This window comes from Mirounga leonina, unplaced genomic scaffold (assembly GCF_011800145.1).
Source record: "Mirounga leonina isolate KUSES-001 unplaced genomic scaffold, KU_Mleo_1.0 Mir_199, whole genome shotgun sequence".
NCBI lineage: Eukaryota > Metazoa > Chordata > Mammalia > Carnivora > Phocidae > Mirounga > Mirounga leonina.
Genome location: NW_023270498.1, coordinates 7,272,662 through 7,344,750, shown reverse-complemented (window position 1 = coordinate 7,344,750; position 72,089 = coordinate 7,272,662).

Sequence of the window (72,089 nt, the reverse complement as noted above, 5' to 3'; positions counted from 1 at the left end):
GGTTGGTTTTCTTTACTACCATGATTGGTTCTCAAAGCTACTACACAGCTGGGAAAGATGGGAGGAAATAAGGCAAATTAACAACATCACAAATTTCACTTTTCTTGCCAAGGGTGTCATTTTTTCTTGAATATACACTTCTCAGATGGATACAAGCTTTTGGCTACTTTTGAGAGTTTTAAAATTTTTATTTTGACGGTGTTTGCCAATGTTTTCATTGCTCTTATGGAGGAATGGATTTTTAAGGTGCTTATTCTGTCACTCTAGAAATGACTCCTGCTAGGGTATTTTTTGTAGTCCCTTTGCTTCTGTCAACTGTGATTTCCATTTCTTAAACATATTAAAATATATTTTGTCTGATATCAAATTGGTAGAGTATGATTTGACTCATTCTATTACTTTATTTTATGCTACATAAGCTACATATTATTTTTTGCTTTGTTGAGATTCCCTTTATTTAAATTCTTTCCAGGTATGATATATATTTTATTTTTAATGCCTTTGAGAATATATATATAGTATATATAGTATATATGATATGTATTATGTATTATATAATATTATATAAATATATTATAATATATAATAATAATATTATATATTATAATGCATTTGAGAATATATATATATATATATATATATATATATATACACACACACACACACACTCATTTAAGGACATATGTTCTGCTTAAGGTAACATCTTTTTTTTTCAAATAGAATATTATATGTAAATTCTGTATTATACATTGTTTTGTTAAATACTCAGTTCTAATAATAAAATATTATCTATATATTATCTCACTTTATTTTAACCAATTTAAGATTTCCTTTTATTATCCTCTAACCAGTTAATATTGTAGGTTCTGCATATATATGTCAGTTTTTTTGTACTCATTCATATAAAAAGCCATTTGGATGAGACCAAAATTATTGGTTAACAATTTAACTTATTTTTATGAACTCAACTGATAATTAATAGTATAATGTGTAACTGATTTTGTTTTTAGCATTGTCAATTTAAAATATTATGATATGTAATAGAAATAATACTAGTTGTCATTTACTGAGTCTTTACTATACATAACTAGATATTATGCTGTTGTTTATTTATATACTTGAGTCCTTAATGTGTTTACTAGAAGTAAAGCTCACCCCAGATGACATGAGAGAATGAAGGCTGACAAGAGATGACAAACTTTTATGATTTAGCCTAGATAGTAAGTATGAAAGTTAGGGTTTACTGTTCATCTTTTCTGGCTTTGAAGTGTATGTGTTAATAGGTACCTGTTACTGCTCCTCCAGTGATTAATGACTTGCACTTTCCAAAAAGAAAAGCTTGTAGCATGAAAGAATATTGATTTTTGCTCTTTTGATTTAGTTTACTTAAATCTATACTTATGTGGTAACATAGATAAAGAAATTTGAAGAATAGGGAAACCTCTAGTTCAATTTCACATCAACATTGAACCATAGGAGTGAGATGGTGAACAATGGAATAACTAAAACAAAATGCAATTTTAGTTAGGTCAGATAAATCATTTCCTCCTGAATATATGTCAGTAAAAATCAGTGTTCAAATTATCCAGAATTGCCACATTTTTGAGGCATCTACAGATTCATTTTTTTCTTTTCTTTTTATCCAAGGAACCATATTACTAGATGGAATTTATAAAGGAATCAGCAGGCTTCAGTGGGGATTTTGCTGATTAATTTTAAATAAGCTACAATAACATTACTGGCTAATTAAGGGTTAGACTTTTCATGAAGCATTTTAAAGATTTCTTAACTCTGTTGGTGTCTTACAAATCCCAAGAGTGATAATATGCATCTATCTCTGTCTCTTTCTCCATCTGTATATGATTGTATTATGAAGACCTGTTATTGCAGTATTCAAAAATTTCCACTGAACCCAAATATAAATATGTCATTTTATACTTCAAATCAGTAAACATATTTGAAATGACCATCTTGGTATTACATTTAAAGCATAGTTTGAAATATGTTTTCTACATTACCTTTTTAAAAATGGTTGACCTTATCTATTCAAAATGTTTATAACATATGGTTTGAATCATAAACATATAGATCATACTACCATGGTTCCTGTGCATATCTGCTGAGAATGGGGGGAGGAAATCTACTAAACTATGAACTAGTTGTGTAATTTGCAGCATGCCTTTCAATCTCATCAGTATCATTAATGGTATTCAACTAATAATATTCCAATATTTTTATGCTACTTGCATTTGAATAATAATTTATGCTTTTTAAGCACATTTTCAATAATAACCTCGTGAGCACAGAAAAAATATAAGGTAGATGCAACTGTGCTCATCTCAAAGACTAAGAAACTAAATCCCAGATATTAATTATGCAAATGGATGTCAATGTTAGTACTAGAACCTAGGTCTTAAGTTTTCCTCCATGTAATTTTTACACAAAAATATAATATATATACACACATATGTGTTTATGCACATGATTATTATATACTTAATATAATAAAAATATATACTCACCTATACAATATATACTCCCATTTATTTTTACTATTGTTATTATTTAATATATAATTTAATATTTAAATTAATAATGCTACTTAGAATACATAGGATTAGGATATGAGAACCAGGGAAGGATGAAATGGATTGTAGAATAAATGTAGGTATGTTTGCAACCTACATATGTAGTATGTTTTAGAAAGCTACAACATTATTAACTGAAGCTTTGTAATCAAATCCACTAAATTTATATTGGGAAGAAGGGTACTTGAAATAATCAGAGATTTAAAAGAACCAAATTAGAATCTTCAAGTAGGTTTTGTTATGCTAAAACAGGTAATTGTCATAACAACAACTGAGTCTATATAAGCCTCTGATTTGAGGAACTTTTCACATGGAAGCTTCCTTATTAACCCCATAGAAATGGTTATGTAACACCTATAGGCAAACATTCTGTCACCTATGTCTTGGTAACAAAGACATTTTTGTTTGTTTGTTTGTTTGATTAACTGGAACATCTACCTGATGGAAAATAACTAAAAGAATGAAATTCACTAGGTTGAATGCTGTGTATTCAACTAAAAATAGTCTAATTTTGAGTTGCCTTAATAATGTACTATATTTTATTATTATTGGCTGCTATTCAAAGAAAACTAAATCATATTAGAATAAATTAGTAAAACTTGTAATCTCTTTGAAACTAACAGTAATGAGTTACAAGTCAACATGTATTACACAGACATGCGTGCGCACCTACGCACACACACACACAGATAAGACATAATTCCAGCCTCAATGCAAAATTTTCCCATAGAGAAAAGGTGAATGGACCCCTTCTCCAGGCCATCTGTACTATGAAATGGATACAATGAAAGCCATTAAATATTTGGGACACCCAAGTATCCTGGTTTTGAAACTATTTTCAAAACACATTTTTTTTGGTGGGAGTGATTTTATAACCAGTTCTTCTTACAGAAAATAACACAAATATAACACTGACTCCACATATATAGATTCCTAAGACACTTTTTGATTGTTGTAAATCAACATGTTTCCCAGTCTCAGATGCATGTTAATGAGTCAGGATAATAGCTTTGAGGACTCTGATAATCTAGCATACACAAGAGGACGTGTTTGGATGTTCAAAGCTAATACCCACAGTCTGGACTTCTCTTAGAGGACACCACCATCACCTCCATCTCTCTCCTTGTATCGTTGCAAAGTATTGCTTTTATCCATTTTATTAAAGAAACAACAACAACAAAATCTTACATGTAACATAACACACTATCACTTAAAGGAGATAGAATAGGATGATGGTAAAAGTTCATATTCTAAAACTTAGCATAAAATATGTTTTGTTTTGCCAAAATATACAACTTGAGCCTTATTTCATTATGGATGACTGATGACAAAATTTTATCCTTCAGTTATATCCTATAAGAATTTATCATGATTATTTATTTTGGAGCAGGACTATAGAAAAACCAGAATAATTAATTTCAGAAATAAGCCAGACCATGCAGCAAATGAAGAAGCAAAATTGTATGGGCAAAGATCTTATAATATTAGAATAGATAAAATGAAAATAAAACTCTGGTATAGACTTTAAAAATAAAGTCAGAAGTCCTGTCATATTTCTTAACAGTGCTAGGGACCACTAGCATTTTGTTTAGGAAAAAAAAAAAATTATATAATAGCCTTACATTTTTATATGTTATATTTTAATCCCAGGCTCTGGCTCTTTGTTTTATTTTTCATTGAAAGGGAGAAAATAAAATTCTTGGATTGAAAAAAAAATCATCAGTAGTAAAAACCAGTAATAGTCTGTCTAGAAAATAAAGGTTAACCCAGGAGATAACTGGATGGAAGTTGTAGGAGACCCCCACTGAAACGCAGTGATTGAGATTCTTAGGGACTGGATATAATGATGACTTGGGATCTGGGAAGAGGCCTATAGTGGGGTCTGTCTTAGAACCACAAATCTGTAGCTTCTGGAACTCTCCATGGTAAGAAGGGTCTTCGGAGTGTCTTCATGATACAGATTCTATCCTAGGAAGCAGATGATTAATGATCATGGAGAGACCTCCAAGATGAACGCCAGACAGTCAACTCAGAGAACCCATTACTAATGGGTTCATAATTCTTTTGAATGTGAATTTGGTAATTCACATTCACATTACCAAAATATGTGAACAGAGGCATTGTTCCTAATGGGATCATTATGAAATCATTTAGTGACTGTGAATCCTGTCAGGCTGCTCACTCTCAGAATTTACCTTTTATTCAATTCTTGATACAAGGGTACGGGATTAACAACAAATAAGGGAATTACTATTTAAAAGGTAATGTGAGGGGTGCTTGGGTGGCTTAGTTGGTTAAGTGTCTAACTCTTGATTTTGGCTCAGGTCATGACCTCAGAGGCATGAGATCGAGCCTTGTGTGGGGCTCCATGTGGGGTTTGGAGCCTTTTTAAGATTCTCTCTCTCTCCCTTTCCTTCTGCCCCTTCCTGCTCCTGTCTGTGCACACATGCTCTCTCTCTCTAAGAAATAAAATTAAAAAAAAAATAAAATAAAAGGCAACATGATATGTATCTCTAAGAGAACATGTAATGATTATATTAGTTTGCTACCAGTGACTGAATGACTTACACAACAGAAATATATTTTCTCAGGAGGATAGAAGCCCAAGATAATTCTCTGCTGAGACCTCTCGCCTAGGTTTGCAGATGGTTACCTTCATGCTGTGTCCTCACATGGCCTTTTCTCTGTGGGCACATCACTGGTGTCTTTTCCTCTTCTTATAAGGACACCAGTTACGCAGAATTTGGGTTCCACCCTAACTACCTCATTTTAACATAATGACTTCTTTAAAGGCCTTATCTCCAAATACAGTCATATTCGGAGATACCAGATTTGCAGATTTCAACATATGAATTTCACTGGAACATAATTCAGCCCATATCAATGATGTTAGGGAAATTACAAATGACCAATAGCCATAAGAGACATTTTAAAGTTTCTAAAAATTCATCTCATGATTTCATTAGAATCTGACAATAAAGATAATTTATGCAAAATATTTAAAAGCTGAAAAATAAAAAGTGTTGAAATTAATATAGTGAAACAAGCTTGCTCTGATTCTTAAATGAGACAATAATAAAGTAAAACAAAAATAAATAATTCAGTGATCCTTTTTTGAAGTTACTCATTTAAAAACAAATAAACCTTATTTGAATCAGGGTTCCTATCAAAATAATAACACTTTTTTTTTTATTTTGCAGATTTATCTACTATTATCTTCTTATAGTCCCTAAGTAAATTATTTTTAAAGGCAATAAAACATATAAAAAGTTTTTATGACTTAGGGCTAAATGAAAAGTTAATATATGAAAATCAATAGCTTATCTATAACTGGAAAGATTAGGTAGAAATAATGAGAAAATAAAAGAGAAAAAATACTTTTTATCACAGAGGGAAAAAAAATTATCAGAAAGAAAATTAAGAAGAAATATAAGCCTTCGAAATATAAATTTTTGAGAGCTATAAAGAGCACTGATAAAATTTTGTCAGTTGTATTTCAAAGCTAAAATTAAAAAAGTAAAATAAAATGTGAAAAAAATCAATTTTCCAAAATTAACTTATTAATGTTAAATAATTTACTTCCAAAATCCATAAATATTTTTTGGGGGATATGATTATAAATTATCTTCAAAACAAACCAACCAACCAGTGATGACAGCTAAACAATTGTATGAGAGAAAAATAGTTTGAGAGAGAAAAAGAGAGGGAGAAATTGAGACTTGGAATAACGGCAGGGCCCTCATTTTAACTACACCTACCAACTGTGTGTGCGTGTGTGTGTGTGTGTTTGAAAGTCTACAAAATTATACTGAAGAATCTTATTTATAGTAAGAATCTCTTAAGACTCAGCTATTGTTACTATTATCTGCACAGTTATCTTGAATCTTTAAAAAGTCTTTAATTTTAATTGGTTGTTTTGCTTGATAATGTTATTCTGATAATGCAAAACTACTTGACATTTCTTTATCTTTAAAATTATATATATATAATTGTACAATTGCTTTTTCATTTTTTTCTCTGCTCTCCCTCTATGCATGGAAGTATAAAAACCATCTCTTTGTTGGAGTCTTAATTCAAACAAAAAGTTTGAAGGTCTTTGTTTTACTTAGTTAACAAACCCTTTCTTTTTCTTTATACTGACAGTTAAATGACCCTTCTCTTTTTGATATCGCTCTTCCTTTACAGGGAATAAGGAGCAACAGTATCTTGTAGAGGACATCACTCCCTTCCCTTAATAATGATGATGTTAACTGCTTTAATCTTTATGACAACAATATAAGGCAGGAACTGTTAGTATCCTAATTTTCAACATGACATTGCTAGGTGTTCTGTTTTTACACAATTGTCTATCCTAGAGAAGCAAATATGAATGTTTTTTGTGAATGTTCCCAATGTGACATTTTATGTCATTATGCATTTATTGAACTTGTACTATGTACTCCTATGGAGTTAACATTTAATCTAAGATGCTCTGCATTAATTTTATCCCAAAGAATGATATCTTCTCTCTGTAGGTGCAAGGGAAGTAAAGATATTACTACTATCCTTTTCCTTTTTTTTTTCTTTCCTGTGATTCCAATTTTGTAGCAGCCCTTTGTGATGGATTCCAACTGGTAGCACAGAAAAAAACAAAGATTGGTATAGCTCAAATGTTATAATTAGAATGGAAAGGACAAAAGAGATTTTTAAATAAAAGGTATATGAAGCATGAAGTGCTCTTTATGCATACTGCTAATGTTCCAAAGCTTCAGCAAAGCTAATCTCATTCCCACCCCACCCCCCCAACAAGCCTGCTTCTGTAAAAATATACTTTTCTTTCTAGTCAATTGAGTACCATGGTAGGTGTGAGCTATAAGTTTGGCAGCAAAAGATGGATAGAAATATTTCCCTGACTTCACTTATAAGATCTAAAATTTATGTCAACTTCTTATATACAAAAAGGGTTTTGTTCAGGTTTCAAAGGAGATCACTTTGTTTTCTGAGTAAAAGTCTCAAAATATAAAGAGTATCTATTTTTGTGACCTTGTCATCTATACTTATTATATCTTAGGAAAGATGGGGGGAGTAACAGCACAGAGCTGGTTGATGATCAGAGCACACACTTAGGATCTGTAGACACAGCAAAGTATTTTCTCTATATATTTAGGCAAGAATTTATACAAGTTTGTATCTTTATAAGAAGACTCCTATTGGCTGTAGCTGTCCTTTGTTATATTTACTAAAGTAATTTATATTTCTATAAATATAAATATATTTGGTCAATTTCTTATTTATTGGTTCATTTACATAAACTGCCAGTATACTGAATTCTATAATACTATAATATAAATAAATCTGTAATTAATATATAAAATTATATATTATATGTAATTTATATATGTCATGCATTATGTTTATAAATAATTAATATAATACTTTCTTAGTTCTTTTGGATTTTTCAATAAGAATTTCAACATGAGAAAATAATGATATTACCTAACAATATCTGAATTTCATATCTAACCTTTTCTTCAACTTACTGTATTGGAATAATATCAGAATAAAGTTAATGAGTGTAGTGATAGAGGGCAGTCTGCCTGGATTTTAATGAGAATATATCAAATTTCTATCAATTAATATATTGTTTATCCAAACATTTTTGAATTTGTCAAATGCCTGTTATGTGCCAAACATCATATCAGATACTGAGGATCCTTAATTTGGATCTTTCTTAGAAATTGGTATTTTTTATGGAATTGATGAAGGGTGCTTCTATTTCATATCTAGGATGGATTTTTTATTAGAAATAGATGAATATTGGGGAAAAGAAGGCAGAGGAGTAGGAGACCCTATTCCAACAGGTCCCCGGAATTGAGCTGGATATCTACCAGACCACTCAGAGCACCCACAAAATCAGCCTGAGATGTAAGAAGATCTGAATCTCTACAAACAGAATATCGCAGGTGGTTGGTTTCGAGGTATGAAGTGGGGAGTCGTGATTCCACGGGCAGATATCGGAGGATAAACAGCAGTGGGAGGGTGCCTGGCCATGGGGATCCTACACCGCTGCTGAGCGATAGCCTCCCGTGCTGGGGATGGGGCACAGACTCGCAGCCTGGTAGTGGTGGGGAAAGGTCTTTAGGGCAGCCCCCTGGATGGAAACTGGGAGCTGTGAGGATGCCCGTGCAAACTGGGAACAGCTGGCGGTTTTAGAAGCACAAAAGGCAGAGACGTGCCCTGACCTGGAGGCAAGGACTGGGAGCCCTACTGAGGGGCGCACAACCCAGGACACTGCAGTTTATAGCAGCACAGACAGAAATGGAGACAGTGTGGCCTGGAAAGCTCACTGAAGAACGGACTACGATCTCTCTGCTCTGAGGCAGAGGGTTGGAAATGGTCTCTTCTGCTCTGACTCTTGGAAGAGATGTGGAAAGCCACAAGAGAACAAAAGCCCCAAAAAACTGGTTCCCACTGAGCCCATCCCCCTCCACAGGGGGACAGGGCAACTCTGCCCAAACAGGGTTGCCTGAGTAACAGCACACCAGGCCCCTCCCCCAGAAGACAGGTTGGGAAAACAATAGGCCAACAACCCTAAGGTACCTAGAAAACAGGTGTATCTAGCTTGGGTTCTGGTCAATAATCTTGACTCTATACATTCTCTCAACCACCCATCATCCCCAGAATGACTAGGAGGAGGAACCCCCAAAATAGGAAAGACTCAGAGATTATGACTTATGCCACAGGTTTACAAATGGATGCAGATATAACCAAGATGTCAGAGATGGAATTCAGGCTAGCAATTGTGAAGACAATAGCTAGAATGAAGAAATCAATTAATGGCAACACAGAGTCTCTAAGGGCAGAAATGAAAGCTGAATTGGCAGAACTTAAAAATGCAATCAATGAGATCCAATCCAATCTAGATAATCTAACAGCTAGGGTAAGTGAGGCAGAAGAATGAATTAGTGACCTGGAAGACAATTTAATAGATAAAAAGGGAAAAAAGGAGGCCAGGGAAAAACAATTTGGAATCCATGAAAATAGAATCAGAGAAATAAGTGACACCATGAAGCGTTCCAATATCAGAATTATTGGAATCCCAGAGGGAGTGGAGAGAGAGAGAGGACTAGAAGTTATATTTGAGCAAATAGTAGTTGAGAACTTCCCTAATCTGGGGAATGAAACAAACATTCGCGTCCTAGAGGCAGAGAGGACCCATCCCAAGATCAAGGAAAACAGGCCAACACCCTGGCATGTAATAGTAAAACTTGCAAATCTTAGAACCAAGGAAACCATCTTAAGGGAAGTTAGGGGGAAGAGATTCCTTACATACAGAGGGAAGAACATCAGAATAATGTCAGACCTATCCACAAAGACCTGGCAAGACAGAAAGGCCTGGCAAGACATATTCAGGGTACTAAATGAGAAGAACATGCAGCCAAGAATACTTTATCCAGCAAGGCTGTCATTTAGAATGAATGGAGAGATGCAGAGCTTCCAAGATGGGCAGAAACTGAAAGAATATGTGACCACTAAGCAGGCCCTGCAAGAAATATTAAGGGGGGTTGTATAAAAGGAGAAAGACCCCAAGAGTGATATACAACAGAAATTTACAGGGACAATCTATAAAAACAATGTCTTCAAAGGCAACATGATGACAATTAATGCATATTTTCAATAATCACTCTCAACGTGAATGGCCTAAATGCTCCCATAAAATGGCACAGAGTTGCAGATTGGATAAAAAGACAGGACCCCTCCATATGCTGTCTACAAGAGACTCATTTTGAACCTAAAGATACATCCAGACTGAAAGTGAAGGGATGGAGATCCATCTTCCATGCCAGCGGACCTCAAAAGAAAGCTGGGGTAGCAGTTCTTATATCAGACAAATTAGATTTTAAACTAAAGTCTGTTGTTAGAGACACAGAAGGACACTATATCATTCTTAAAGGGTCTATCCAACAAGAAGATCTAACAATTGTAAATATCTATGCCCCCAACATGGGAGCAGCCATCTACATAAGCCAACTGTTAACCAAAATAAAGAGACATATTGATAACAATACATTAATTGTAGGAGACCTCAATACTTCACTCTCAGCAATGGACAGATCATCTAAGCAGAAAATCAACAAGGAAACAAGAGCTTTGAATGATACACTGGACCAGATGGACCTCATAGATAGATACAGAACATTCTACCCTAAAACAACAGAATACTCATTCTTCTTGAGTGCACATGGAACTTTCTCCAGAATAGATCACATCCTAGGTCACAAATCAGGTCTCAGCCAGTACCAAAAGATTGGGATCACTCTCTGCATATTTTCAGACCACAATGCTTTGAAACTAGAACTCAGTCACAAGAAAAAAAATGGCAGAAATCCAAACACTTGAAAGCTAAAGACCATTCTGCTCAAGAATGTTTGGGTCAACCAGGAAATCAAAGAAGAACTTAAACAATTCATGGAAATCAATGAGAATGAAACCACATCAGTCCAAAGCCTATGGGATACTGCAAAGGCGGTCCTAAGGGGGAAATACATAGCCATCCAAGCCTCACTCAAAAAAATAGAAAAATCCCGAATTCACCAACTAATGCTACACTTTAAAGAACTAGAGAAAAAGCAACAAATGATGCCTAAGCCATGTACTAGAAGAGAAATAATTAAGATTAGAGCAGAGATCAATGAATTAGAAACCAGAAACATAGTAGATCAGATCAATGAAACTAGAAGTTGGTTCTTTGAAAGAATTGATAAGATTGATAAACCACTGGCCAGACTTATCCAAAAGAAAAGGGAAAGGACCCAAATTAATAAAATTATGAATGAAAGGGGAGAGATCATGACTAAGAGCAAGGAAATAGAAACAGTTATTAGAAATTATTATCAACAACTATATGCCAATAAACTGAGCAATCTGGATGAAATGGAGGCCTTCCTGGAAACCTATAAGCTGCCAAGACTGAAACAGGAAGAAACTGACAACCTGAATAGGCCAATAACTAGTAACGAGATTGAAGCAGTGATCAAAAATCTCCCAAAAAACAAGAGTCCAGGGCCTGATGGATTCCCTGGGGAATTCTACCAAACATTCAAACAAAAAATAATACCTATTCTACTGAAGCTGTTTCAAAAAATAGAAACAGAAGGAAAACTTCCAAACTCATTCTATGAGGCCAACATTACCTTAATCCCCAAATCAGACAAAGACCCCATCAAAAAGGAGAATTTCAGACCGATATCCCTGATGAATATGGATTCCAAAATCCTCAACAAAATCCTAGCTAATAGGATCCAACAATACATTAAAAGGATCATCCACCACAACCAAGTGGGATTTATCCCCGGGATGCAAGGGTGGTTCAAGATTCACAAATCAATCAGTGTGATAGAACACATTAATAAGAGGAGGGAGAAGAACATATGGTCCTCTCAATTGATGCAGAAAAAGCATTTGACAAAATACAATATCCTTTCCTGATTAAAACTCTCCAGAGTATAGGGATAGAGGGAACATTCCTCAAGTTCATAAAATCCATCTGTGAAAAACCCACAGCGAATATCATCCTCAATGGGGAAAAGCTGAGAGGCTTTCCCTTAAGAGCAGGAACATGTCAAGGATGCCCACTCACCACTATTGTTCAACATAGTACTAGAAGTCCTAGCAACAGCAATCAGACAACAAAAAGAAATAAAAGGTATTCAAATAGGCAAAGAAGAAGTCAAACTCTCTCTTTTCACAGATGACATGATACTTTATGTGGAAAACCCAAAAGACTCCACCCCCAAATTACTAAAACTCATCCAGCAATTCAGTAATGTGACAGGATACAAAATCAATGCACAGAAATCAGTTGCTTTATTATACACTAACAATGCAGCTGTAGAAAGAGAAATTAGAGAAATGATCCCATTTACAATAGCACCAAAAACCATAAGATACCTTGGAATAAACCTAACCAAAGAGGTAAAGGATCTATACTCTAGGAACTACAGAACACTCATGAAAGAAATTGAAGAAGACACAAAAAGATGGAAAAATATTCCATGCTCATGGATCAGAAGAATAAACATTGTTAAAATGTCTATGCTACCCAGAGCAATCTATACTTTCAATGCCATCCCAATGCTGGAACAAACAGTCCTAAAATTTGTATGGAATCAGAAAAGACCCCAAATCACCAAGGAAATGTTGAAAAAGAAAAACAAAGCTGGGGCCATCACGTTGCCTGATTTCAAGTTATATTACAAAGCTGTGATCACCAAGACAGCACGGGACTGGCACAAAAACAGACAAATAGACCACTGGAACAGAATAGAGAACCCAGATATGGACCCTCAACTCTATGGTCAAATAATCTTTGACAAAGCAGGAAAAAACATGCAATGGAAAAAAGACAGTCTCTTCAATAAATGGTGCTGGGGAAATCGGACAGCCACATGCAGAAAGAAGCTCGACCATTCTCTAACACCATAAACAAAGATAAATTCAAAATGGATGAAAGACCTCAATGTGAGACAGGAATCCATCAAAATCCTAGAGGAGAACATAGGCAGTAACCTTTTTTTTTTAAAGATTTTACCTATTTATTTGAGACAGAGAGAATGAGAGACAGAGAGCATGAGAGGGAGGAGGGTCAGAGGGAGAAGCAGACTCCCTCGGGCAGGGAGCCCGATGCGGGACTCGATCCCGGGACTCCAGGATCATGACCTGAGCCGAAGGCAGTCGCTTAACCAACTGAGCCACCCAGGCACCCCAGGTAGTAACCTTTTTGACATTGATCACAGCAACTTCTTTCAAGATACATCTCCAAAAGCTAGTGAAACAAAAGCAAAAATGAACTTTTGGGACTTCATCAAGATAAAAAGCTTCTGCACAGCAAAGGAAACAGTCAACAAAACAAAGAGGCAACCCACAGAATGGGAGAAGATATTTGCAAATGACATTACAGATAAAGGGCTGGTATCCAAGATCTATAAAGAACTTCTCAAACTCAACACCGCCCAAAAAATAATCAAGTCAAAAAATGGGCAGAAGACATGAATAGACACTCCTCCAAAGAAGACATACAAATGGCTAACAGACACATGAAAAAATGTTCATCATCATTAGCCATCAGGGAAATTCAAATCAAAGCCACATTGAGATACCACCCTACACCAGTCAGAATGGCAAAAATGGACAGGGCAAGAAACAACATATGTTGGAGAGGTTGTGGAGAAAGGGGAACCCTCTTACACTGTTGGTGGGAATGCAAGTTGGTACAGCCACTTTGGAAAACAGTGTGGAGGTGCCTCAAAAAAAATAAAAAATAAAAATAGAGCTACCCTATAATCTAGCAATTGCACTCCTGGGTATTTACCCCAAAGACACAGATGTAGTGAAAAGAAGGGCCATATGCACCCCAATGTTCATAGCAGGAATGCTCACAATAGCCAAACTGTGGAAAGAGCCAAGATGCCCTTCAACAGATGAATGGATAAAGAAGATATGGTCCATATATATAATGGAATATTACTCAGCCATCAGAAAGGATGAATACCCAACTTTTACATCAACATGGATGGGACTGGAGGAGATTATGCTAAAAGTGAAATAAGTCAAGCAGAGAAAGTCAATTATCATATGGTTTCACTTATTTGTGGAACATAAGGAATACCATGGAGGACATTAAGAGAAGGAAGGGAAAAATGAAGGGGGGGGAATAGGAGGGAGAGATGAACCATGAGAGACTATGGACTCTGAGAAACAAAAAAGGGTTTTGGAGGGGAGGGGGTTGGGGAATGGATTAGCCTGGTGATGGGTATTAAGGGGGGCATGTACTGCATGGAGCACTGGGTGTTATATGAAAACAATGGATCGTGGATCACTACATCAAAAACTAATGATATATTGTATTGTGACTAACATAACATAATAAAATTTAAAAAATTAAAAAAAAAGAAATAGATGAATATTATGTTTGGGCATCAATAAGGATGATTTGTGATGAATAATTATACCCTTTAACTTAATTATGTGATTATTTCTACCAAATTAATATTAAATGTTGAAATATCTTTGTGTTATTATTATTTACCATATTTCTGGAATCTCTCTGCTTGATTTAGAATTTAAATGACATATGGATATGTGAGGTTGTTTAGTGTCACTTATTTGTATACAAAATTAGTTATATTAAATATATATATGATATAGTGTATAATAGTATATATGTTCATATGTATATATATGTATTAACATAAAACATATTAGAGCTGGTGGTTACTCTGAGCAGTAAAATTGTAGTTTACTTACTTATAAGTGCCTATATTTACTAAAATTATTCAATAGAGCTTATATTTGCTTTCACAAGTATTTTTTTTTTGTTGTTAAAAAGTCCAATGGCTGCAGTTACTACAAACCGTATAATATAAATTAGAAATATAAATATATGGTAATATCTAACTTCATTGGTAACTCAGGAAATAAAAATGGATTAAAATGTAATGTTTATGTCTCTAACTAGAGATTAAAACAATATTATCAATTGTAAGAAAGCATTCTGGGGAAATTAAAAGCAAAATTCCCTTTTGCTTAGGAACAAAGGAAGGATAGTCTCTCTCACTAATTATTTTCAATGTCATACTGGAAGTCCTAGTGAATGCAATAAGACAAGAAAAGGAAATAAGAGGTACACAGATTGGGAAGGATAAAAATAAAACTTTCTCTACAGTTGATATGAGAGTCTATAGAAAAAATTCATAAGAATTGACAAAACCCCTCCATAACTAATAAGCAATTATATCAAGGTTGCACAATACAAGGTTATATTAAAAAACTCACTTTTGTATATACTATAATATACATAGAAAATCTATATAACATACATATATATGTTCTATAACAAATAGAATTTGGTATTAAAATCACAATATCATTTACATTAGCATCTCCTAAATGAAAGACAGGTATAAATTTAGCAAAATATGTACAAGATCTTTTTGAATAAAACTTTAAAACTCTAATGAAAGAACCAAAGGAAAACTAAAATGGAGAGTTATTCCATGTTCATGGATAAGAAGACTCAATACAGGGGGCGCCTGGGTGGCTCAGTCGTTAAGCGTCTGCCTTCGGCTCAGGTCATGATCCCAGGGTCCTGGGATCGAGCCCCACATCGGGCTCCCTGCTCCACGGGAAGCCTGCTTCTCCCTCTCCCACTCCCCCTGCTTGTGTTCCCTCTTTCGCTGTGTCTCTCTCTGTCAAATAAATAAAATCTTTAAAAAAAAAAAAAAAAGAAGAAGACTCAATACAGTGGAATATTACTGACCGTAAAAAAGAATGAAATATTGCCAGTTGTAACAACATAGATGGAGCTAGAGAATATTATGCTAAGCAAAATAAGTCAGAGGAAGACAATTATCATATGATTTCACTCATATGTGGATTTAAGAAAGAAAGCAAATGAGTAAAGTGAAAAAGAGAGAGAAAGGCAAACCAAGAAAGAGACTTAACTATAGACAATAAACTGATGGCTACCAGAAGGGAGGTGAGTAGGGCAGTAGGTTAAATAGGTGATGGGGATTAAGGAGTGCATTTCTTGTGATGAGCACTGAGTGTTGCATGGAAGTGTTGAATCACTATATTGTACACCTGAAACTAATATTACATTGTGTGATAACTAACTGGAATTTAAATAAAAATGTAGGGGCACCTGGGTGTCTCAGTTGGCTAAGTGTCTAACTCTTGGTTTTGGTTCAGGTGATGATCGCAAGGTTGTGAGACTGAGCCCTGTGTTGGGCCCCATGCTCAGCTTAGAGTCTGCTTGACGTTCTCTCTCTCTTTCCCACACCCTCTGTCCCTCCCCCTATTTTCTCTCTCTCTCTTATAAATAAATAAGTAAATAAATAATAAATAGATAAGTAGATAAATAAAAAATAAATAAGTAAATAAATAATAAATAAAATCTTAAAAAATAAATAAAAACATAAAAAAGACTCAGTGTTGTCAAGATGTCAGTTTTACCAAATTGATCTATATATTTAATGCAATCCCAATCAAAGTCCATTATAGGGTGGATATACACAAATTTGTTCTAAAATTTATATGGGGAGGCAAAAAAAATCCAGGATAGCCAACACAATAGTGAATAAAAATAGTTAAAAAAACTGATACTATATTACTTCAAGACTTATTTTAAAGCATAGTAATCAAAACAGTGTGATATTGGTGAAAGAATGACAAACACATCAATGAGACAGAATAAAATGTCTAGAAATAGACCTACACAAATAGTCAACTGATCATTGACTAAAAATCAAAGATGATTTGGTGGACAAAGGATAGCCTTTTCAACAAATGGTGGCGGAACAACTGGATATCCACATGTAAATAAATGAATCTAGACACAGACTTTATACCCTTCACAAAAATTAATTCAAATTGAATTAAAAATACAGTCATAAATATAAAAGCAAAAGTTTAAAAATCCAAGAATATCACATAAGGGAAAACCAAACTAACCCTAGGTTTGGTGATAACTTTTTAGATACCACATCAAAAGCACAATTCATGAAATAAATGATTGATTGATGTTTGACCTTATTAAAATTAACAACTTCTGTTCACCAAAGATACTTTCAAGAGCACAGAGAAATTTTAGAGAAATGAAACTATTTTGAATGATATTATAATGATGGATACATGGCATTATACATTTGTCATGACCCACAGAATATACAACACCAAGAGTAAACCCTAGTGTTCATTAGGAACTTTGGGTGATAATTAAGTGTCAATTATGGCTCATCAATTTTAACAAAAATGCCACGATAGTACATAGTTGCTGACAGGGGGAGGGTGTGCATGCATGGAGGCAGGAATATGCTGTAACTCTAGTGGGGGGCTGAATTTTGCTGTGAACCTAAAACTGTTCTTAAAATTAAAGTCTATACTAAAACAATTATTTAAAAAATCTACAGTATCCTGATTTTATAAAAATTTTCAGAAACATTTATTTTATTTGAACATAACAATTCGATTCCTATGAATGCAATTGTGAAGAGGTATCATCAGTTTTATTTATGATAAGGAAAACTAAAAAGTATGTGAGTATTTAAAATAGAGGATTGGTTATTTCAATTACAATTATATACATATGGCAAAACAATATTAACATTACAATTAAAAAATTTAGTTACATTAGAAAATACTTATTATATAATTTTAATTTTAAAAGGTAATAGATATTACCACGATTGATCAATTTATGGTTCTTATATATGCTATTATTACTTACTCATCAATGACAGGTTTAGGAATTTATTTTTCTTCTCTATTTTTTCTATATTTCCTGAATTACTTATAATTAATACATGCATTTTTTTCTAATTAGAGCAGTGTATTTTATAACTTTATTTTTCTGAGTTTTACCTCAATCCATAATTGTCAGTCTTGTCAGTCTTTTTTTTTTTCTTTTCTGCTAGTCTTATGCACTCTTTGTAGTCTTCCACTTTTATACATGATCAAATAAGATGGTGAGAGAATGTACGTGGGAGCAGGCTGTAAACTAAGGGCCATCATAATTTTAGCAGAATGACCTTTCAGTTCTGAATCATCCAAGTGCTCTTTATGAAGTTAAATTGATTTTGTTCAATGTTTCCTGTTTTCCTTCTGTTCTGGAATGATTCATGTTTTATGTCACAACTCTATTATTACTATTACTGCTATTATTAAGAATGAAATAACTCTGTGTAGACATACTTTTTAATAGAGTGTGTAGTCATGGAATCATATCATGAAATCATAGAATTCTGAGAGGATAGCCTTATGTATCCTAATGAGTAAACTACTGATCTAAAGAAAAATCATTTTTCAGGCTAGTACAGTATGAGAATTATAATCTAGCATACATAGTTCTCTTAAATTTTTAATTAATTCTTTAATATTAATTCTTTAATAAATTAACTTTTAATAAAGACAACACATCTGTCATTCTTCATTCTTCATTTCCTTTTACATGAACAAAGCTCTGTTACAATTTATTTATTTATTTTTCCAGATATATATCATGTACATCGCAAATTCAGAGATAGCATTTTTTCTTTCTTACAAGTCATAGCGTACTATACACAATATTATGTACTTTGCTTTTTTCCTCAATGATTAAGATTTTTACTATATTTTTATATCAGTAAATAGTGAGACTCTTGTTTTGACTTAAGCACAAAATACCATATATCCTAATATTACTGACCCCCTGTTCAAGGGCATTTAAGTTGAAACTATACTTTTTTTTATTATAAATAACACTCTAATGAATTACTTTTAACATAAGTCATTTTACAAATGTGTATATGTATTCATGAAAAAAAATTTATAAATATAATTACTGGATTTTATTTTTTGTGCATTTTAACAAATAGCTCTCCACAGAATTTGTACCCAAGGATATTCCTACCAGGATCAAATAATGTTTACTTCACAGCCTTTTCCCTGACATCTCAATATGGTCTATTGCCAAGCTTTAGGGTCTCTGTCAACCTAATTGAAGAAAAATACTATATCAGTTTAACTTATTTTCCTTATTTTCATACCTTTACCCATTTTTCAGATGGCCATTTTTCAAGTCAATTTGCAGAAAAAGAAACCAAATTAACTTGCAGAAGCACATTGTGAATTATAGAAGTTATCCCTTTGTCATAAGCATTGTCTATTTTTTTCTGAATTAACTTTTCATTTTTCTGCTTGTTTCATGATATTTATTTTCATGCAGATTTATTATTATAATGGAAGTTAATCAATCTTTCATTTATAGGTTATTAGATATAACTCTAAAACTATGTCTCAATCTGAAGTTATAAAATAGTGTTTTTGCTGTTTTATTTTTTATTTTAAAGTAATCACTTTTTAAATTCTTCAATCAAGATTGGAGATTTGCATCAAAGTTTGTTGTCTTCCATATTAAATGATCTTCAATTATTCAAACATATTTGGGTTAAAATTAATTATTTTTTTGCATTGATTCAGATACTACCTTTATTGTTCTTTATTTTTTTTTTTAAGATTTTATTTTATTTATTTGACAGAGAGAGACACAGTGAGAGAGGGAACACAAGCAGGGGGAGTGGGAGAGGGAGAAGCAGGCTTCCCGCCGAGCAGGGAGCCCGATGTGGGGCTTGATCCCAAAACCCTGGGATCATGACCTGAGCCGAAGGCAGACGCTTAACGACTGAGCCACCCAGGTGCCCCTATTGTTCTTTAAGCACTTATATTTATTTTTGCTCACTTAAGGTCTTTCTATTTTTATATATCTGTGCCCATATACAAGTACTATAATGGCCTTCTTTAATGTCTTCCTGAGCATGTTAAACTTTTTATAGCTCATTAGGTTTATAGGTTGACATTTCATAATTCTTTTTAATTAATTATTTATTTATTTTTTATTATGAGCGCTGTGAATTGTGTAAGACTGTTGAATCACAGACCTGTACCTCTGAAACAAATTCTTTTTAATTATTACATAAAGGATATTTCTTTTGTTAAATATTTCAATTATGTGTTGGTGGTATATATATAGATGGTATTAATTTCATTAATTTTTTGAATTGTTATATCATTTATCCATTGTTTAAAATAGTTTCTCAGGTTCTTTCCTCTTAGCTTTCCCAGTAAACCATCATGTCGTGTGTAAATAATCACACATTAATTTCTTCTTTTCCTTTGTATATCTTAATTTTATTGTTTTGCCTAAGTGTTTGGGTAATACCTCTAGAACAATGTTTGATAATAAGGATAATGGAGGGGCACCTGGGTGGCTCAGTAGTTAAGCATCTGCCTTCAGCTCAGGTCATGATCCCAGGGTCCTGGGATCGAGTCCCGCATCAGGCTCCCTGCTCCGTGGGGAGCCTGCTTCTCCCTCTCCCACTCCCCCTGCTTGTGTTCCCTCTCTCACTGTCTCTCTCTCTCTGTCAAATAAATAAATAAAATCTTAAAAAAAAAAAAATAAGGATAATGGAAGTGATTTAGTTGTTTTGACTATCATGCAAAAACATCAGCTGTTATCTAATTACATTTAATAATGGGTTTTTGGGGCGCCTGGGTGGCTCAGTTGGTTAAGCGACTGCCTTCGGCTCAGGTCATGATCCTGGAGTCCCAGGATCGAGTCCCACATCAGGCTCCCTGCTCAGCAGGGGGTCTGCTTCTCCCTCTGACCCTCCTCCCTCTCATGTCCTCTGTCTCTCATTCTCTCTCTCTCACAAATAAATAAAATCTCAAAAAAAAAAATTAAAAAAAAATAAATAATGGGTTTTTGGCTGGGTATTAAATTTTATCATGTTACAATAACAATTACAAATATTTTGTTCGATGTAGGGAAAGATTTCTTGTACTTGCAAGCACAGTAATGTTAAAGTAAAATATAGACAAAAAAACTACATCAAAATTAAGATCTTCTGTTCATTGAGAATCATGGAAGAAAACAAGCTACAGAATGAAAGAAGAAAGAAGAATCCCCTCTAGAATATATCTAGATTTATATATCCAGCCTTTGCATATCAGAAAGAAACAGACAACTCAATAGAAAAAAAGTGAGCTAGACACTTGATCTGACACTTCAGGAAAGAGAACATCCAGATGACCAGAAAACATATGAAAAGTCACCTGATCTCAAGCATCAGGAAAATACAAGTCAAAATAACAATAAAATTAATAAGAATGGTTAAAATCTGTCCATACCAGGTATTACACTATTGATGATACCAAGTATTGGCACACGTCTGGAATAAGTGAAGGAAAAGCAACCAAATACTGCCAACAATAAGGAATGGATAAATAAATTATATAGAATATAGGAATAATGTACAGCAATAAAAATTAATTTGAACACCTTATAACAATAAGTATGAATCTCACTGACATATTTTTGAGATGAAGATGCCATATTCACCATAATACATGCATGCTGTGTGAATCCATTTATATAATTTTCAAAAATAGGCAGAACTAAACTCTGGTATTACAATTAAAGTGGTTCATTGGAAGGACAGAAAGGAGTTCAGGGTTGGGAAGGGATTTGAGATGCTGGCTGTATCTTGTTTCTCAATCAGGTGATTATTTTGTAAGTGCTTGCTCTGTGATAACTCATGAATCTGTATATTCATACCTTAGGAAATTTTCTGTATGTGTTATTATACTTTGATTTTAAATAAGAATCTCAATGTTGCTTAATCTAGGACAGTTTTTCCCAAGAGTTGCTGTATCATTCAATATATAGATTTGTGTCCTTAATTTAAAAAAAATCATGAATTACCTAATATTTGTTCCATTATTAATTTTTTATTACAAATTCCAAAATTCCTGTTTTCTCTAATTTACTGTCTTTCCTTTTCTCTGTATCCATTTTAGATTCCTAATTTTTAAAAAAAGTTTTTCTCATGTCCATTCCTTACTATCTTTATTAAGTGTTTCTTTCTTTCTTTTTTTTTTTAAGATTTTATTTATTTGACAGAGAGAGAGACAGTGAGAGAGGGAACACAAGCAGGGGGAGTGGGAGAGGGAGAAGCAGGCTTCCAGCTGAGCAGGGAGCCCGATGCGGGGCTCGATCCCAGGACCCTGGGATCATGACCTGAGCCGAAGGCAGACGCTTAACGACTGAGCCGCCCAGGCGCCCCTTTATTAAGTATTTCATAATGGTTTTTTTCTTACATAGTTTTCCTGTTTTAAAGCTTTAAGTAATCAATTTCCTTATTCCCCATCTGCTTTGTTTCTTATTCATAGATAAGAGTGGTTCACCATTGTGATACCTGAGACTCATTGTTTTCAGTTTTCATCCATTGCAACGATTTTCTTGAATATATTCTGTTGGTAAGTTTTCCTGTACTTTTTCTCTCCCATCTCCCATCTCCATTTGTGGTATTGCTCTATGGATGCCTTTTCAGCAATTTCTTAAAATAATAACTTATTTTTAAAGCCTATGGATTTTTCCTGGTCCAACTTTTGGGAGGATGTCTATGAGGATGAGGCTAAGTTCAGACTAGTCCTGCAGTTTGTCCATTTTTCACAAAGCAAACTCTCTCATTCTTTATTTTGCTTTCTGAAAATGTCACTTGGCTCCCCTCAGTCAGAACAACACGAACGCTGGTGTTCGTGTGCTACCAGGCCATGGACTTTTATTATTATTTACTTATATTTTCATCCATGCACTTGTGAGCATCCTTTTGTAAGCAGGTGTTTCATCTTATTGGGTCTTTTATCTTTGGAGGGTGGGTCTCTGCTGGTGCTGTCTACTGGTATTCTCACAACCTAATTGTCTCTATGACACGCATCCTCTCACCTCCTCAGGCATAAGGTCCTCACCTGTACAAAGTTATGCCTTTCTCTGATATGTAAGGAGTTTTAATTTATTGCATTTTCTAAAAATAGAGCTGTGTGCCTTTTCTGCTTTGTTCTTAAATAATTATCAGGACTTGAAAGGGGAAATGCTGAATCTAAGACACCATGTTCAAACCATAAATCCAAAGCATCTGTTTTCTATTAGATAGGAGTTGCTTGTGAATTTTATATTATCAGCAAATAATAATTATCATAAATGCTTACTTCAGTTGTTTATCTTATATAAATGACATTACAGACGTTACAGATAATATGAGTACAGATATGTCTATAACTGTATCTACACCCGTGTCTACGTACAGCTACATTATATCTATGTGCTATGGCATTTGTAAAAGATACCTTAGGGGGCGCCTGGGTGGCACGGTCTTTTGAGCGTCGGGCTCTTGGTTTCAGTTCAGGTCGTGATCTCAGGGTAGTGCGATGGAGACTGGCATTGGGCTCTGCACTCAGCTCCATCTGTTTGAGATTCTCTCTCCCTTTCCCTCTGCCCCTTCTGCTCGTGCTCTCTCTTTCTCTCTCTCTCTCTAAGAATAAATAAATCTTTAAAAAATCTAACCCAGTGTAAACCATTCATATTCTCATGTGTTTGATGGAAAACAGTATTTCTCTCAAGAAGAGGACTAAATAGGGGAGTGTATAACTTTAACTGATATTATTCTCTAGCAATTTATATTACATAATTGTTATAGGCATATCCAGCTGATATAACCAATGCAGTAGAAGAATAGGATTATCTAATTCTTAAAGCATCACCCAAAGGATTCAGGCAACTTTGAATATTAGTGATATGCATTAATCTTATGAAAAAAAAGAGAAATAGAGACAGTAAATGATTCTATCTATAATGAGTTTTCTCTATTTTTTCCAGGCATATAGTCTGAAATCCGTAAATTGATTTGCTTTGAAAATCAATGATTGAAATGTGAAAATACGTTGGATTAAGGTTATTAAGATAATGCCTTGGAGAAAAGAAAAAAAGCTTCCTTAATCTCTAGTGTATATATGCTAACCCTTGCAGATGCCTTTGTCTGCGCCATTTTGTGCACTGATCTAATTTAATTAAGAGAGGTGTGTGTATGTGTGTGTGTGCATGTTTTGAACAGCATATTTGAATATAGCTCTCACATCTTCCTGCTTCTAATATTGCTCCTATTGGATGTAAAGATCATGTTAGATGTTATTTGTTGTTCTACTGCTTATCTAGAATACTCCCTTGATACTGAGATTTTCTTAAAACTTTATTTTCCTTTTGGTTATTATATGCTTATTAATTATGCGGGTAAAAAGACTTTGTTTTGTACTATGGGTTGAACTCCACCTACCCCATTCATATGTTGAAGTCTTAAACTCCAGATCTCAGAATGTGACTGCATTTCAAGATAGGGTCTTTAAAAAAGTACTTTAATTAAAATGAGGATGATAAGGTGGTCCCTAATCTGACTGGTGGCCTTATAAGAAGAGGAAATTAGAACACAGAAGAAAGACCACATGAAAACCTGGGGAAAAGAAGACAGACAGAGAGGGGTCTCAGGAGAGTCAAAACTTGCCTACACCTTAATCCCAACTTTCTGGTCTGGTACTATGAGAAAATAAATTTCTGTGGCTTAAATCACTCGGAGTGCTATTCTGTTATGGCAGCTTTAGCAAGCTAACACAGTTTGCAGGTTATTTGGGGGATATTATTGTAGATCAAGAAAACCAAGGAATATATGGATGGTCAATGAAAGTAAAGGACAACAAACAAATGAATAAATATATCATTCCAGGAACCTTAGTAGGAAGAGATAATGTACCTTCTTTCTAAGGTGTTACCATTAATCTGACAGAATCTTTAACCTACTGTGACCCACATTCGACATCCCATGCCAGCCTCTGGTGTCTCCAAATCCGTTTACGCCTTCTGGAAGAGACATGTGAAGTCTCAGTTTAGTTGAGGGTCTCACTATGGAGGTATTTACTAATGAAGGTGAGTGCATGTAAATGTAGTTTTAGGTGGCTTGGCCAGCTGTGGCCTTGGGGGAGTGGTTGTATGCCTAACTGCCCAAATCTCACCTACTTTGATAAAGTTTATAACCACTTATTTTTGACAATAAAAATAAAAAAAAAGAATTGTCATGGACTCACTGTCCTTAATATAATTAAGATGTATCACTTACTACTCCTTCTATACCCCCTATTTTTATAGTTTTAATGGTGTTTATACAACCCTACTTCTTCATGTAAGATGAGAAAACACATTTTTAAATTATTTCTTGTTCACTGTGTTTAAAATTAGAATATTATCTCACCGAACACACAGAGTACAATATTAAACCATTCCTCTTTTGTTGGACATTTAGGCATTTTAAAGAATTTGCTATTCCAGTTACTGTTGCAACGAACAGATGGAGGGTCCTTTTATTGTTTTTAGGATGTGTCTGTTAGTAATCCATAAGGCTTGCCACCCTGTGAGGCTGAGTGCATTTCTCCTGCCTGTTTAACCATGATGATATCAGCATGGCCACACAACAGGAAATAGGTCTTGATAAACCCTTTACCGGGCGCCTGGGTGGCTCAGTTGGTTAAGCGACTGCCTTTGGCTCAGGTCATGATCCTGGAGTCCCAGGATTGAGTCCCGCATCGGGCTCCCTGCTCAGCAGGGAGTCTGCTTCTCCCTCTGACCCTCCACCCTCTCATGCTCTCTTTCTATCATTCTCTCTCTCTCAATAAATAAATAAAAATCTTAAAAAAAAAAAAAAAAGATCTTCCTCTTTAAAAAAACAAAACAAAACAAAACAAACCCTTTACCATATGTCCACTGGAAAGTGATCTCAAATCCTGCAGAATTAATTTAAAATGTTATGTGATATGACATATTTCTATGCTTACCAGAAGAATAAGCATAAACAATTAATTTCTACTGTTTAAGACAAGAGCAAATACTTGTATAAAATACATTAGGCAACATATAACATATACTTCTATCTTTATCAGGAGAGTAAGAATAGAGAAATAATTTTTGCTTGCAAAAGTAAAACAAATATAAACTAGTATTTTTGGTGGCTTCTTAGATCCCATAATAAAATATATAATAGATATAAGGAAGACAAAATATATCTTATTTTTAAATGAGAGTAAGAAATACCTTTACAGTCAAACAGAGTTTGAGTGGATGTAAACTCAGACTTACTTCCTTGTTTCCAATTCTGAATAAATCACCATCGCTACACCTGTATTTTGATTAATCTAAATCTCCTCTTTGCCTTTATTATTAGATTCCAGATATCAGATCTTCTTGCTTATTTAGGCAAACTCTATCCATTACAGTTGTTAAGTTAAAGACTCATTATTGTCTTTACAATATAAACATTTCTTGTCAATACATACATTAAGGCAACTTTTTAAAAACTTCCCTCAAAAATATAGATATAGAAGGAACTTACCTCAACATAATGAAGACCATGTATGAAAAGTCCACAGATAACATCAATCAGTGGAGAAAAATTGAGAGGTTTTCCTTTTAGTACAAGGCAAGGATGCCCACTCTCACCAATTCTATTCATATAGTACTAGAAATACTGGCAGAAGTAATCAGTCAACAAAAAAGACATAAAAGTCATCCAAATAGGAAAGGAAGAATTAAAATCTGTGTTTGCGGAAGACATGATTCTACATGTAGAAAAACTTAAATAGTCCATAAAAGACTGTTAGAACTAATAAATCAGTACAGTTGTAGGATACAAAGTCAAAATTCAACATACAAAAATCGGTAGCATTTCTTTACACAAGCAATAATCTATCTGAAAAGGAAATCAAGAAAATGATCCCATTTAAAATAGTACCAAGTGAAATAAAATACTTAGGAATAAAGTTAGCCAAGGAGTTGAAAACATCTGCACTGAAATACACTACACTGAAAATTTTAAAACAGTGATGAAAGAAATTGAAGAAGACAAAAATAAGGACAAAAGGAAGGGAAAGAAATAAGTAGAAATACACTAAAAACATTGCAGATTTTCTTGAACAAATGTTTAACATTAGCCCAAATCATTCATTCAATTTTTATAATAAATGATTATTTTATGAACATTTCTTGAGTTCTGATTTTATGATAAACATTGGTTAAGTTTGGAAATGCAGAAATATCATAATCAATATTCTCTAAGTGAAAATATAGTAGAGGACAAATAACTTAAAACAAATTATTATAACAGTATGGAATTTGAATAATTATGTCCAAGATGATTCATTTGTCAGCATTCACATTTAAAGATGGAAAGATTCATATAAATTATTTAGTTCCAGAAACATATGGGAAATTGATCTTCTTCACGATGTATTTTTATCTAACAATGTTTACTTTATCATCCTAAATGTTCAAGTATAAAAGTTAGTTCAGTAGTTAACAAATTTCTCTTGCTCTTTTTCTTCTATTCTCTGGTGACTAAAATTGAAGTACTTTTTATTTTCTTTCAGGAAATGTTTTGAAATTATATGTTTTAAATTATATTCAATTAAGTTTGAAAGTAATATATATATTCACATATGTATATCCTGAATTGTAAACTATATATAAAATATATATATTATACTATGTAATATATATAACATATACTCAATTATATATATATACACATACATATATATCCTGAATTATATATATATATATACACACATACATATATATATATACTGAATTGTTAACTATAAGTTAAAGAAAGTGTATATAAAATTAAAAGTTAAAAAATGTCCATTTAAATCGATTAAAATGAAAAGGGAATAATTTCCTTCACCCACATAGCAGCAGTATATACTATTGTTTTAGTTACGGATGGCAAAGTAGAGAAAATGTAGGTAACAAAATATGTTTGTTTTTTTTTTTTCCAAAATTCTTCTTGTGTTTATCTGGAATACCGTATTATTGTTTCCCCTTTTATTTTCCAAATGGCATTATTTGCACTTCCTAGATAATCTTTTTGCAATTCATCTTTATTTCACAGTCTACTGGTAGGAGACCGCAGACTGATAGAGATTACATTTTAAGGTGAAAGAGCAGTCCTTAACCCAAGAGACTAGCTCAGGGTCTGTGTGATGAGTAAACTCAGAAGTAACCTTAGGAAAGAGATCTCTGAATAAGAATTGGAGGATTCATGGGCCAGACCCTTAATTATATTAAATATCATATAACCATTCTTTTTGTAGTAAGACAAGCAAATTTTGAAATATGCATTCCTTTGAAATTATCATGGCACTAGTATTTCCATATAAGCATGCTTGAGTTCATTAAGTTTCAGAAACCCAGATATTTTTTCATAATTGTAAAAAATGTGTTTATCCCCCAAAACTTCCAGTATAAGGTTATTGTTTTTAGTTATGAGCGTCATTTAATGATCCTGTATTCCGTTTTCTAAAAGTAAGCTAAAAATTATTTTTCTTATCTCTCTAACCTAGCTAATTTAAAATAAACAAAAGAGGAAATAACCCTAGCATCCATTCTGACATATTGCTTTGATAATCAACTAATGCTTTTTATTGATCTCACCACAGTTTAAAATCACAATCGTTTCAAGGTGTACCCAAAATTGACACTAGAATTGAACAATTGCTCAAGGAAAGAAGTTGTCCCTATAACCTCTCTTACAATTCTTGCAGCCATTCGGCCTCTGCTCAAATGCTTTTGGAGATGGACAGTTTACCGATTTGCTTTATTGTTTGGCATTGGTAATTCTTAGATGGAGTTCCTTTAAATTAAAACTGGAGGAGATTATGCCAAGTGAAATAAGTCAAGCAGAGAAAGTCAATTATCAGATGGTTTCACTTATTTGTGGAACATAAGGAATAGCATGGAGGACATTAGGAGAAGGAAGGGGAAAATGAAGGGAGGAAATCAGAGCGGGGAGATGAACCATGAGAGACTATGGACTCCGAGAAACAAACTGAGGGTTTTAGAGGGGAGGGGGTGGGGGGAATGGTTTAGCCCAGTGATGGGTATTAAAGAGGGCACGTATTGCATGGAGCACTGGGTGTTATACGCAAACAATGAATCATGGAACACTGCATGAAAAACTAATGATGTACTGTATGGTGACTAACATAACATAATAAAAAAATTAAAAACAAAAAATTTTAAAAAGATAAAAAATAAAACTATGTCTGACTAAGCTAAGGTAAATACTTGCTTCTCTGGTGTGAAATATGTTCCAGAAACTTTCGATTCTTAACCTCTGTCAATGCTTCAAAGTGGCTGAAGTTAAATGTAGCTGCTTTCCAGATGTTAGCTATAAGCTGTTAAGCAGCTTCAAATACCATGAAAATAAAATAATAACATTAGAGCATTGTGTGCAGATGGTCAAAACAGTGTCCAAGGAAAAGCTTTTGGTAAACCCAAGCCAGTGGAATTGCCAAGATGTTTTCCAGGTAAAAAGGGAGCTTATGAAAATATAAGTTATTGAGTATCTCTGATAAGATCACTTACAAAACCAAGAGTCATAAGAATTGCCTGCAATAGGGGTGCCTGGGTGGCTCAGTTGGTTAAGCGACTGCCTTCGGCTCAGGTCATGATCCTGGAGTCCCTGGATCAAGTCCCGCATCGGGCTCCCTGCTCGGCGGGGAGCCTGCTTCTGCCTCTGACCCTCCCCCCTCTCATGTGCTCTCTCTCTCTCATTCTCTCTGTCTCAGATAAATAAATAAAATCTTAAAAAAAAAAAAAAAAGAATTGCCTGCAATAAATGAGATGTTATCTATACAGTATATTCTTTCAACCATCCATTTCTTTGTATCAGTCATATAAACCTAAAGTTTGGATTTTGAGATAAAGTTATAATTTTTGCACATTATGGAAAAATGCCAATGACACTATCTTATTTGTTGCATCTCTCAACAGAACCACTCTGACAGTTTCAAGACATCAGAGCTATGAATTCTCTCCCATGGAGATAAGAGAAATTCCTCATCTTCCTAGCTGCCTTTAAGATAATCAGCACTGTGTCGAATCCATTTATAAAGGGTATGTAGACATATAAGATCAATGACATTTTTTTAGGCAGAATAATTTATGTGTATATATAGAGGCTTATTTTTTAATTAATACATTTTAAAGAAAGGATATTGAGCAAAAAGATCTCCATATGTATAGTATGTGTTATTACTGCTTTCCCAAAATTATGAACCCAATCTCCATGCTAGTGACAAGTTATGACATATTTAATTTCAATTCCGGGTCTATTATCATTTCTCATTTCTGCTTTTTCATTAAAATAGATGGGAAACAATGAGTTGCCAGACACATCACCATGATACCCAGTAAAGTTTGTGATTGAGGTTAATATATATTCTGAAGTTCACATGGCCAAATCACTTTCACATGCCATATTTATAATATGAGCACAGAGTGACTAAGAAAATAATTTTTACAAATTCCTAAGAAATAAAACATGGCCAGAAAAAGATGACAGGCTTGTGACATTCAGGATAGGTGCATACATCCCAATTACTGATTTTCTTCCAGTGGTAACAGTCACACTTGAGCATTCCCTGTCCCATAAAAGCAATGGGCTTTTTCCTCAAGGCAAAATAACATGAGAGGAGTTTACAGAATATAAATTGTGGTATCCTTTGAGACAATGTATCTCTTGATTTCACTTTCTTTTAGTTAAAACACTATTAAGCAATGTAGTTATTATGGATTGTTAATCAGGCACACATAGTCATTTAAAAGTCAAAGAGGATTATATAGCAGTGACATACCAATATTCAAACAAACAAAGACAGGAATGAAAATCCAAGCATTCTTCATTTTGAGAAGTTACTAAATCTCTAATACATTTAATGTATTGTTCAGATGGAGAGGAAGGTTATACAGAGAAGAAGCTCCACCATCACTCATTGTTTATCTGTGAAGAAGACAGAGAACAGCATCTATAGACCAGAGAGGCTAACAACCAAGGTCTCAGAAAAGTCCTGCGAATGACTCCATTGAAAGCTATTATTCCTTACTGAGGGTTCTGTAGAGAATAACGACCCATTTTCTGCAGTACAGGTATGCATTCATTTTTTTTTTTCTTAGTGGTAGTTAGATTTGTTAAAAGAAACCATTCATTTTAGGACCATATGATCCCCCTGATACCCTTAATAGATATACCCCTTCCCTTGTCGAATCATCTCCTCTATACAATGAGTGGGGGTGGTCTTTTGAGACTCTTACCTTTTAGATTCTTCTGAATCACATTGCTTGTGTTTTACAACTCACTTGCTATAAATCCAGTGGTGATGTATTGCACTATAGCTAACAAAAATCCACTTTATTTGTGCTAAAACATAAATGCAAACAGAGCTGAGTACAAGGGGATGGACACATATAATTGAGAATTAAATTATATTCTTGTTACTCAATATAGACAAGGTTTATTTTGATTTTAGCCCCTCCTATTTATTCTGTCTGTGAAATTCATTTTCCTTTTGCTTTTTTCACATCATCATAGGTTTGTATGGCTCTTTGGATGCATCTATCAGTCTTTAATTCAAAGATGTTTACATGGTTTATCAGAATTTGGAAATGATTGGGACACCTGGGTGGCTCAGTCGGTTAAGCGTCTGCCTTCAGCTCAGGTCATGATCCCAGGGTCCTGGGATCGAGTCCTGCATCGGGCTCCCCGCTCTGCGGGGAGCCTGCTTCTCCCTCTGCCTCTCTCTCTCTATCTCTCATGAATAAATAAATAAAAAATCTTAAAAAAAAAAAAAAGAATTTGGAAATGATTAAGAAAAGAGTCTCAAATGATTAACTGCGGACATCATGTAGCCATATAATCAAATAGCAGAAGCGTTGTTTGGGGAAAAGCCCTTCCTTTCATATTTCTTATTCTTTCTCCAAGTAATGTCTTGCTTGATGGCTTTAAAAAAAAAAATACAGTAAATAACAACAAAAAAAAATGGACAAATGGTCTTTATGCTTCTTTCTCATTAAAAGTTCTCTACCCCAAAGCAAGAAAAATGATGTTCAATTTCATGTATCAATAAAGAATCCACCAGTCGAACAAATCTATCTCACAGAGTCATTTCAACTGATACAAATATTTCGGTTAAGCCTTCTTGACTTTCATAACACCACACTCTCTGATTCTTCCCCTACCTCTCTGGATATTGTTTCTGAATCAACTTTGCAGGCTTTCCTTTTTCTACTTTTTCCTTAAGTTTTAGCATGTCTTATGACTCATTTCTACATCCACTTCATTCATTCTTTCTTCATGAGTTTATCAATTTCAGAGATTTTCATTGTCATGTTTATGCTGATGATTCTCCCAAATTTCTCTGTTGCTTGCTTATCTCCTGAGATTTACTAAGATGTACTCAACTGCCATCTGATGTAGTTACGTGGGTGCCCAGCAGGTAGCTCAAACTCTGCATGTCCAACTTGAATTCATATTCTGTTTTCCTAGTTTCTCCTGTTACCCCCCATTCTCTCTAGTACTTAGATCAGAAAAGTAGGACTTGTTTCTTCCCCTTCCTTCTGTATCTCTAATTTTATTCAACATGGCCAGCTGCTAATTTTATTTTTACATACCTTTCTGATACAGTCTCCTTTTTTGGGATCACAGACCACACAGACCATATCACTTCTCACTGGAACTGTGACAGACTAAGGAGCCTCAAAGTCTTTCTCCTCTCCACTCGTTTCCCTTTGAGAAGTAGAAGAGTTTCCAAAAATTACCTTGGTGATCAGAGTCAGACTACCGCTGAAAATCCGTCAGTGATATCCTATTTTCTGGTTACTTTCCTAATTCCTCTAATGTCTCCGTAAGGTTCTCCATGGTGTTTTGCTTTCTTAACTATCCAAGCTACATCTAATAACTCTGACCTTCAAAGTATATATTTTTTTAAATTTTACTTCATTATGTTATGTTAGTCACCATACAGTACATCATTAATTTTTGATGTGGTGGTCCACGATTCATTGTTTTCATATAACACCCAGTGTTCCATGCAGTACGTGCCCTCCTTAATACCCATCACTAGGCTAACCCATCCCCCCACCCCCCTCCCTTCTAAAACCCTCAGTTTGTTTCTCAGAGTCCATAGTCTCTCATGGTTCACCTCTCCCTTCTATTCCCCCCTCTTCATTTTCCCCTTCCTTCTCCTAATGTCCTCCATGCTATTCCTTATGTTCCACAAATAAGTGAAACCATATGATAATTGACTTTCTCTGCTTGACTTATTTCACTTAGCATAATCTCCTCCAGTCCCATCCATGCTGATGTAAGAGTTGGGTATTCATCCTTTCTGATGGCTGAGTAATATTCCATTGTATATATGGACCACATCTTCTTCATCCATCCATCTGTTGAAGGGCATCTCGGCTCTTTCCATAGTTTGGCTATTGCAGACATTGCTGCTATGAACATTGGGGTGCATGTGGCCCTTCTTTTCACTACATCTGTGTCTTTGGGGTAAATACCCAGGAGTGCAATTGCTGGATTATAGGGTAGCTCTATTTTTAATTTTTTGAGGCACCTCCACACTGTTTTCCAAAGTGGCTGTACCAACTCGCATTCCCACCAACAGTATAAGAGAGTTCCCCTTTTTCCACAACCTCTCCAACATTTGTTGTTTCTTGCCCTGTCCATTTTTGCCATTCTAACTGATGTAAGGTGGTATCTCAATGTGGTTTTGATTTGGATTTCCCTGATGGCTAATGATGATGAACATTTTTTTCATGTGTCTGTTAGCCATTTGTATGTCTTCTTTAGAGAAGTGTCTTTTCATATCTTCTGCCCATTTTTTGATTTGATTATTTGTTTTTTGGGTGTTGAGTTTGAGAAGATCTTTATAGATCTTGGATACCAGCCCTTTATCTGTAGTGTCATTTGCAAATATCTTCTCCCATTCTGTGGGTTGCCTCTTTGTTTTGTTGACTGTTTCCTTTGCTGTACAGAAGCTTTTTATCTTGACAAAGTCCCAAAAGGTCATTTTTACTTTTGTTTCACTAGCTTTTGGAGATGTATCTTGAAAGAAGTTCCTGTGGCTGATGTCAAAGAGGTTATTGCCTATGTTCTCCTCTAGGATTTTGATGGATTCCTCTCTCACATTGAAGTCTTTCATCCATTTTGAGTTTATCTTTGTGTATGGTGTTAGAGAATGGTCGAGTTTCATTCTTCTACATGTGGCTGTCCAATTTTCCCAGCACCATTTATTGAAGAGACCGTCTTTTTTCCATTGCATAGTTTTTCCTGCAAAGTGTATTTTTAATTAGGCATTGTTTTTCAGTTCCTCTTTTGTCCCATGCTTCACTTTGCATGGAAACTTTATATATGGTGATTCATTTACTGGAATACTCCTATTTTACCTTATCCCTTCTTACTCTTCATTACTCCTTAACCTTGGCTTACATACCACTTTTCAAGGAAAGCTTTTGCTTTCCTCTTAAAGAACTCAGGCTCCCTTCATAGTTTCCCTTTTTCTTCATTCCATCTACTTCCATTACTTCTTTTTTAAGGACTTGTTTAATTTTCTGTTATTCTCTCATCAGATGTTAGCTTTGTGAGAGCAAAACCTCTGTCCACCATGTTCACCATAGCAGCCATAGAGCCTAGATCAGTTAATAGCAAAAAGTTATAATAATAATAATTTTAAAAAAATATCTGATAATCATTTTGAGTTTTTCGGAAGGAGCTTCTAAACTCTTATATTGCCAAAGTTGTAGGAGTGTCTTTGTTATTCATGAAAGATCCTTGGAAAATACCTGAATTTAAGCTCAGGGGATGACTCGGGATGGGAGCTGGTCATGCCAGAAAGACTAATTAATTATGTGATTACAGGGCTGAGGCTCTGAGCCACAAATATTGATCCAACCTCCTGGGAAGGGAGCGGGCAACAGATTGAGTTCACTTATGGGGCTAATGAATCAATCTACCATGCCTACAAAATGAAATCTGAATTTATAACATTGAGGCTTGTGTGAGCTTCCTGGTTGATGAACACACCCATGTCCTGGGAGAAGGATGTGCCTTGATCTCATGGAGACAGGACTCAAAAGCTCTGGGGTGAGACTCTCCCAGACCTTACCCTATGTATGTCATTTGTTTGGTACTGATGTGTATCCCTTATAATAAAATTGTGATAATCAGTATAATGTTTTCCTGAGTTCTGCCAGTCATTTTAACAAATTTTCAAACCTAATGTAGTCATGAACTCCCAGAATTTGTAGCCAATGGTCTGAAATGAGGGTGGCCTGGAGATCCCCAAAATATGGCTAGTGTCTACAGGGAGTGCAACCTTGTTGGTGACCGTGTTTTTAACCTGTGAAGTGAGTCCTACTCCAGGTAGTTAATATCAGAATTGCACTGAAGTATTGCATAGACACTTTAAAGTTTTTGCTGAAAAAATGGATAAATGTATGAATGAATTGAAAAATAGAGCCTCTAAACTTTCATAAAGAATGAAAATCTTGAAGCAAACTCCTTCCTCTTTACATACATTTAATTTTATTTTATTTGGGGGCACCTGGGTGGTTCAGTCAGTTAAGCATCTGACTCTTGATTTTGGCTCAGGTCATGATCTCAGGGTCGTGAGATCGAGCCCTGTGTCAGGCTCCATGTTGAGCACTGAGTCTGCTTGAGATTCCCCCCTCCCCTTCAAATAAATAAATAAAATCTTTAAAAAATAATTATTTTATTTTATTTATATTTAACTTTAATAGTTGTATTTTTATGTAATTTTTATTTTATTTTCATTTATTTTTTAGCATATATATTAAATATATTATTTTTTTTTTCTTGTGGTAGGCAGATTTCTAAGATGGTCACCAAGATTTCAGTCCACTAGTGTATGTGTCATGTGCTTTGAGTGTGGCAAGACTGCATGTATGATAAGATAGCTCCCTTGATTAGGTTCCACTGTAAGAAAAAGGTGATGGGATAGTCACTCCTATTATATAGCATAAGACTTCATTTAGCAGACTGGAGTGGGACTCTCCTGTTGGCTTTCAAGAAGTAAGCTGCTATAGGTGAGAAGGCCATTTATCTAGAAGCTGAGAGGAGCCTCTAGGAGGTAATTTAGGCAGCAAGAAGATAAGGATCTCATTTCTACAACTTTAAGGGCCTGAATTCTTCCTACAACCTGACTGAACCAAGAAGAGGACATTATGCTCCTAATGAGAACATGGGCTGGTAGACACCTTGCTTTCAAAATTTGAAGTCCTAAGGAGATTCTAACCACACTGTGCCTGGCTTTTGACCTACAGAAACTATTTGATAATAAGTGGGTGTTGTACCCACTGACTTTGTAGTAATTTGTTATACAATAGAAAACTAACATACTTCTCTTCCTCCATTTACCCTGAAAGAAAAAAAAGGGCATTAGCAACTTTGATATTCCCCTTTATAATAAAAATTTAGAAAGAGGTTATTTTACGTCACCAACTAAAGGGAATTCTGTATTTTCATATTCAGCTAAGCATTGGAAAAGGTAGGTAACTTCTTAGGAAAATTAAAATAAAAATGTTATTTTCACTGTGGCATCTTAAAATAGGGGCTAGAAACTGAACATTCATATATAGAGTACTTTACACATGGAGACGAATATGTAGGAAAATAAGGAGCCCTAGAGGCAGACTTTATTTCAAGTGTCTACTGTTTCCAGTTAGAAATGCTTATCTACAAAACAACCAAACTTGGTAAAAGTACAATCGCCATTTATTTAAAAATCATACTCTCAGGGCAACAAATTAGAAGATTCATCATGTCAATAATATAAACAATGCAAACATAGAAACAAACATTTTCTAAGAATAAGGTGTTTGAGGAAATAATACAAACTAACGAGAAGATTTTAATGATTGAACTCATGTGTTTGTGTGATTATGGTATTAAATATATGCTTTAACAGCATGAATTGTCTTCTACATTTTCACTTAGAAGCCTTGTAATAAATAATCACTTTTAAAAAAAAATCTACAGGGGGTGCCTGGGTGGCTCAGATGGTTAAGCGTCTGCCTTCAGCCCAGGTCATGATCCCAGGGTCCTGGGATCGAGCCCCACATCGGGCTCCTGGCTCAGCGGGGAGCCTGCTTCTCCCTCTCCCTCTGCCTCTCTCCCTGCTCATGGTCTCTCTCTCTCTCTCTCTGTATCTCTTTGTCTCAAATGAATAAATGAAATCTTTAAAAATAAATAAATAAATAAATAAATAAATAAATAAATAAATAAAATCTACAGTGTAATTAATGCAATGTAAGATCTAAGACTTATGTTTTTTGTTGCACTCAGATCTTATCACATAGCTCTATTTTCTGTCTATGAAAGTTGAATGATATTTAGAGTCATATAGTGGTTTTGGGGGGAGGAAGGAGTATTCTGCTGAAAATTAAGAGCTTGCTCATTTAAACACCATTGCACACTGTTTAGGTATGTTAAGCTGTACATTCCAGTTGGGCCTCCTATAGTTGGATAAGCATGTCATCTATGTCATCTATGATTTGATAAAAATGATGAAAAGAATAAAACCAAAGATGATAACATAAATCATTCCATAGAGGATCCCATTAGTGGGATGTTGCTTTTTCTTACCCATCACTGTGACTGCTCAACCCATTCTTTATTACCATCACTACCAATATGAGCACAAGTAAATCCCTAGGGATCTTGAAAATGGATCTTGTTATCTTGTTAAAATACAAATAAACTACGTATCGCAATAGTTTGTGGATGAAATTGTGGACTTATGCAAATTTCTTGGAATAGACATACAAAAAACGAACCACATAGTTCTGGCTGCAGCTTTATTTTGCAAGATTTAGATAAGGCTTGTGCATTCAGCCAATTCCATGGCTTGCATACGAAGGCCACTGCATAATCACTTCAGCATAATTGTCTAGGTCCAGCTATGTGTCCTTTTCCAAGTTTTCTTACGCTGCAGCTACATACATTTTTCCCTTCTCCTCCCAGACCCAAGACACCAAGTGGAAACAAACAACAAAAAAAAAGATTTATCATATTCACATCCCATTTAAAAAGGTTGCCTCCTTTCTATCCAGTTTCATTTTGTTACATCAATTCAAAATGCTAAAGCATACATTTTCTATATTTTGTGATCACTTTAAATATGATTTTTGGAGCTGATGTTATAACAAAATTTGCACTGACTTATTTAGTTTTCCTTGATAAAATTTGGCAAGTTTCTACATATTTATAGCTTCAGAGTTTCACATATTTCAAAAGGGTGAAATGAAACCTCTAGGACAATAGTGTTATTTATTATGGTACATTCTCCAATTGCACTGCACCTGTCTGGATCATGGGTTTGCAATAATGCAATGAAAATGATTTAAATGGGTCATAGGTCTAATGTGTTAAGCACATAAACAAAGACTGCCCAGGGAGAGTGTTAATCCATGCTCATTAATTTTTGAATTCACATTCTGCAAGTTCATCCAAAAATTTATGAACCACATCAGAGTTTGGCTTCAACAGCAATAGAGACATACTGAAACATATGGCCGGGGGGCAAATAGAGTCCTTGGCAGGGCTCCTGCGGAGAGCCAGGTGAAGTGAAACACATCAGAACCTCCAGCATGGCCGTGAGAGTTATGGCCCACGGAAGAGGAACACTTCACAATGTCTCTAAAACTGTGAAAGGCAAAGCTGATTCATTTTCAGTTACTCCCAAAGAGAATATCACTGCCCTAGTTTCGTGGGTTCTGTTTCTCAGAGTAGATCTGTACATATGATAAATTATGTAATCTCTATTGACCTCATTTTTCCATGATCCATGTATATACATCTATATAAATAGACATTCATGTATACATGTACATGTATACATATATACACATGTCACTGCTCTAATATAGTAAATTATTTTAAAGCAAGCAAAATCGATCTCCAACAACAAAAGTATATTTCAATTTATTTTATTTTTAAATTTTTTTAAATTTACTAATGGTATAAACACTTTGACACTAAGATATTATTCTTTTTTTTAATTAACATATAATGTATTATTTGTTTCAGAGGTACAGGTCTGTGATTCAACAGTCTTACACAATTCGCAGCGTTCACCATAGCACATACCCTCCCCAATGTCCATCACCCAGCCACCCCATCCCTCCCACCCCCCTCCACTCCAGAAACCCTCAGTTTGTTTGCTGACATTAAGAGTCTCTTATGGTTTGTCTCCCTCTCTGGTTTCATCTTGTTTCATTTTTCCCTCCCTTCCCCTATGATCCTCTGTCTTGTTTCTCAAATTCCACGTATCAGTGAGATCATATGATAATTGTCTTTCTCTGAATGACTTATTTAACTTAGCATAATACCCTCTAGTTCCATCCACATTGTTTCTTTTTTTTTTTTTTTTAAAGATTTTATTTATTTGACAAAAAGACACAACGAGAGAGGGGACACAAGCCGGGGGAGTGGTAGAGGGAGAAGCAGGCTTCCCACTGAGCAGGGAGCCCGATGTGGGGCTCGATCCCAGGACCCTGGGACCATGGCCTGAGCCGAAGGCAGATGCTTAACGACTGAGCCACCCAGGCGCCCCCATCCATGTTGTTTCAAATCATTTGATGTCTGTGTAATAGTCCATTGTATGTGTGTGTGTGTGTGTGTATCACATAAGATATTATTCTAATTATCTTATTTTTAATGGAAATAAGAGGATTGACTATGGCAATTTTAAAAAATCTTGGTTTAGCGTGTAGTGATATATATGAGTCTGATTATTTTAATGTGATTTTTTTTTTCCCAAGGACTATTTACCTAGAATAATAATTCACAAAAGGATGAGAATCAAAATGGAAGACTGAATTATGATACTTAGTTTTCTATGACATACACTGTTTTTTTTTTTTTTAAAGATTTTATTTATTCATTTGAGAGAGAGAGAATGAGAGACAGAGAGCACGAGAGGGAAGAGGGTCAGAGGGAGAAGCAGACCCCCTGCTGAGCAGGGAGCCCAATGTGGGACTCGATCCCGGGGCTCCAGGATCATGACCTGAGCCAAAGGCAGTCGCTTAACCAACTGAGCCACCCAGGCACCCCTTGGCATACACTGTTATAAGATATTTCACTAAAATTTAGAAGTAAAGATCCATCTTCAATAGTGCTAATTTTTCTTGGAAAAAAAATGGAGTTACTTTAACAGATTAGAAATGTAGAAAAAGTTTCATTTGTTTAAATGCTAAGATATAAATCTTTTCGTAGGCAACCCATTTATATAAGTGTCCACTAACCTCCTGTGGCTTGCCTCAGTGGTAGACACTCCAGCTTTAGACTCCACACCATGCACACACAGTTCTCTTTGCTACTGACTTGCTAGACTGGTTTCAATTCTTAAGTATCCTGTGCTGCTTTTCCTTCACTATCTGCACATTTATAAAAAAAATATGTAAGTGTAGTTATCACACGTGTTATATTAGTTTCAGGTGTAAAACAAAGCTATTTGACAAGTTTATACATTATACTGTGCTCACCAGAAGTGAGCTGTCACCATACAAAGCTATTACAATATCATTGACTATATTCCTTATGCTGTGCCTTTTATTCCCATGACTTATTCATTCCATAACTGGAAGCCTGTATCTCCCACTCCTCTTTACCCATTTTGCCCATCCCCCATTACCCACTCCGATAACCATTGGTTCGTTCTCTGTATTTACAAGTCTGATTTGGCTTTTTTTTGTTTCTTTATTCATTTGTGCATCTACAAATGAATGAAATCATGGTATTTGTCTTTTTAAGTCTGACTTACTTCATTTAGCACAGTACACACTAGATCCATCTGTGTTGTGGCAAAAAGGAAGGATCTCATCCTTTTTCGTAGTTTTATAATATTCCTATATAATCCCATCTTTTTTTATCCATTCATCTATCAATGGGTATTTAGGTTGCATCCATATCTTGGCTATTGTAAATGATGCTGCAATGAACATAGGGATGCATAGACCTTTTCAAATTAGTGTTTTCATTTTCCTTGGGTAAATACCCAGTAGTGGAGTATTGAATTATATGGTATTTCTCTATTTAAATTTTTGAAGAACCTCCATACTGTTTTCCACACTGGCCATACCAGTTTACATTCCCACCAATAGCTGTATGAATTTTTTTTTTTTCCCTGTACATCCTTGCCAAGACTTGTTATTTCTTGTCTTTTTTATTCTAGCCATTCTGACAGGTATAGGTGGTATTGTTTTACATTCCTCCGATGATGAATGATGTTGAGCATTTTTTCATGTGTTTCTTGGCCATCTGGATGTCTTTAGAAAAATGTCTATTTAGATCCTCTGCTCATTTTTTTTAATTGGATTTTTTTGGTGTTTATTTGTATAAGTTATTTATATAGTTGGATATTAACCCCTTATTAGATATATCACTTGTAAATATCTACTCCCATTCTGTAGGGAGATTTTTATTTTGTTAATGGCTGTCTTCACTGTGCAAAAGGTTTTTATTTTGATGTAGTCCAATAGTTTATTTTTTCTTTTGTTTTCCTTAAGAGACATATCCAGAAAAATACTGCTACAGCCAATATCAGATAAATTACTGCCTATGTTCTCTTCTAGATTTTTATGGTTTCAGGTTTCACATTTAGGGCTTTCATCCATTTGGAGTTTATTTTTGTGTATGGTGTAAGAAAGTGGTTCAGTTTCTTTCTTTTGCATGTAGCTGATCAGTTTTCCCAGTGCCATTTATTGGAGAGACTGTCTTTTCCCCATTGTATATTCTGGTCTCTTGTGATAAATTAATTGACCATATAATTGTGGATTTATTTATCAGCTCTCCAGTTTGTTCCATTGATCTATGTGTCTATTTTTCTACCAGTACCATACTGTTTTGATTATTACAGTTCGGTAGTGTATCTTGAAATCTTGAATTATGATGCCTCCAGCTCTGTTCTACTGTTATTTTTGGTTTCTATTTCATTGATGTCTGCTCTAATATTTATTAATTCTCTTGTCCTGCCTGGTGTAGGCTTTATTTGCTGGTCTTTCTCAGCTCCTTTAGGTGTAAGGTTAGTTTGTGTATTTGAGACCTTTCTTGTTTCTTAAGAAAGGCTTGTATTGCTATACACTTTCCTCTTAGGACTGCCTTTGCTGCATCTCAAAAGTTTTGAACAGTTGTGTTTTCATTTCATTTGTTTCCATGAATTTTTTTTTAATTCTTCTTTAATTTCCTGGTTGATCCATTCATTCTTTAGTTGGATGCTCTTTAGCCTCCGTGTATTTGAGTTTTTTCCAAATTTCCTCTCATGACTGAGTTCAAGTTCCAAAGCATTGTGGTCTGAAAATATGCAGGGAATGATCCCAGTCTTTTGGTACTGGTTGAGATCTGATTTGTGACCCAGTATGTGATCTTTCTGGAGAATGTACCATGTGCACTTGAGAAGAATGTGTATTCTGTTGCTTTAGGATGGAATGCTCTGAATATATCTGTGAAGTCCATCTGGTCCAGTGTGTCATTCAAAGCCCTTGTTTCCTTGTTGATCTTCTGCTTAGATGATCTGTCCATTGCAGTGAGTGGGGTGTTAAAGGCCCCTATGATTATTGTATTATTATCAATGTATTTCTTTAATTTTGTTATTAATTGGTTTATATAATTGGCTGCTTCCATGTTAGGGGTATAAATATTTACAATTGTTAGATTTTCTTGTTGGATAGACCCTTTAGGTATGATATAGTGTCCTTCCTCATCTTTTATTACAGTCTTTGGTTTAAAATCTGATTTGTCTTATATAAGGATTGATACCCCAGCTTTCTTTTGATGTGCATTTGCATGATAAATGGCTTTTCACCCCCTCCTTTCAATCTGGAGGTGTCTTGGGTCTAAAATGAGTTTCTTGCAGACAGCATATCAATGGTCTTGCTTTTTTATGTAATCTGATACCCTGTGTCTTTTGATTGGAGCATTTAGCCCATTTACATTCAGAGTAACTATTGATAGATAGGAATTTAGTGCCACTGTATTACCTATAAAGTCACTGTTTCTGTATATTGTCTTGTTCCTTTCTGGTCTGTTACTTTTGGGCTCTTTCTTTGCTTAAAGGATCCCCTTTAATATTTCTTGCAGGGCTGGTTTACTGATCACAAATTAATTTAGTTTCTGTTTGCCTTGGATGCTTTTTATTGCTCCTTCTATTTTGAATGACATCTTTGCTGGAGAAAGTGTTCTTGCCTGCATATTTTTTCTCATTTAGCACCCTGAAAATATCATACCAGTCCTTTCTGGCCTGCCAGGTCTCTGTGGATGGGTCTGCTGCCCGTCTAATGTTTCTACCCTTGTAGGTTACGGACCTCTGGTCCTGAGCTGCTTTCAGGATTTTCTCCTTGTCTCTGAGATCTACAAGTTTCACTATTATTTGTCAAGGTGTTGACCTATTTTAATTGATTTTGAAGGGGATTCTCTGCACCTCCTGGACTTGAGTGCCTGTTTCTTTCCCTAGATTAAGGAGTTCTCTGTTATAATTTGCTCCAATATATTTTCTGCCTCCCTCTCTCTCTCTCTCTCTCTCTTTCCTCTTCTCCTGGGATCCCAATTATTCTAATATTGTTTTGTTTAATGGTATCACTTATCTCTCAAATTCTCCCCTCATGATCCAGTAGTTGTTTATCTCTCTTTTTTCTCAGCTTCTTTATTCCCCATCATTTTGTCTTCTGTATCACTAATTCTGTCTTCTGCCTCATTTATCCTAGCAGTTAGAGCCGTCATTTTTTATTGCATCTCATTAATAGCCTTTTTGATTTCAACTTGGTTAGATTTTAGTTCTTTTATTTCTCCAGAAAGAGATTCTCTAGTGTCTTCTTGCTTTTTTTTCAAGCCCAGCTAGTATCTTTATAATCGTTATTCTGAACTGTAGTTCTGACATCTTACTTATATCTAGACTCATTAGGTCCCTGGCAGTCAGTACTGCCTCTTATTCTCTTTTTTGATGTGAGTTTTTCTGTCTTACCATTCTTGAAGAAAGTGGTTGCTTTTCTATTTGTAGAGATGCAGCTATTCTTTTCTTAGGTCTCCGGTTGAGTTCATAGGTGTTCAGAATGATTTGAGAGCTATCTAGCTGAATTCCTGGGACCAGATGAAACTAAAGTTTCCTACTCCTTCACCATCTTGGACTCCAACTGGTATAATTTCAATCCTAAATTTGTTGAGGCTTGTTTCACGACCTAACATGTGATCTAGTCTGAAGAATGTTTCATGTCATTTCAAAAACACACTATTTTGCATCCTACTTTTTTCCTTTGAGTTTACTTTACTTCTTGCCAAATTATTCCCTAGAATCTTTCCTGCAGCTATTGAGAAATCTATTTTTGGCTAAATTTTAGATCATTCATAGATATGTCTCTATTGTTCTAGTCTCAAAAGGTGTTCTCTTCATCCTTATTGTCCTGCAGGTTCACTGTGTTATAACTTGTGTTGACTCATATAGTTTTAAATTGTGTTTCGTTATTAGGCTGTTTTAATTTCTCATGCATTATCTTTGTTTTTATGTCATTTTCTCAGTCCCCCACTGCAAAAACTCTCTTGAGAAGTATGGTGGAGTTGTTCCACTCCTTTCCTTGTTCCTAAGTATCTTTTTTAAAAAATATATTTTCATGTCTTCATTTGTGTGAGGTGCATAGTGGATGCTTAATTCACTGCTGTTACCAACTGAGTAATACTGATACCTGTGTCCAGATTATCATTGGACTGATTGCTCCATGGGAAGTGGATTAGTATCTTATAGTTGTAACAAATTACCAGAAATGTAATGGCTTCCAACAATACAACTGTATTCCTTAAAATTCTGGGTGTGCCTGGGTGGCTCAGTCAGTTAAAAGTCTGCCTTTGGCTCAGGTCATGATCCCAAGGGCCTGGGATGGAGGCTCACATCAGGCTCCCTGCTCAGTGGGGAGTCTGCTTCTCCCTCTGCCCCCCCTCCCCCGCTCATGTTTCCTCTCCCTCTATCTCTCTATCAAATAAATAAAATATTTAAAATAAAATAAAATAAAATTCTGGAAGACAAGGGTGCCTGGGTGGCTCAGTTGGTTAAGTGCCAGACTCTTAATTTTGGCTCATGTCCATGATCTCAGGGTCATGAGATTGAGCTCCCCATTGGGTTCCAAACTCAGCAGGGAGTCTGCTTGAGATTCTCTCTCTCTCTCTCTCTGTTTCTCTGCCCCCCTAAAATAAATAAATAAATCTTAAAAAAATAAAATATAATTCTGGAGGAAAGAATTTCAAAAGGAGTTTCACAGGGTTAAAGTAAGGTATGTGCAGAGCTGGATCATCTGGAGATCCCAGGGGAGATTCTATTCCCTTTCTTTTTCTAGCCTCCAGAAATTACCCAACTTCCTTTTGGTTCATGACTTTTCTTCCATCTCCAAAGGCAACAATTGTATCACACAACCCTCTGCTTCCATCATTATATCTCTGTCTCTTGTTCCCTTACTTCTCTCTTCCCTCGTATGGACTATTTGATTACATAAGACCCAGCCTGATCATCTTCCAATGTCAAGATCCCTAATTTAATCACGTCTGTGAAGTTTCTCTTTTGCCAGGTAAAGGAATTGGTTAACTGGATCAGGGATTAGAATATTGATACCTTTGGGAGAAACATTATTCTTCTTGTCATAGAGATTATTGGACAGTATCAGGTAAGAATCCTGTTTCCTTGAAAGATCACAAATTAATTAAACCTCTTCTCTCTCTCTCTCCCTCGCTCTCTCTTTCTTGTATGTCTTTTAAGGAAAGATTTAAAATGCCAAGAGTCACAAACCAGTTGAAGCACTTTTGACATAGCTCATTTGTTTTCTATTTAAAATTTTATTAAAATATAATTAGATAAGCTCATACTACTTCATGACTCCTTACTGCTAAGATCTTCCTCAACTGTTTTCAAAGTCCAGGTAGAACTGAGAGAGCTCCCTCCTCCAAAAGAAGAGAAACCAAGAAAAGTTGGTTAACTGTCAAAGTCTGTATATGATCAGGTCATTTCTTTCCTTCCTAGGGTAGACCACTACATTGGTGACCCCCAGTGAACCATACTTTCCTATATCTGTGTCCCTGAACAATCCTTACCCACCTTGACTATGGGCTTGGCCATGAGACTTACTTTGGCATATTTGATATTAGCAAGAGTGATGTAAGCAGAAGATTGACAGGTGTTTGTGAATTGAGATTTGTCCTTTTAGAAGATTCCTTCTTGGAGACCAGTTGCCATCTTGTAAAGAAACTCGAACTCAATTACTACAAAATAAGAGACTATGTATAGACAAATCTTGGTTTTTAAATGTCTTCTTAGAAGTTCTACCCTCCACTGAGCACCTAGGTGAATGTGAATGCAGGTGACTTTGGCAATTCTACAGGGAGTGGAAGCACTGTTCTGTTGATGATAATCAACACCACTGGATTTCCAAGAAAAGAGAAATCATTGCTGTTATAAGCCACTAAGTTTGGAAATATTATGGAATGTAGCAGCAGATAACAGTGATTCCTTGGTAGTATTACGTTTAGTAATAACTTTTTTATTTCTCATTCAGTGCAAGGTGAGGCAGGCCTAAGTGAAGCACTAGAACATGACACACACGACAAAAATTTCTTATTAGTTAATGTAAGACAGATGAGAGAAGAGCTCATATTTTAGTTTCCTTCATTTCTTAAATGTGCATAAATTAACTCATGTGGTTAGGACTTGCTTAAGTGTCTACGTGCTATGCACTCCCGCTGTTCCCATTTTCACATGTTAAATAGATGAGGGTTTGTTCTTCTTTTTTTTTAAGATTTTATTTATTTATTTGACAGCTAGAGACACAGTGAAAGAGGGAACACAAGCAGGGGGTGTGGGAGAGAGAGAAGCAGGCTTCCCGCCGAGCAGGGAGCCTGATGTGGGGCTCAATCCCAGGACCCTTAACGACTGAGCCACCGAGGCACCCCGAGGATTTATTCTTCTATGTGGAGTTGTTCACAGGTGGAAAATTTCACTCTTTAATTTTTTCCTCCCAATGGGGAACAGATGTTATGGAAACACTTCTCATTAAGGGTTATAGAGATTTTCTTTAAGTTATAGAAACCCTTCTGCCATTCCGTTATGAAAGATAAAATGAAAGGAAGAGATGTTTGCTTCAGGTTCAGCAACCACATAATTCAGGAAAATACTGACACTGATTCTGACTATGAAGGACTAAGCTTCCAGGAATGGGTGTTTTTATGTTTACAGCTCAGAGCCTGCTATCCACCATATTAAATTTGTTATTAATTTGTATTTACATTGTTGGGGGTGGAGCAAGATGGCGGAGGAGTAGGAGACATGGATTTCGTCTCCTCTCACGAATTCAGCTGGATAGGGATCAAACCATTCTGAACACCTACAAACCCAATAGGAGATCGAAGAAAGAAATAGCAACAACTCTCTCATCAGAGAAACGACCACTTTCTGGAAGGTAGGACGTGCAGAGAAGTGAATCTGAGGCGATATTCGGGAGGATAGACAGCGGGGGAGGGGCCCCGCTGGCTGCTTCTGGCAAGTGATAGAGCCTCGGAGCACAAATTTAGAACTTTTTTTTTTTTAAGATTTTATTTATTTATTTGACAGAGAGAGACACAGTGAGAGAGGAGCACAGGCAGGGGGAGTGGAGGGGGGAGAGGCAGGCTTCCCACAGAGCGGGGAGCCCGACGCAGGGCTCGATCCCAGGACCCTGGGACCATGACCTGAGCCGAAGGCAGACGCTTAATGACTGAGCCACCCAGGTGCTCCACAAATTCAGAACTTTTAAAAGTCTGCTGAGGGATGTCACTCTGGTGGCTAAGCGGGGGGTGGAAACCTCCGGGACACTGTGGTCTCAGGACCCTCAGGGTCACAGAAAGATCGGGGGTGCCTGAGGGCGGCAGAGCTCCCAGGAATCAGCGGGGAAGCTGGCTGCAGAGACGGAGCTGAGGTGCGGGCTCTCAGCTCAGGGTTGCCATAAACCGTGATCTGTGGCACAGTCGGGCCCCTGCTCCTCCAGCAGGGACCCAAAAAGCGGCAGATCTGGGGAGACTCACCTTCCTCCCCCGGGAGGAGCCGCACGGGACTGCACCGCAGGGATGTGTTGGGTTTGGAGACTCCACCCGGGGTCGGGTGCCAGAGATAGAAACACGCGGTCACAGACCAGGTGAGCACGGACTGCAGCCGGAGACCGGGGAGATGGGAGTGACTGAGGGCTTTTCTCTGGGGGCGCACTGAGGAGCGGGGCCCCGAGTTCTCGGCTCCTCCGGGGCGAGGCCGCCATTTCCACTCTCCACCTCCAAAGCTGTACGGAAAGCTCGCAGGGAACAAAAGCCCTGGAGAGCAAACCCGCAGATTACTTAGCCAGGAGGGGGCAAGGGAGAGGCAATTCTGACTCCAGCAAAGACATTTGGGAACCACGGCAACAGGCCCCTCCCCAGAAGATCAGGAAGAACAGCCAGCCAAGACCAAGTTTACCGAAGAATGAGAAAGGCAGAACTCCAGTGCTAGGGGAATACTGCACATAGAATTCATGGGTTTTTTTACCATGATTCTTTAGTTTTCAAAGTTAATTTTTTTTTAACTGTCTTTTTTCTTTTTTTTTTTTTTTTGAATTTTTCATTTTCCCTTTTTCAACCAACATCTTATCAATCACTTTTTTTAAAAAAACATTTTTATTTTTCATTTTTAGAGTCATATTCTATCCCTTCATAGTAGTTACCCATATTTTTGGCATAAATATATATAAGTTGTTCTCTCTTTAAAATTTTGAGATAGATTCTTCTAACAGATTAAAATATACCCTAAATCTCTAGTATATGTTTTTTTCTACGCCCCTGCCTGATCACATTCTCTCCCTTTTTTTTTTCTTTTTTCTTTTTTTAAATCCTCTTCTTTCTTTTTTCAAACAGTTTCTCATCAATTCCTTTTATAAAATTTTTTATAATTTCCATCTTTACAGTCATATTCCATCCCTTCATCATATCAAACCTTATTTTTGTACATATATAAGTTTTTCTTTCTTTAAAATTTTGGGAGGCACTTTCTTCTAAAAGACCAAAATACACCCCAAATCTAGTGTGTGGCACTGATCTATATACCAGCCTGATCATATTTGATCACATTCTGGTTTTTTTTGTTGTTGTTGTTTTGTTTTGTTTGTTTTTATCTTTATCTTTTTCTTTTTCTTTTTTCTCTCTGTTTCTTTTTCCACTGCTTCAGGTCTTTTCTGATTTGTTTAGAGTATATTTTCTGGGGACCTTGTTACTCTGCTAGCATTTTGTTCTCTCATTAATCTACTCTCCTCTGCACAAAATGACAAGATGGAAAAAATCACCTCAACAAAAAGAACAAGAGGTAGTACCGACTGCCAGGGACCTACTCAATAGGGACATTAGTACGATGTCAGATCGAGAGTTCAGAATCCTTACTTTAAAGACACTAGCTGGGCTTGAAAAAAATATGGAAATTATTAGAGAAACCCTTTCTGGAGAAATAGAAGAACTAAAATTTAACCAAGTAGAAATCAAAAAGGCTGTTAATGAGGTGCAATAAAAAATGGGGGCATTAACTGCTAGGATAAATGAGGCAGAAGAGAGAATCAGTAATATAGAAGACCAAATGATGGAAAATCAAGAAGCTGAGAAAAAGAGAGATAAACAACTACTGGATCACGAGGGCAGAATTCGAGAGATAAGCGATACCATAAGACGAAACAACATTAGAATAATTGGGATCCCAGAAGAGGAAGAAAGAGAGGGAGGGGCAGAAGGTATAATGGAGCAAATTATAGCAGAGAACTTCCCCAATTTGGGGAAGGAAACAGGCATCAAAATCCAGGAAGCACAGAGAACCCCTCTCAAAATCAATAAAAATAGGTCAAGACCCCAACATCTAATAGTAAAACTTACGAGTCTCATAGACAAAGAGAAAATCCTGAAAGCAGCTCGGGAGAAGAGATATGTAACCTACAATGGTAGAAACATTAGATTGGCAACAGACCTATCCACAGAGACCTGGCAGGCCAGAAAGGACTGGCAGGATATATTCAGAGCACTAAATGAGAAAAATATGCAGCCAAGAATACTCTATCCAGCTAGGCTGTCATTGAAAATTTAAGAAGAGATAAAAAGCTTCCAAGACAAACAAAAACTAAAGGAATTTGCAAACACAAAACCAGCCCTGCAAGAAATCTTGAAAGGGGTCCTCTAAGCAAACAGAGAGCCTAAAAGCAACATAGACCAGAAAGGAACACAGACAACATACGGTAACAGTCACCTTACAGGCAATACAATGGCACTCAATTCCTATCTTTCAATAGTTACCTGAATGTAAATGGGCTAAATGCCCCAATCAAAAGACACAGGCTAACAGACTGGATTAAAAAACAAGACCCATCGATATGCTGTCTGCAAGAGACTCATTTTAGAACCAAAGACACCCCCAGATTGAAAGTGAGGGGGTAGAAAACCATTTACCATGCTAATGGACACCAAAAGAAAGCTGGGGTGGCAATCCTTATATCAGACAAATTAGATTTTAAACCAAAGACTGTAATAAGAGATGAGGAAGGACATTATATCCTACTTAAAGGATGTATCCAACAAGAAGATCTAACAATTGTAAATATCTATGCCCCTAACATGGGAGCAGCCAATTATATAAGGCAATTAATAACAAAAGCGTAGAAGCACATCGACAACAATACAATAATAGTGGGGGACTTTAACACCCCCCTCACTGAAATGGACAGATCGTCTAGCAAAAGATCAACAAGGAAATAAGGACTTTAAATGACACACTGGACCAAATGGACTTCACAGACATATTCAGAACATTCCATCCCAAAGCAACAGAATCCACATTCTTCTCTAGTGTCCATGGAACATTCTCCAGAATCGATCACATCCTAGGTCATAAATCAGGTCTCAACTGGTACCAAAAGATTGGGATCATTCCCTGCCTCTTTTCAGACCACAATGCTTTGAAACTAGAACTCAATCACAAGAGGAAAGTCAGAAAGAACTCAAATACATGGAGGCTAAAGAGCATCCTACTGAAGAATGAATGGGTCAACCAGGAAATTAAAGAAGAATTAAAAAAATACATGGAAACCAATGAAAATGAAAACACAACTATTCAAAATCTTTGGGATGCAGCAAAGGCAGTCCTAAGAGGAAAGTATATAGCAATACAAGCCTTTCTCAAGAAACAAGAAAGGTCTCAAGTACACAACCTAACCCTACACCTAAAGGAGCTGGAGAAAGAACAGCAAATAAACCCTAAACCCAGCAGGAGAAGAGAAATCATAAAGATCAGAGCAGAAATCAATGAAATAGAAACTAAAAGAACAGTAGAACAAATCAACGAAACTAGGAGCTAGTTCTTTGAAAGAATTAACAAGATTGACAAACCCCTGGCCAGACTTATCGAAAAGAAAAGAGAAATGACCCAAATCAACAAAATCATGAATGAAAGAGGAGAGATCACAACCAACACCAAAGAAATACAAAAAATTATAAGAACATATTATGAGCAACTCTATGCCAGCAAATTAGATAACCTGGAAGAAATGGAGGCATTCCTAGAGATGTATCAACTACCAAAACTGAACCAGGAAGAAATAGAAAACCTGAACAGACCTATAACCACTAAGGAAATTGAGCAGTCATCAAAAATCTCCCAGAAAACAAAAGCCCAGGGCCAGATGGCTTCCCAGGGGAATTCTACCAAACATTTCAAGCAGAATTAATACCTATTCTTCTGAAACTGTTCCAAAAAATAGAAATGGAAGGAAAACTTCCAAACTCATTTTATGAGGCCAGCATTACCTTGATCCCAAAACCAGACAAGACCCCATCAAAAAGGAGAATTACAGACCAATATCCCTGATGAACATGGATGCAAAAATTCTCACCAAAATACTAGCCAATAGGATCCAACAGTACATTAAAATTCACCACAACCAAGTGGGATTTATCCCTGGGCTGCAAGGCTGGTTCAACATCCACAAATCAATCAATGTGATACAATACATTAACAAAAGAAAGAACAAGAACCATATGATCCTCTCAATAGATGCAGAAAAAGCTTTTGGCAAAGTACAGCATCCTTTCTTGATCAAAACTCCTCAGAGTATAGGGATAGAGGGTACATACCTCAATATCATAAAAGCCATCTATGAAAAACCTACAGCGAATATCATTCTCAATGAGGAAAAACTGAGAGTTTTCCCCCTAAGGTCAGGAACGTGGCAGGGATGTCCACTATCACCACTGCTATTCAACATAGTATTGGAAGTCCTAGCCACAGCAATCAGACAACAAAAAGAAATCAAAGACATCCAAATTGGCAAAGAAGAAGTCAAACTCTCACTCTTTGAAGATGATATGATACTTTATGTGGAAAACCCAAAAGACTCCACCCCAAAACTGCTAGAACTCATACAGGAATTCCGTCAAGTGGCAGGATATACAATCAATGCACAGAAATCAGTGGCATTCCTATACACCAACAACAAGACAGAAGAAAGAGAAATTAAGGAGTCGATCCCATTTACAATTGCACCCAAAACCATAAGATACCTAGGAATAAATCTATCCAAAGAGGCAAAGGATCTGTACTCAGAAAACTATAAAATACTCATGAAAGAAATTGAGGAAGACACAAAGAAATGGAAAAACGTTCCATGCTCATGGATTGGAAGAACAAATATTGTGAAGATGTCAATGCTACCTAGAGCAATCTACACATTCAATGCAATCCCCATCAAAATACCATCCACTTTTTTCAAAGAAATGGAACAAATCATCCTAAAATTTGTATGGAACCAGAAAAGACCTCAAATAGCCAGAGGAATGTTGAAAAAGAAAAGCAAAGCTGGCGGCATCACAGTTCCGGACTTCCAGCTCTATTACAAAGCTGTCATCATCAAGACAGTATGGTACTGGCACAAAAACAGACACATAGATCAATGGAATAGAATAGAGAGCCCAGAAATGGACCCTCAACTCTATGGTCAACTCATCTTCGACAAAGCAGGAAAGAATGCCCAATGGAACAAAGACAGTCTCTTCAACAAATGGTGCTGGGAAAGTTGGATAGCCACATGCAGAAGAATGAAACTGGACCATTTCCTTACACCACACACAAAAATAGACTCCAAATGGTTGAAAGACCCCAATGTGAGACAGGAGTCCATCAACATCCTAAAGGAGAACACAGGCAGTAACCTCTTTGACCTCAGCTGAAGCAACTTCTTCCTAGAAACATCGCCAAGGGCAAGGGAAGCAAGGGCAACAATGAACTATTGGGACTTCATCAAGATAAAAAGCTTTTGCAAAGCAAAGGAAACAGTCAACAAAACCAAAAGACAACCGACAGAATGGGAGAAGATATTTGCAAATGACATATCCGATAAAGGGCTAGTATCTAAAATCTATAAAGAACTCATCAAACTCAACACCCAAAGAACAAATGATCCAATCAAGAAATGGGCAGAAGACATGAACAGACAATTTTCCAAAGAAGACATCCAAATGGCCAACAGACACATGAAAAAGTGCTCAATATCACTCGGCATCAGGGAAATCCAAATCAAAACCTCAATGAGATACCACCTCACACCAGTCAGAATGGCTAAAATGAACAAGTCAGGAAACGACAGATGTTGGCGGGGATGCGGAGAAAGGGGAACCCTCCTACACTGTTGGTGGGAATGCAAGCTGGTGCAGCCACTCTGGAAAACAGTATGGAGGTTCCTCAAAAAGTTGAAAATAGAGCTACCATACGATCCAGCAATTGCACTACTGGGTATTTACCCCAAAGATACAAAAGTAGGGATCCGAAAGGGTACATGCACCCCAATGTTTATAGCAGCAATGTCCACAATAGCCAAACTGTGGAAAGAGCCAAGATGTCCATCGACAGATGAATGGATAAAGAAGAAGTGGTATATATATACAATGGAATATTATGCAGCCATCAAAAAGAATGAGATCTTGCCATTTGCAAGGACGTGGATGGAACTGGAGGGTATTATGTTGAGTGAAATAAGTCAAACAGAGAAAGACTTGTATCATATGATCTCAGTGATATGAGGAATTCTTAATCGCAGAAAACAAACTGAGGGTTGCTGGAGTGGGGGTGGGGTGGGAGGGATGGGGTGACTGGGTGATAGACACTGGGGAGGGTATGTGCTCTGGTAAGCGCTGTGAATTGTGCAACACTGTTGAATCTCAGATCTCTACCTCTGAAGCAAATAATGCAATATATGTTAAGAAAAAAAAAAGTAGAAGAAGACAAAGAAGAAGGTAATAGGAGGGGAAGAATGAAGCGGGGGAAATCTGAGGGGTAGATGAACCATAAGAGACGATGGACTCTGAAAAACTGAGGGTTCTAGAGGGGAGTGTGGTGGGAGGATGGGTTAGCCTGGTGGTGGGTATTGAGGAGGGCACATTCTGCATGGAGCACTGGGTGTTATGCATAAACAATGAATCATGGAACACTACATCTAAAACTAATGATGTAATGTATGGGGATTAACATAAGAATAAAAAAAATTGTATTTACATTGTTGGTTAGGTTCATATAATATCCAATTCCATGGCCTCCCCTTAGATTGACATATCCTAGAGCACAAAATAAAAGATGCCATGTCAGGTGGTTCCAGATTAACATGACCTAGAAATTAAGCACATCACTCTCATTGAGCCATAGGATCATACTCTCACCCTTATGAGAGCACCATTTTATTAAACAAATAAATAAAGACTGTTATAGAATCTCCATAACTTTGTAGGCCATAGTCCTTTCAGAAGAATTAATGGTAAGTACAGTGGGTTTAATTAAAATGATGAAACACATTTGACCTAGTGTTAGAATTTTTCATTATTTATTTACATCAGCGTAGTGAGCCAATATGGCACTCGCTGTCTCTTGAGGCAAAGCCAGATAATTTCACAGGACCTGCCATGTACAGAAGTCTAAGTCTCTTGGGTTAAGCAATGAAAGTGAACCCACTATATCTTATGTACTGACACATAAGGCAGCTTCATTATAGAGTAAAATTTAATGGTTGAAAAACTGGGCTCTGAAGTTATTGTACCTGGATCAATTCCCGGGTCTGCTGCTTTTCTGATCAGTGATGTTGGGCAAGTTATCAAAACTCTCTGCCTCAGTTTCTTAATTTCAAAAATGGTGTAATAGACCATGCCTTATAACACTCTCATAAGTTGTAAGTGTATGCAAGTATGTCACATAAAGCACTCTAAAAGTAACTGGCTGTTAGGAACCCACTATATGTTATATACAATTATTTCTTCAATATCATTATTACTAATTTAATTTAGTTATTTGGAAGAATAAAAGTGAACATGGACTATCACCTAATGAAGTTTCTCTTATCGTGGGAGACACCTATTAATTAGTCCAGACAGCTGGAAATAGCATTATTTGATATCCAGCTAGTTGTGATTTTACCATAACTTATGAATTTCAAATCACGCACATTCATTGGTTGGAGCCACTCAGGAGAAAAATAAGTTAAATGCCAATGGAAGCATTAGTAAACATCATCAGAAAGAACAGGATTGGAGGACCACATTGGAAAATAAAACTAAGTAAAGTTTCTTAAATTCAAACAACTGAGTGGTCTTAATCTTTCCATAGCCAGTCTTTTTCTGAGCCCGTCTGGCTTCTAAAGTACACTGTTCGGGGTCCTTTATGAATTCTGTTGTAGCTAAATTACAATACTTAGGAAAAAATATTAATATTCCTTTTAGGTTTCCTTGCGTTATCACAACAAAATACTGGGTGGCTTAAAACAGCAACAAAAATAAGAAGTCAAGGTTCAAAGAGGTCCAGGCTCTCTTGAAGTATCTGGGCAAGAATTGGATTCAGGACTTTCTCTTAGTTTCTGATGTTTAACCTTGGTATTTCTTCACCTGCAGCTGCATAACTTCCCTCCCTGTCTCTGTCATCACACAGCATTCCCCTTTGTTGCCGTGTCATCATAGAACACCTTCTTAGAAGGCCCCCCAGTCATGGTGGATCAGGGACCCGCACTATTCTAGTTACTAATTATATCTGCAATGGTACTCATAAAAACAGTGTTTATTAATCTCTTGGGTGATGTTCTCATTAAGTTTTCTTGCCACCATTTCAATCTGATTAAGTTGTCTTCTTCCTTTTATCTTTCAGTCATGTCTCTTTGTACAATCATGTTTTTCAATCACATTTAATTTTACATTGAAGCCAAAGCAAGGATTCTTCACTAAGGTTCCATTTTTTTCCCCATCATTTGTGAGTTATCTGTGGTAGCCTTTCTACTGAAGTTTCTCATCCATCATGACATCCATATTTGGACAGTATGATGTGATTCTTTAAGAAAGTTTAAATACATCTGTCCAAAGACCTAAAAGGAAAGAAGGAGCAGAGTCTGACCTCTCTGTCTTAGCAGAGACCAGATCTAATTCCTGAGGAGGAAAGACCTCTAAACATGTGTTCCAATTTTCACATACAACATTCTCTGTTGGGATTCACTCATGATAAAAGCCTATCCTACTTTTCTACCTTCCTCCCTTCAAAGACGCAAATATTGCTTATGTTGCATTTTACATATTCAACTCTCTTTTTATGTTTAAATATGACTGATTCAGCAATGGCAAGACAATTAGAGTTTCTTCCTGGCCACATTTTGAAGATCTTTTCAAGTACCACATGCGTGTTGCTAAAGTTGTTCCGTGTAGCTCAGCTTCCTTGGAACCAGTGTGATTCTGCATGTGCAATATGTTGTGATCTCAAACTCAAACTCCAGCATGTGAAATATTGAGCTTTCTACTTATAACATTTTTTTTTTTAAGTTCTGAGTATGACTACATGGTTGACTAATAGAAAGTACGTACATTTCATTTAAATATTTCTCTCTTAAGTTTTCTTCTCTAAGGGAAAATTGAACGATTTCTTTAGATTTTTGGAATCCAAAAGAACTTTTGGAACACACTACATTTTTAAGATAACAAAACAACACACACAGAAAAGGAAAAAGTAAGAACTAAATTCTCATCAGTTACATTTGAAAGAAACACTTTGAACTCACAAAGAGGCAAATTTCGTATTTATTCAAAAGCCTGGTAGGATTCTGGCTTCTCTCACAACACACGTTTTTTATCCCACAGCACTGTGTCAGGAGTCCAGCCACAGCTTGGCTGGGTCTTCTGTGTAGGGTATCAGAAAGCAGCAACCAAGGAGTCAGCCGGGCTGCATCTCATCTGAAGGCTTTGCTGGGGAAAACCCCCTTCCACATTCTCTCAGCTTCTGGGTAGGATTCATTTCCTGGCATCAGCAATACACTGAAAGCACCAGTTTCCTGCTAGTTGTTGTCACCAGCGGGACCCTGCCGACCTGACCTTTACTGCTCACCTGCTTATACCCACTGATCTTTGGCCCCACATTTTTCCTTCAGCTTCTCTCTCCAGCCAAGTTCTTAACTCAAGCAAAAGACATGAGGGGCATAGCATCCCACGATGGAAACAGAAACTACCCCTCAAGCAATAACTACCTGGATAAAGAGTTCTGGCAGCCCAGACCACCCAGACCAGTTTGAGATTAACTCCCAACTCGGGTTTGCACAGAGAGACCATGAAGTGGTCTCTAGAATGGCTGACAATTACCTTTCTCACTATATTACTAAAATCTGCACCCAAGGAGGAGCACAAGCCTCATTTACATAACATGCAATGTATGTATAAGCATGTTTTCTTTTTTTTTAAGATCTGTTTATTTATTTATTTGAGAGAGAGAGACAGTGAGAGAGGGAACACAAGCAGGGGGAGTGGGAGAGGGAGAAGAAGGATCCCTGTTGAGCAAGAAGCCCGACGTGGGGCTCGATCCCAGGACCCTGGGATCATGACCTGAGCCGAAGGCAGATGCTTAACGACTGAGCCACCCAGGCGCCCCTATAAACATGTTTTCTTAAGGAACTTGCACAACCCTATACTCACTTCTATATACAATGACAAGGCTCCAAAAGGAGCCCATTCACCCTTGCTCCAGGAGTCATGTGGGACTTTGGAAGTTATTCCCTATGATCTCCTTATTTGCTACAAATAAAATTTCCTTTGTGAGACAACTCCACTTGGTGTAGTTTCTATCTGTGACTCACCAAGGGCCAAACTCACATTAGTTTGGTTACATTGTCAGCTGGAGAGTGCCCCCAGCTCTTAGATGCCAGCCTCAGATCCTTGTCCTGTAGGCCTTCCAACATAGTGACTTTTTTCTCCAAAGTCATCTAAGGAGAGGTTCCCTAGAGTGAATTAGCTATCTGACAGGTCTATGATGTAACCTAATCATGGAAGTGAAATCTCATTTCTTTGCCATATTCTTTTGTTAGAAGAAAGTTAGAGATCCCTCTAACACTCAAGAGGAGGAAAGGGTATGGAAGTATAAACACCCAGGGATGAAGATCAAAGGAGTAGGTGGGGACACACATACCATGTAGGTGAATGCACCAGAATACTCAAATATTTTGAATCTTTGGTCAAATATCAAAACTTTAATATTTGCCAAGCCCATTGGTCAAATATCAAAAATTTAATATTTGCCAAGCCCATAATCTAAGACTGAATAGATTAATATATTAATCTTAATAATTTAAAAACTTAATAAATTATTTTTATAAAAAAGTGAGAAAACATTTCAGAATTCTATGAGGCAAACATTTGTCAAATGGTTTTCTATAACAAACCTTTTATTTTATATTCAGACTCTATTAAATAATAACTAATATACTGGCACAAACTACTAGGAGTTTCTAATACTGAGATCTGAGATCATTCTCTTTCAAGTATCTGAAATATTTGAGCAAAACTAGGAAATCCATTTTACCCCATCCTCTTATCCCGGGCACCCCACCATCATCCTGCTTTTTCATTGCATGTGTAAACAGGTTGTCCCCAATCCAGCTCTGTGAGGACAGTCTTCATTGCTTTTGCCACAAATAGCCAGGATGATTGACAGGAAGGGCATGTAAGTATATTTTGTATTTTAATAGTTAAAACAGTGAAAAACATGTTTCCCATGTCCTTTAGAAAAGATAATACAAGAGAGAACACATGGTATTTTCAGGAGGCAGCACAAAGTATAAGATTGAGGTATCTCGTACTTTTCATCTATCCCATTCTGTAGGCATTATGTAAATTCCCTAAGAGAACTAAAACCACAAACTCTGCTGCTGTATGGCCTTGTATGGTTGATCATGGCCAGGGCTCTGGGTTCACAAATGGACTTGTCTAAGCATCCTCTAATTTATCAACTTAATGAGCTTTTAATTTAAATGACAACATTTTCAATTTCCTGTATTCCTTTTTGCTTTTCTGTTCAAATTCTACAATTCTTCATTTATAACCTCCTGTATGTGGTTGTATGATTTCTTGCCTTGGCTCTATCTTTTCAAGGACTCTTTTCCCAGTCATCTCATGGAAAAGACTTTGAGGTTGCTTGGGCACAGGAATAAGGTCACTTCTTGATATGCAAATAAAACCAAAGTAAAGAGGGCCCTTATTTCATGGGTTTTTTTTTGTGTGGGGGGGGTATGGAAATGTTAGTTTGAAGAGCCATCTTTTTATAGCATTTGGGGGTGGGTATGAGTGCACAAGTGTGGGACATTTGGTGCAAATCACCTGTCACCAACACATGTCTGAGCAAAATGACTGGAGGGAGGGCTTCCTGATGATTGTTTGATGTAGCACTAAATACAGGGAAGACTCTACCTGGAAGCTTAGACTGTGACCATGGTGCCTACCTCCATCGGTAAGCAGAAAGAGTTAGGGCTCCCCAGAGGAAAGAAAGATAAGATATAGTTTTCTGGCACAAGATAAATCATTTTAGGCCCCCAGCTATTTTCTGTGACCTTTGCCCTACTTGCCAGAGCACACTTCTTGCAGAACTTTCTAGGAGGTTGACAGAATTAGAAAGAAATGCAAAAGCCTCGGGAGTTAAGGATTTTAAGGGAACAAAAGGAATGCCTGCCCATAGCCTCTTTTCCTGGTCGGACACTATAATGTTCAAGTCTCTGTCCCGGGAGGGGCACAAGCTTCATTACCTTTAACAAGATCCCTGGATAGACATGTTTTCTAAGTACCTGTGCAACCTTATGCCTGCATCTACCTGTGATGACAAAGCTTCTCTTTCTGAATATTTATTGCAACCCTAAATAAAAGTAACCCATTCAGAGGCGCCTCAGTGGCTCAGTCGGTTAAGCAACTGCCTTCGGCTCAGGTCATGATCCCAGGGTCCTGGGATGGAGTCCCATGTCGGGCTCCCTGCTCTGCGGGGAGTCTGCTTCTCCCTCTCCCTCTGTCCCTCCCCCTGCTTGTGCTTGCTGTCTCTCTCTCTCTCAAATAAATAAATAAATAAAATCTTAAAGAAAAAAAAAAAGTAATCCATTCACTCCTGCTCTTGGGAAGGGGAGTCAGGGCTTTGGAAGTTTTCCCTGTGATCTCCTTATTTACTGCAAATAAGGTTTCCTTTGTGTGACACCATCACCTGGTGCAGTCTCTACCTGTAACTCACCAAGGGGAGAACTCGTGTTAGTTCAGTTACAAAACTTTTGGCCAGCAAAAACCGGCGTCTGGTCAGTAGAGGTCCCTTCCTTGTGTTGGATTACTGTGTTCACAATATGGAATATGGAGAGTGTCCTTCCATCCTGTTGCCTTCTAGAATCCTCGGGAGGATCTGTGAAAGGCTGCATCTGCTACTTGACCACTGTACAGAGGGGAAAATAAAGGTTGGCAGACATATCTGGGCATTTTAAATATATCTGTTTTAAAGCGTTTTTCTTAAAGTCCTTCAGAATAAAATGTATTCTTTGTTGATTTGTTGAATTTACCTTTCACAATGTAACTTTCCTAACATTTTAAAATTTTAGTTCACAATTTCATCTTGATTAGGATCTTCCTCTGTGTGTGTGTGTGTGTGTGTGTGATGGATTTTTCACCCTTTCTCTAACTTCAGACTTCCCTGACCTCTCCTAATTCAACCCCAGGCCTCCCCTGAAGGCACGGGACTCAAATGATGGAGTTACAAGTAATTCAGCTCCTAAGTCCCTGGGTGACTTGGCACAGATTCTGATTGCATGATTATTTCTTTCCTCAGATTGTAACTCAAGCAGTAGCTGGATAAATTTGGTTTCTGGTTCTTGCAGCAGGAAGTGACTGTAATTTTATTTCCCCTCTGTTTAAATTTGGGGGAGTTGGAGTGTCAGCAGAAGTTTTCACCCATAAGCCTCTTCCTATTCACTGTGATTATCTGGCTTTTGATTCTAGCCATCCTAGTGGGTTCAAAATAATATCATAGTGTGCTTTTGATGTGCATATTCCTAATGACTAATGATTTGGAACATCTTTTCGTGTTTTTTGGTCATTTGTTTTTCTTTTTTGGAGACACGAGTATTCAGACTCTTTGCCCATTTTTTAATTAGGTGTCTTTTTACTTTTGAGCTGGATTCATTCTTTTTATTTTTATTTTTTTAAGATTTTATTTATTTATTTGAGAGAGAGAATGAGATAGAGAGAAAGAGAGCATGAGAGGGAGGAGGGTCAGAGGGAGAAGCAGACTCCCCGCCGAGCAGGGAGCCCGATGCGGGACTCGATGCGGGACTCGATTCAGGGACTCCAGGATCATGACCTGAGCCGAAGGCAGTCGCTTAACCAACTGAGCCACCCAGGCGCCCCCGGAATCATTCTTTTTAAATTCTAGGTAAGTCCCTTATCAGGTATATGATTAGCAATTACTTTCTCTCATTCTGTGAACTATCTTTTACTTTCTTAATAATGCCCTTTAAAGCAGAAAAGTTTTTTTGTTTTTTTTTTTTTAATTTTGGTGGGTCAAATTCATCTATTTTTTCTTTTGTTGATCTTGGATTTGGTGCCATACCCAATCAATTGCTAAAATCCAAAGTCATGAAGATTTATATCTATTTCTTTTTTAAAATAGTTTTATTGCTTTACCTCTCCCGTTTAAGTGTTGGTAAGTTTCAAGTTAATTTTTGTGTATGGTATGAAAAGGGGGTCCAACTATTTCTTTTGCATGTGTTAATCCACTTGACCCAGTACAATGTGTTCAAAAGACTATCCTTTGCCCATTCAAAGATCTTGGCACCGTTGTTAAAGATAAGTTAATCATAGATGCACAGTTTTATTTCTGGCACCATTGTTAAAAATAACAAAGGTGCACAGTTTTATTTCTGGACCTTCAATTCAATTACATTAAGATATAGGTCTATCCTAGTATTCCTGTGCCACTCTGTCTTGATTACCATTGCTTGTTGTGAGATCAAGAAATTTGAGTCCGGGCGCCTGGGTGGCTCAGTAGGTTAAGCGACTGCCTTCGGCTCAGGTCATGATCCTGGAGTCCCGGGATCGAGTCCCGCATCGGGCTCCCTGCTCGGCAGGGAGTCTGCTTCTCCCTCTCCCACTCCCCGTTTGTGTTCCCTCTCTCGCTGTGTCTTTCTCTGTCAAATAAATAAATAAAATCTTTAAAAAAAAAAAAGAAAGAAATTTGAGTCCTCCTTTTTGTTCTTCTTTTTCAGGATTGTTTTGGCTCTCATGGGTCCGTTGCAATTCCATATGGACTCATATTGTTTAGCAATTTTTACAAAATCTTAGCTGGAATTCTAATAGAGATTAAGTCTGTAGATCAATTTGAGAGTATTGCTGTCTTAATATGAATTCTTCTGATGGAATTTTGTTCCATTTATTTAGACCATCTTTACTTTCAACCATATTTTATAGTTTCCCCTATGCTTTGCACTTTTTTGTTACATTTATTCCTAAGTATTTTACTCTTTTCCAAAGTTATTGTAAATATTATTGTTTTCTTAATTCTATTTCATACTGTTCATGCTGCTCTATAGAGACACCATTGATTTTTTATGCCGACCTTGTATTCTGCAACCTTGATGGACATTTTTTTTTTTAAGATTTTATTTATTTATTTGACAGAGAAAGACACAGGGAGACAGGGAACACAAGCAGGGGGAGTGGGAGAGGGAGAAGCAGGCTTCCCACTGAGCAGGGAGCCCCATGCGGGACTCAATCCCAGGACCCTGGGATCATGACCTGAGCCAAAGGCAGATGCTTAAAAGACTGAGCCACCCAGACGCCCCTTGATGGACAAGTTTATTAGTTGGGATAGCTTTTTAGTTGATTCCTTAAGGTTTTCTACATACAAGACCGTGTCATCTGTAAATTGAGATTCTTTTACTTTCTTTTTCCAAACTGAAGGCTTTTTTTTTTATGTTATGTTAATCACCATACATGACATCATTAGTTTTTGACGTAGTGTTCCATGATTCATTGTTTGCATATAACACCCAGTGCTCCATGCAGTAAGTGCCCTCCTTAATACCCATCAGCAGGCTAACCCATCCCCCCACCCCCCACCCCTCTAGAACCCTCAGTTTGTTTCTCAGAGTCCATAGTCTCTCATGGTTCCTCTCCCCCTTCGATCCACCCCCCTTCAGTTTTCCCTTCCTGCTATCTACGGCCATACCACCCTGAACACACCTGATCTCATCTGAAGGCTTTTTATTTCTTTTTCTTGCTTAAAACTTTGTCTAGAACTCCCAGTAAAAGGGTGAATAAAAGTGGAGAGAGCAACATTTTTGTCTCGTTCTTGATTATAGGAAGAAAGCATCCAATCTTTCACCATTACATGTGATGCTAGGTTTTTCATAGATGCCCTTTATTAGGTAAAGTTTCCTCCCCTATTTATAGTACGTATGTATATATTTCATGTTTTATCATGAAAGGATGTTACCGTATTTCAAATGCTCTTTCTGCATAAGTTAGATAATAATGATTTATTTTGTTTTTTATTCTAAAGATATGGTATATTAAATTAATTTATATTTGGTTGTTAAGCCAACTTTGCATCCTGGGATAAATCCCACTTGGCCAAGGTGTATGATTATTTTTATATGTTGACTAATTTGGTTTGCAAGTATTTTGCTGAATATTTTTGCATCCAAATTCATAAGAAATTATTCTGTAGTATTATTTTCTTATGATGTATTTGGTTTGGCATATGATTAATATGGATCTCTTAGAATGAGTATCATAATTACTTTTGGTTGTTTGGAGGCAAGAACATTTTTTGAGAAAAACCTAAAAATCAAATCCATCATATTGTCAGCTTTTTTTTTCTAACTATAAAGAAGTTTTCAAGTTTAATACCTACCCTCCTTGCCTGAGCTTCCTTCCATCTTTGAATCTTATTCAATGAATGGTGATGGTATCAGTCAGGGCTCTCCAGAGAAAGAGAAACAATAGGAGATATTGATACCTACATCCATGTCTCTGTCTCTATCTCTACCTCTACCTATCTGTATACCTACATCTACCCATCCATCCATATCTATCATCTATCCATCTATCTATCAAGAGATTTATTTATTTATTTATTTATTTATTTATTTATTTATTTATTTATGAGAAAGAGAGAGAGAGAGGAGAGGGGCAAGCAGACTCCATGCTGGGCACAGAGCCTGATGTGGGGCTTGACTCCACAACCCTAAGATCATGACCTGAGCAAAAATCAATAGTTGGAGGCTTAACCTACTGAGCCACTCGAGAGATTTATTTTTAAGGAATTGGATCATGGAATTGTGCAGCATCTGGCAAGTCTGAAATTCACAGGGCAAGCTGGCAGTTGGTACTTCAAAGGAGTTCATGGTACAGTCTTGAATCCAGATTCCACAAGATTTGAAACCCATAGGATTTCCATGCTGGACTCTTGAAGCTAAATTTCTTGTACTTTGGAAAACCTCAGTCTTTGCTTTCAATACCTTCAACTGATTGGAAGAAGACCACTTATATTATGGAGGATAATCTACTTTCACTCAAAGTCTGCTTATTTAAATGTTAATCACATCTAAAAATAACTTCACAACAACATCCATTCTAGTGTTTGACCAACTGGGCACCATAGTCTAGCCAAGTCGACACATAATATTAATCATCACAGCAATCTTTCTTGTTTCTGAACACCTATAGCACCCATTGTATTGTTAACAATTGTTGATTACACTGACACCAAATTACATCATGTCTTGTGTGATTAAACTAATTTATGAGTAAACTCTTGTGTGAAAACAAGGTAAGATAGCATAGAACTATGTGTCTGTATTCCTAATTTTAAGGATCACTGACTACATGCATCCTTATTGTGTATTATGGCCCTGATCACAAATGTTCAAAAAATCCTTATTGCCTAATGAATCTGTTTTCTTTTTTGGTTCTACACATCAGGATTCATCAAACTATAACCCATAGATCAAATCCATATCACTGTTTTTGTAAATAATATCTTATTGGAACACAGAATTCCTATTAATTTCATACTGTCAATGGTAACACTCATGATGTAACTACAGAGTTCGATCATTGGAATAGAGACAGTATTATGGCTTACAAAGGCCAAAACATTCTGTGTCTTAACAGAAAAATTTGGTCAGCCCCTATTGTTCACTATCGCACTAATCCATTATTTCAGAACTCTACTATCCATATTTGCCCTAATTGCAGTTTATCACATTTTTGCCTTTCACCCACAATTTCCTCTGCAGGGATGCTCTACTTCTGCCTCATCTCTTGTAGACTAAAATTACACTTTTTACCACATTTGTCTCCAGTAATATCTAAATCCCAGGTGACTTTTCTTATATCTCTGGATATAGATTAGTCTTTTTTTCCCATCATGTTTTTGCCAATAGCTACTGAAATATGTCTACTTTTATGAATTATGTTGTACCTTTTATTTTATTACTATCATTTTATTTGTCTTATTTCTCTTTTCTAAAGGGTATGAATGGTAAATGTAGTCTACTCATTTTGGCATTTACTGTATTTTCTAGTTTTCCTAGGTGCCTTGCAAATAGTAAATAACTGAAACCAATATGCTACATGGAATTAAATTCTATTAAACTGTTTTGGATTAAATTGTGTATGTTAGCCATTTTCCTGGACCTTTTATTTTTTTTTTTTAAAGATTTTATTTATTTATTTGAGAGAGAGAGAGAATGAGAGACAGAGAGCACGAGAGGGAAGAGGGCAGAGGGAGAAGCAGACCCCCCGCCGAGCAGGGAGCCCGATGCGGGACTCGATCCCGGGACTCCAGGATCATGACCTGAGCTGAAGGCAGTCGCCTAACCAACTGAGCCACCCAGGCGCCCCTTTCCTGGACCTTTTAGATACAAACTTTTATTGAGGTAATAGTAAAGAATTTTCCCCAGTTGAAGCAGAGATCAGAAAACTTTTTCTGTATCTAGTCAAATACTAAATATTTTAGGCTTTTTGAGCCATAAATATCTCAGGCTTTACTTTTTTTTTTTTTAATTTACAATTGTAAAAAAAAAAAAAAAATTCCGATCATGAGCAATACAAAAACAGTTCCTGGAAAGATTTGGCCTGCTGAAAGCAGATCTTTGTGTCCTTCTTTCTCTTGTGCTTGTGGAGTTAAAAATCACTACTATAAAGAGGTTGGCCCAGATCAATGAACACAATGTAGTTGTTGAAAGATGGTGTATATGTAGAAATGGTCTTGGAATTCATATTGCACTTTAGACTGTTTAATGTAGACTTCTGGGCATATAAATTTACCTCTTTCTTTATAATACCATATAAATATATCTGTAAGACATAGTAGGGAATAAGCACACACAATTATTTACAAACCTTTAATGTAGATTTGCATTTTTTTGAGCATTATAATTTTCTGGGCATTTCTACTAGGACTCTAAGTAATATAACTTTATACTGCATTTTGAAAGCAGAGCATAGTTTCAATATAAGGAGTGGGCTTCTATTGATACATGGTTTGTATAAAGGATGATAGTGTTTTTCAAATGTGACAGTAGGTTGATTTCTACTTAAAGACAGCTCATTTGTTCCTAAAATGTAAACATTTTCTTCAAAATATACAGCTGTGGCAGCTTTTTATTTGCTTATTATGCTGTCTTCATGCAAGGGTTAGTTTGGTACACTTAAGTGGAGACTTACTGAGAACTATTTGGGAAGAGTAATTAAAACCTCTTGTATTTTTTTCTCAGGTATTAACTAAAGTGCTTAAATTATTTGTGAATAGTCGTTTCATATTCAGACAGGTTGATTTGTTTTACTAGTCATCAAGCATTAATTATCAGATTATCAGCACACAAATAAACTCAGAAAAAATGACTGCATCAAAGAAAATTTTAAAAAGTAAAGATGTAGAAGTGATAGAAATAGTGATAATGTACACACATAAAACTGAGAAATCAGGCTGCTTAGCAAAATTACATTCTTTATATCTTCCAGTTATAAAGATTCCACATATCTTTATTCTTTCTTCAACATCCTCACTGTATCTTTATCATGGATAATTGTTTGGCTGACATACAGCTTATTTATTTAGCAAACATCAAATTTTGAGCTGTGCAAAGTACTCATCATTATGAGTTCTACTTTTTCTCATAGCCAATAATTTTGAGGAATGCACATCGTGAAGATGTTGTATAGTGAAGATGTAGAAGCAGTTGTGGGACTATAATATTCAGTTACACAGGTCATAAAAATATAGAGGCATACAGAATAGCATTCAATATTTTCTTAATTTTTAAAAAAGTATTACTAGGTCTGGAACCATAGAATAAACATTGTATTCACTCTATAGAGTGAATAAAATTGAATCTATTCATATGCTAATAGCATGTGGAGTTGAATATCCTAATTAAAAGTTTTATGGTCTCTATCAGAGAAAAAATTGAGAAGCATGTTTAGCAAGAGAAATAAGTGAGGAAAAAAACAAAGCAATTAAAAAACAAAACAAAGCAAAATGAAAACCTCAAGTTCTTATATAGCTAAAACCACAAAGTAATGGTGAAATAGAAGGAAGGACATAATAATAGGATTCGTAAACCCAGCCACGCTTTACCAAAGTCTTCATCATCAGCTTTGATTATTACTAGAATTATATTCTTTTGGGGCCAATTTCAGTAGGACAGTTGCTGATAATGCCAATCTCATGTTTTCTTAAAGGTCCTATGCAACGAACAGCTTATTCACAGTAACATGCTTTATTAAGGAAGGGAGGGGCTTTATTTTGTTTTATTAACTGCTATATCTGCAGAACCAAAAAATGTGCCTTCAAAAGAAGGCTCTTAATTAATACTGAGAACATGTTATTCATTCTCTAAGTTTCTAACATTCTTTTTTTTTTTTAAAGATTTTATTTATTTATTTATTTGAGAGAGAGAGAGAGAGAGAAACAGCATGAGAGGGGAGAGGGTCAGAGGGAGAAGAAGCAGGCTCCCCGCCGAGCCGGGAGCCCGATGCGGGACTCGATCCCAGGACTCCAGGACCATGACCTGAGCCAAAGGCAGTCGCTTAACCAACTGAGCCACCCAGGCGCCCTAAGTTTCTAACATTCTTAATATCTGTTCAAGTTAATTGGTATGTGCACACGTGTTTTTATACACCTGATATATATATATGCACACATATACATACCCATATATTTTTATGTTACATAAATTTATATGTTTATGTATATACATTTTACTTTTGGAAAAAATTTTGTATAGTTGCGTGGCAGGGACAATCAGGGCTCACCAAACAGCCTTTTGCTCTCTTATTTCCCAGCCTCCCTTGCAAAACTTTGAGCAGATGTGTAGTGTGTATTTCTTTTTAAGCCAGGGCTGCTGAGAAACTGTGTATCTACTCCCTTCCTCTTGTCCCCTAATGCAGTAGTTTCTTAATTATTGTGAGAGAAGGGAATTTCCCAGGCTTTATCTTTGCCTTTCATATTAAACACCTGAGAGTCTGAATGGACATGTTATATCAACAGAGCCTAGCCTATTATGACTAATACACTTGTTTGTTCTAACCACTTCACTAATGTGTTATTATTTAATCTTTCAAGATATTCTGACCCTTCTAGATGATAAATTCTGATAAAACCATGATCTGTGGGAAGCGTAAGTTTATGTAACTCAATGTTCCTTGACAAGATCTACACACTAAATAGCTATTTATGGTATATTATTTGAGTAGATTAATGCTTAATTCTATCCCTTCTAAATGTTTACTGTTCTCCCTTCTCAGCTGATAATCTATTTAGACCTGGAACTCCAAGCCTGTAATCTCAATTAATTTTTTTCACTTTCTTTGAGACTCATCTTCATAATCCAACAAGCAACCCATCTTCAATGTTTATTACTTCTAACTCACCTTAGTCTAAAAAGAGATGCTTTAAAAAAAATTATACTAGAATTTCTTCTCATCCCTACAGACCTCTACATATGCATTCCTCTATTTTTTGGAAGCAGCGACTTTCATTCAATTACCCCTGCAATTTGGTTTTCCTGCTACTAACCATGCTCCTAAAAATCCTTCTCTTACTGTTTCTGATTTCTATGCCCATCCTTGTTTTCTCCATCCACTTATGACTTGAAATTTCAGCAGAACTTGAATAAGTAGATCACATCTTGGAACACTGTCCTTGATTTGAATTTTAAAACATAAGGTATGCTTATTTTTCTTAGTAGCACAGAATTTTGTCTGAAATTTATATAAACATGAACTATCACAAAGTCAATGGTTTGGTACCTATGGTAAGTTTTTACTCTTCTTCCATTTCTTTATTACTATTCACCCAACAGAAGAGAAGAGTGGAAGAGTGAAAAGTATGCATGTTCTTTGTTGGAGTTGGTTCTTCGAATTTTAAAGAATGGAAAAAGAGTATATTGTCAATGAGAATTCTGGACAATGCAAACCTTTCAGCAACCATGGACAAGAAAGGTACCATTGTGGAATTTTGAAGTGAAAGTATTCTACAAATCTGTTTTATGATGGGGTGCCTTTTTCAAATCCTTTCTCCACTTATTTGAACATTTTTCTGTGACATGAATGTATAGCTAAATATTCTGCTCTCTGTTTGGTTGTAAATTCCTGCAACCATGGGTAAGGTCTTAACCACCTTATTTCTGAATGGACCATTCACCTATCTTGTCTTGTTCTAAGTTAGCATTACTATTTCTGTGGAGGCACTAAATCACTTCCCATCTTTTGCATAAGCCTTCATTCAAACTTTTGGGGATGGGGTTCAGATGGTGGTGAGTAGTAAGACCCTAGGCTCACCTTGCCCCATGAATAGAACTAGACAACTATCAAATCATCCTGAATACCCCAGAACAAACTCCACAGCTAAAGGTAGAGAAGGGGCCACAATTGAAGAAGGTAGGAAGTGTGGAGATACAGCTTTGGAGAGAAACAGATCATAGTTACAACAGTGGGGAGGGAGCTGCAGTTCATGTAGAAGGGCTAGAGACAGACTAGCACACAGGGGAACCCCCACAAGGAAGACAAATCACCATAACAGTTGGCTTAGAGAGCAAGAGGGGCCAAATTTTGTGAGTTTTTGCAACCACTGGGGCTTAAAGACTAGAGTTTTAAAAGACAGGGGTCTTGCCTCAGGGAGAGCCTGCAGGCATTGGGGCAGCTGTTATTGGAGAAAAGGCAGGGAAAAGAGCCCATGGACATACAGTGTGGGAACTGTGATCTGAATAGCGCCTGGGGAACACAGTGGGGAGGTTATTAGCTCATCTCAGAGCATGTCCCAGAGAGATAGCATTTATGGAGAGATCCCTTTGGGGATGAAGAAACTGGCAGAAGCCATTTCCCTCCCCAACACTTCTGCACAAGCACACACCACCTGTGAGAACCAGTACAGAGCCAACTCTTGCTGCCTAACTTGCTTACACTAAGTCCCATTCATCTGCTCTGGTGAAACTGCCCTTCACAGTCACTCTTACCTCAGTCCCAATGCATCAGGCCCCCTCCCACAGAGACCAGCCCAACCCTTGCTCACACCTTCTCTCCTGACTCAGGAGTCTTGCTAGACCTCAATTCAGGTTGCAGTGGCAACAGGTCTCATTGCACAAGCAGACCAGAGTACACCTAGTAAAACAGCACATTCGGGCAAGGTAACAAACACAGCCCACAACGTACAAAGAAAGCTTCTGCACATGATTTCTCTGAAGGATAAAGTGGCTAGGAAAAATCAGCAGAGCACACACAGTGCCCATTGGAGACATCTCCAGAGGCACCAGGCCCTGAGGAACAGGGGACACTGCACCACAGGGCACAAGAGACCTCTTCTTCATAAGTTCATTCCCTCAAGAACAGGAGACATAGCTGAATTTCCTAACACAGAGAAACAATCACAGAGACTCAGGCAAAGGGAGAAGACAGAGCAATTTGTCCCAGATGAAAGAATAGGACAAGGTCATAGCCAGAAATGTAAGTGAAACATATATAAGTAACATGCTTGATGAAGTATTTAAGGCAATGATCCTAAGGATACTCACTGGACTTGAGAAAGAGTGGAAAACATGAGTGAGACCTTTAACACAGAGATAAGGGATAACATTGCAGAGATAAATGATTCAATAAATGAAATGAGAAACACACTTGATGAAATGAACAGGAGGCTGGAAGAAGCAGAGGAACAAATTAATGACCTAGAAGACAGAGTAATGGAAAGTAATCAAGTTGAACAAAAGATAAAAAAGAATGATGCAAAATGAAAATAGACTTAGGGAAGTCAGTGACTCCATCAAATATAATAATATTCATATTATAGCAGTCCCAGAAGAAGAAGATAGAAAAAGTGGCAGAAAATATGTTTGAAGAAATATTAGCTGAAAACCCCCCTAATTTGGGAAAGGGAACAGATATCCAGATCCAGGAAGCACAGAGAACTTCCAACAAAATCAACAAAGCAGATCCATACCAAGACATATTGTAATTAAATTGGCAAAATATAGTAATACAAAAATTAAAAGCAGCAAGACAAAAAAAGTCAGTAACATACAAGGGAAACCCCATAAAGCTTTGCAGGGGATTTTTTTTTTAGCAGAAATTTTCCAAGCCAGAAGGGAGTGACATGCTATATTCAAAGTGCTGAATGGGAAAAACCTGTAGCCAGAATACTCTCTCCAGCAGGCTGTCATTCAAAATATAAGGAGAGATAGCTTCCCAGACAAACATAATCTAAAGGAATTCATGACCACTAAACCAGCCCTGCAAGAAATATTAAAGGGGACTCTGAATGGAAAGGAGAGAACAAAGGTGACAGTATAAAGATAGGAAACACAACAGCAGTAACAATGAATATTTTTGTAAA